This window comes from Lotus japonicus, chromosome 3 (genome assembly GCF_012489685.1).
Source record: "Lotus japonicus ecotype B-129 chromosome 3, LjGifu_v1.2".
Taxonomy (NCBI): domain Eukaryota; kingdom Viridiplantae; phylum Streptophyta; class Magnoliopsida; order Fabales; family Fabaceae; genus Lotus; species Lotus japonicus.
In genome coordinates, this window is record NC_080043.1 from 7,517,848 (window position 1) to 7,574,897 (window position 57,050).

The 57,050-nt window shown below is 35.2% G+C and overlaps 7 protein-coding genes across 10 annotated transcripts; 3 read left to right on the forward strand and 4 right to left on the reverse strand.

Moving 5' to 3' along the window:
* Positions 1 to 4,626: 4,626 nt before the first annotated feature.
* Positions 4,627 to 11,161, reverse strand: LOC130748857 (elongator complex protein 4). The gene is made up of 9 exons (XM_057602099.1): positions 11,001 to 11,161; positions 10,480 to 10,652; positions 9,870 to 10,090; positions 9,701 to 9,776; positions 8,687 to 8,843; positions 5,907 to 5,985; positions 5,508 to 5,667; positions 5,335 to 5,426; positions 4,627 to 4,993 (listed from the first exon to the last, which is right to left on the reverse strand). The coding sequence occupies exons 2-9, from the start codon at positions 10,607 to 10,609 to the stop codon at positions 4,826 to 4,828; spliced, it is 1,083 nt and encodes a 360-aa protein (XP_057458082.1). The 5' UTR covers positions 10,610 to 10,652; positions 11,001 to 11,161; the 3' UTR covers positions 4,627 to 4,825.
* Positions 11,162 to 17,488: 6,327 nt separating this feature from the next.
* Positions 17,489 to 19,211, reverse strand: LOC130748869 (pentatricopeptide repeat-containing protein At4g25270, chloroplastic-like). The gene is made up of 2 exons (XM_057602112.1): positions 18,210 to 19,211; positions 17,489 to 17,743 (listed from the first exon to the last, which is right to left on the reverse strand). Exons 1-2 carry the CDS (start codon positions 18,898 to 18,900, stop codon positions 17,703 to 17,705), a joined length of 732 nt encoding a protein of 243 aa, XP_057458095.1. The 5' UTR covers positions 18,901 to 19,211; the 3' UTR covers positions 17,489 to 17,702.
* A 957-nt stretch (positions 19,212 to 20,168) lies between these two features.
* LOC130743518 (pentatricopeptide repeat-containing protein At1g71460, chloroplastic-like) lies at positions 20,169 to 21,410 on the reverse strand. The gene has a single exon (XM_057595767.1). It carries the CDS (start codon positions 21,408 to 21,410, stop codon positions 20,169 to 20,171), a length of 1,242 nt encoding a protein of 413 aa, XP_057451750.1.
* A 1,568-nt stretch (positions 21,411 to 22,978) lies between these two features.
* Positions 22,979 to 32,293, forward strand: LOC130748277 (dol-P-Man:Man(7)GlcNAc(2)-PP-Dol alpha-1,6-mannosyltransferase-like). 2 transcript variants are annotated; one of them, XM_057601461.1, is made up of 19 exons: positions 22,979 to 23,212; positions 23,323 to 23,364; positions 23,453 to 23,498; positions 24,110 to 24,196; positions 24,757 to 24,812; positions 25,368 to 25,485; positions 26,062 to 26,120; positions 26,619 to 26,690; positions 26,808 to 26,871; positions 26,983 to 27,086; positions 28,162 to 28,233; positions 29,564 to 29,650; positions 29,740 to 29,807; positions 30,587 to 30,655; positions 30,731 to 30,807; positions 31,002 to 31,098; positions 31,200 to 31,265; positions 31,673 to 31,766; positions 31,854 to 32,293. In XM_057601461.1, the coding sequence occupies exons 1-19, from the start codon at positions 23,078 to 23,080 to the stop codon at positions 31,932 to 31,934; spliced, it is 1,494 nt and encodes a 497-aa protein (XP_057457444.1). In that variant the 5' UTR covers positions 22,979 to 23,077; the 3' UTR covers positions 31,935 to 32,293. The 2 variants fall into 2 exon arrangements, with proteins under 2 accessions (XP_057457444.1, XP_057457443.1); XM_057601460.1 differs by having other exon boundaries at positions 22,980 to 23,212; positions 30,731 to 30,813.
* A 901-nt stretch (positions 32,294 to 33,194) lies between these two features.
* Positions 33,195 to 37,200, forward strand: LOC130748638 (pentatricopeptide repeat-containing protein At1g02150-like). The gene is made up of 2 exons (XM_057601870.1): positions 33,195 to 33,677; positions 35,735 to 37,200. Exons 1-2 carry the CDS (start codon positions 33,297 to 33,299, stop codon positions 36,956 to 36,958), a joined length of 1,605 nt encoding a protein of 534 aa, XP_057457853.1. The 5' UTR covers positions 33,195 to 33,296; the 3' UTR covers positions 36,959 to 37,200.
* A 3,974-nt stretch (positions 37,201 to 41,174) lies between these two features.
* LOC130749382 (cyclin-U4-1-like) lies at positions 41,175 to 43,289 on the forward strand. Its single transcript, XM_057602728.1, has 2 exons — positions 41,175 to 41,636; positions 42,887 to 43,289. Exons 1-2 carry the CDS (start codon positions 41,296 to 41,298, stop codon positions 43,164 to 43,166), a joined length of 621 nt encoding a protein of 206 aa, XP_057458711.1. The 5' UTR covers positions 41,175 to 41,295; the 3' UTR covers positions 43,167 to 43,289.
* A 6,781-nt stretch (positions 43,290 to 50,070) lies between these two features.
* LOC130749029 (uncharacterized) lies at positions 50,071 to 55,168 on the reverse strand. Of its 3 annotated transcripts, none has more exons than XM_057602302.1 (12): positions 54,621 to 55,168; positions 53,491 to 54,059; positions 53,318 to 53,407; positions 52,952 to 53,191; positions 52,384 to 52,605; positions 52,031 to 52,304; positions 51,601 to 51,932; positions 51,379 to 51,488; positions 51,180 to 51,286; positions 51,017 to 51,093; positions 50,818 to 50,920; positions 50,071 to 50,642 (listed from the first exon to the last, which is right to left on the reverse strand). In XM_057602302.1, exons 1-11 carry the CDS (start codon positions 54,910 to 54,912, stop codon positions 50,819 to 50,821), a joined length of 2,415 nt encoding a protein of 804 aa, XP_057458285.1. In that variant the 5' UTR covers positions 54,913 to 55,168; the 3' UTR covers positions 50,071 to 50,642; position 50,818. The 3 variants fall into 3 exon arrangements, with proteins under 3 accessions (XP_057458285.1, XP_057458287.1, XP_057458286.1); XM_057602304.1 differs by having other exon boundaries at positions 50,071 to 50,691; XM_057602303.1 differs by having other exon boundaries at positions 50,071 to 50,733.
* Between the last annotated feature and the right edge of the window lie 1,882 nt (positions 55,169 to 57,050).

Below are 57,050 nucleotides of genomic sequence, written 5' to 3' on the forward strand. Positions count from 1 at the left end.
AAATAATTTTTTTCACAATGATTTTCAAATCAAATAAAATATTAATGAAACTATCAAAACAAAGTTAAAATAGTTTATTTTCCGATGTACCAAAAAAAAAGTTAAAATAGTTTAACATCTAATATTATTTTTTTACATTGGTTTATAAAATTTACTTTTATAGAAGTATTGGAGTGGAGTGTATATTTTGGGTTGGAGTGAAGTGTTAATTTTTTTTTCACATCGGAAAGATATTTAACCTCTCTCACCCAACTGATTATATATCCCCTAACTCTTACTATTTGAGTTATAATTAGAGGACTGAAGTCTAACTTTAATAAACTTTAAGGGGTAAGTGTATTTTACCCTTAAAATTATTTTGAAATGAAATATCTTAATTTTGTAAGATATCATTTAACTTATTTAATTTTAATATATAGATACGTTTCTTAAAACTCTTTTTTAGGAAATCTATTTCATTCTGTGTCATCTAAAATTGTGATTACCATTTTTTATATTTTCACAATATAATTTATGCTTTCTATAACTTTCCATTTTTAAATATCTTAATTTTAATTAAGTTTCAACATTCTAATGCCTATTACTATAAGCTTAAATGCATTTTCAATCCTTTTATTTTTACTATTTGGTGATTTTAGTGCTCTTACTTTTTTTTATTAATGATGTCCTCTTACTTTCAATTGTTCAATTTTAATCCCTGAAATTATCGTGTTGATTTTCAATACCGGAACACTCCATATGGTTATCCTCATGTCGGTATTTAGCAAATCTCTCTTAATTATAGAGATCAAAAGAATGTACTTCCCAATAAAGGGCCGCAATCCAACAAAACAAAAGATGCAAGCGACCAAAACAAAAGATTAACACAACTGTAGGGATAAAATACATGTTTAAGCTTGGACCAAAAAAAAAGACATGTTTAAGCCTAAAATTATTATAAAGTAAATCAATTACTAAGGTGATCATTGAATCATTTTTCTTACTTTAATTTTAAAAAATAATTATAACATAGAAATTCCATGCATAGATAAATATAGAGAAATTTCTGTGCATTGTATGAGCTACTCTCTAGTATCCATTACAACGCCTCTAGTTAAATTGCTATTGAAATGCTTTCAAATACCTTAAAAACGCTTTAAAAAGCTTTTTCAGTCCCCCTCTTCTTTTTTAAAAAAAAAATTATAGCTAAGAATGTGACTATTTTTATTAAGTATCTAACTAATTCAAATTTATCTCATACAGTGAATAACTAGTCTACTTTAAGTATTTAACTGGTTGCTGGAAAATTCAGTTAAAAGCCAAATTTCAGCTATCTTCATGACCTCAATTGAATTTGAGGATGAAAATTAAAGGACTTTGTCTCTGAGGAAGAGTCTTGCAATGTGTTTTGTATTCCGTTCCCTGGATCTATTCATATGTTTCCTTATTTAATTTGATAATATTTATGAAATTAATTAACGAAGTGATGATATAACAAAAATACATTAAAAATGTGTAAGATTGCAGAGTACAAACTGTCAACATTCACCTGAATTTAATTGTTTCCACTTCTCTCACATTCGACAAACGAACAATTAATTTCATGATCCATGATATTCTATTACACTTCACTCATGTGCTAAGCAACCTATGAAAAAGTCTAAAAAACCAACATTTTTTGTATCTTGGTTTGCAACACATTATTTTAAATTCACTCAGACCTTGCTATTAAAAACTTATTACTTAATTCAATATATTTTAAATTAACCGTATGGTTTTTCATATTATTAAATAATTTTTTTATTTTTTAAAATCACATCATTACTAATTATTAAATATTAATTATTAAATTTAGTGATATTAATATTAATTATTTACCAAAGATAATTCTAATAATATTAATTGAAATGTTTTAACACAATTATTTTTTTATTTTATAATTAAAAATTATTTGAATTTTTATTTAACCTATAATAACATTCAGACAATGTAAAATCATATTGTAAATAAACCCGTGTAACACACGGGTATTATATCTAGTTTTTATGTGTTTCATCATTTAACCCGACCCATCTTTAAGTCTTTCACCATAACTAGTTCATTTGATTTTATTCTACAAGCAGTAAACGATGTTGAGACATAAGTGGGGTTGGAAGAAGAACAGAGAATTGGAAAGAAAAATTACATAAACACCTATGATTTAAATTTTAAACTACCATTGTCCTGGTAAAATAGTGTTGAATGTTAACTTACTCATTCACAAAATCTAGCAATAAATTAGCAAAGCTCTATAAAAAATAAATACATTAATGAAAATGAGAGCTGCAGGGGATAATCAGATCAAAGTTAAAAAAATTGGACATCTAATATTATTTTTCACATTTGTTTATCTTGAGTTAAGAGGAATGTTCTCTTATAATATTTAAGAGTGAGATTAACTCTTATAGAAGAGTTAGATTGGACCTTGGAGTGTATACTTTGTGTAATTGTGTGTGTGCATTCTGAAATAATTTTTAACATTACTCTATGTGCGTGTTACTGTTGATGATTTATGATGTTAAATAATGGTTATCTTTCACATTAAAAGAACATGAAAATAAATTATAACCGTTAAATCTAATAATGAATGGTTAAGATCAAAACATCTTCATGGTTACATAATCACTTTAAAATGTTGTGACTTTTTAAAAAAGTAACATGACTTTATGGTTTAATACTTTAATTTTAATATTCATTGATTAAATTTAACGATCGTTATTTATTTTCATTTTCTCATATAAACATAAAAAGAAAGAAAACATAAAAACAATTTCCTAAGCTCTTTATGACAAGTGCTTCACAAAAAAGTTGTAAGAGACACAATTTTACAAAGTAATCAGCTTGTCTAAAATAGAGCTAATCAATCTAGTGGATTTTTTCTCCTTTATTATTATTATTATTATTATTATTATTATTATTAGAGTAAAATACACTCCCCTCCCTTGAGGTTTGCCAAAATGACACTCAACCCCATTCTTAACCAAAATCTACACTCCACCCCACTCAATCTAACAAGTTAACTACATGTTAAAAAATGCTAACAGGATATTCTCTTTAATTCCAAACTAATAAATTTAAATATTTAAATAATAATAAAATTAAAAAATTCGGTTTATTACTTTTTATTTCAAGAAGTTTAAGATATTTACAATTAAATATTTTCACAATGTTGTATAGGAATATCAATAACATTTAAGTTTACAAATATAAATTTAGACTAAACAAATACTTCTATTTTTCTTTTAACTTATTTTCATGATTAATTGTACTAACAAAATTTCATGATTAATTAGATGATATTTATTCCAATGAAAAGCCCAAAAACAAATTTATGATTGTTCTAGTCACCTTCTCAATTAGTATATTATTAGCTTCATAGATTGGTTGCACTTGCAACATGCAATATTATCTTAGCAAATAAAATGCGAAATGCAACAAATAACAGATGATTATTACGTGAGGTGCTTGGTCTACTAGAATAACTGAATGAGGTATAGTTTCATATCTCAAAAAAATGGATTTAAATTCTTAGTAATCTCAATCACATGATGTTGTATGTCCTCCAATGATAGCTCAAGTGGTAAGAGCTTGGGGATATATGAGTTGGGTATGGGCAGTTGCAATTTATCTTTTCAATGTACCAATATAAAATTAAAATATAATTCATATATCTTGAAATTATATAATCCAAGATGAATTTTATGAAGAAAAAAGTCATATAATATCATAAATTATATTGTGAGAATATTTGTAGCTTTCGTCAACATATAATACAGTAAATAGTTTAAAATAGATTATTATAAAAATATTAATTGTAAATTTCTTAAACTTTTTTAAATAAAAATAATAATAAAAGATTTTTTTATTATTTGAAAATTTAAATCTATTAGTTTGGAATTAAAGAGAATATTCCGTGAGCATCTTTTAAGATGTAGTTAACTTGGTAGAATAGGTGAGGTGGAGTGTAGATTTTAATTAAGAATGGGGCTGAGTGTCATATTGGCAAACCTTAAGGGAGGGGAGTGTAATTTACTCTTTTCTGAAAATGCGGTACCACGTACCCGATACCACACTCGTACCGGGTACCCTACCAATACCCGTGCATCCTAGCTTGCAACACTACAAAAGTCTTCAATTGTCATCCTCAAATTCAATGGCAAAGTATAAAAGGGGAAAATTACAACTGCAATTGGAGTTGAACATCAACATACAACACCGACACAACACGTGTCAGACACTTCTGTGGTTTCTGAATAAAGATATATTTTTTTCGCACATGACACCTTTTTCTTAGCTGAACACATTTAGGACACTAATGTATTTTTAAAAAATATTTTTAAAACTCATACCATGGAAGAAATTGCTAATTTGAGGTAAAGGCTATACTACTTTTCAATAATGATGATAAAAAAGGAGATGAAAACTAATAGATTTCAGACAATGTGGTTGCTTTATAAAAGGGTGTCTTACAATTTTTTTTGTAAAGCTAGTGTAATAGAGTTTAGGAAATTGTTTCTATCTTTTCTTTGTAAAGAGACAACTTGGCCGAAGCGGTGTCCTAATGTTCTAGTTTTTGAAGATTTGCCATTTCGGTGTGTTAGTGTAGTGTCGTGTAAGAATCACTGCTTCATATATGCTCTCTTTTAAAGAACGTATCTATACATTGGAGATGAATCAATGGTAAAACATGCTGATTATGAAAAGAACAAAGAGAAAGGAACAACAAAAATGCTAGTAAAAGAATACATTTCACGAGCTAAGACTATTGCTGGGGTGGTGCAATTTTAAGTGATAAACAAGGTATAATCTAAAAATCAAGTGACCCAGCTTTAGTTGACCCAGAACAGCCACCCAATGTGCCATACGAACTCCCGCTTGAACCGTCAACTGGGGCTTGGTTTAGACAATCTAAAACCAAAAACCTTCGTCTCTGTAACTTTATTGAGAATGTTGTGGCCTCAAGAATCACAGGAACCTGCAAGTTGAAAATCAGACACTCAACAACATAAGCTTGTTCAGATAGATCAAAGCTTCAAGAAATCCATTGTTCCTCAATAAAGTTTCCAATTTGCTTGTCTTTACAAAAATGTAGATGGGAAATGAATTATGATATAAATTAATAACTCAGGCAAAGTAATACTAAAAGTATATTGTGCGTAAGTGTGAGAGAGAGATAGATAAAAGGATAGAGAAAAATATATAATGTGATAAATGGATGTAAAGTGTTAACAGTTGCAAACAAGTCACATTGTGAACTCCTAGTAGCATGTGTACATAAAAGGACTAAATAAAATCAAAATGAAGCATGAATATAACCTGTGTATTTAACCGTGCAACTTTATGTACATTTAAAAACCCAACCATGTCTTGGTAACCAGTTAGGAGTTTCGCCAGTTCCTTGTCTTCATCTGAAACAAAAACTCTAGTGGTTAAATTTGAGCTAGTTGTTAAATAATAAAGCCCATAAAATATAAAAGTTGATTATGAACCTGGAATTGCTTTGACAGATAGCAAGGTGTCCGCCATATGCTGCAATCTTTTTGAACAAGATGGAGATAGAAGTGAAGGTGGAAATGTTACAACAACAACAGCATTTGAAGAACGGGCCATGCCTCTCAGTGACCTAATAAAGGAAAGAATATGCCACTCCTGCAATAACCAAGCTATACCACTTATTTCACATTAGAAAAAATCCAACATTAATGAATGAAGAACAGTTATCAACAGCTGAGATGCAAGAAGGATCACATGAAGGATCTTCCATCAGATATAATTCCTAAAGAGGTAAGAGTATATGAAATCATTTAAAAAAGAACATACAGTTCAAAAACAAAGAAACATAGTTCAAACAATAAGAAAAGCACAAAGGAAAATGAATATTAACTCACATTGTTTGCATATTTACACTGTGGAGAACAGAATGATTGAATTGCAATACGACCAGCAGGGGAAGTGCCGCCTTCATTTCTGCAGATGTGATCCATCAGTGAATGAAAAATTGAAAAGAAAGCAAGCTATTTTTATAGATAAATTAGATACAATATCACCAAAGTAGACTTTATCACAACCAAATTGAAATAGACCAAGAAATTTATAGGCAATTTGGAAAGGGTAAGCTAGAAAAAGGTAGTCAGTCTCTATTTACTTATATATCTTTGATCATGTGTGATAGAGACCTAGAATTAGAGTGGGCTTATTGTTAGTGGGCTTAGTGTTAGTGGGCTTATAGCCTACAAATAAGGGATTGCTAGGAGAGTTTAGGCATCTTTTGGGATCATTTAGGAAATTGGGACTTGGGAGAGAGCAGAGCCTCTCGAATGCTCTGCAACTTTGTACCTTCTCTCTAATTCCTATTTGGGAATTAGGGTTCATTTTCCACAATATCATAGTTTCTATCTTCTTCTTGGCTGGGTCCTAACAATGGTATCAGAGCACCGATCTAGGTGCTGTGGTAGCCAAATGTTGCCCAGATTCGATGGAAGAGAGGCTTGGGGATGGCTCATCAGTGTGGAACAGTATTGTGAGGCCAGGGGAATATCAGAAGAGAAGAAATTATCAGAGGCGAAGAGGTCTTTGAGGGGAGATGCTTACTACTGGTGGTATTCCTGGGAAAGAAGAAATCAGAGGGCAACATGGATGGATTTTGTGATGGCATTGTTGAGAGAATTCGAACCAGAAGCAGATTTGTACCTGCCAGAACCAGATCAAGATTCAGGGGAGGAAGAAATCCCTAGAACGCAAGAACGCAGGGAGGAGGAACAAACAGATTTAATTGAAGCCAAAACAGAGGCAAATTCAGTGTTGTTAGCGCCATCAGAGATCGAGCTACCACCACCAGAGAATTCCGAGACGGAAGCGTCGCAAGAAGACTCGGAGTTTGCAATGGCGGCAGAGCGAACAATGGTCATGTCACGGTGTCATTCCGTCGCCGTGGTCGATTTCAGTGGTTGCTCGTTGACGTCGAAACATGAGGCGTAACAGAGGAGGTCATCTTCTTCAAGCGGTTACAGGAAGGTTCTTCAATGGAGAAATTGCAGATTTGCAGCATTCAAAGGAAGAAGAAGGTGCAACCAATCGTTTTTTCCACAAATCAGTGATTTAGGGTTCGATTGTGAGAGACGGCCACCGCGGAAACCGCCGGATTCATGTCTCTGCACGGCGGTAACCGCCAATCGACCGCCAGACACGTTCTTTTGCTGGACGGAGGTCTTCATTCAGACCTCTGTTCTTTGCTCTTCGATGGTTGCCATTCGACTGAAAACTAAGCCACCAGACCGCAGTGGTGGCGGTTCATGCTTCATCCTTGGCGATCCTTGCAGATCGGACTTGGTGGCCAACCGTCCTCCAGCTAAGTCATCGGATTTGGCTGAGACAGCGGTTGGAGATATTGTAGCCCAGAGTTAGGAGAACGCACAGAGGAAGAGAAGGGAGGCTCGCTCATTCGCAAGCCGGTAACCGCTTTACGGCTGCCGGCGAAGCCACCGGACTTTGCAGTTACGGCAGTGGACACTAGTTTCCGTCATCGCTGGTTGGGTGTGATTTTTCAGTTGTCTTCACACGCACATGCGTTCATACGAGGCAGAGCAAGGCTGGCTCAGCTAGATTTTTCAGAATTGGGTCAAAGTTTGACCACAAGGCCAAAGCCCATAATGCTACAGAAGGAACGAGCCCAAGAGGAGAGAAAAGCACTCTGTTTTGATTTTTATTTTTGGTTTGTGTTGTATTGGGCCTGGCCCAACTGGTTAAAATTGTTGGTCTTTTTGTTCTATTTCTTCCCACCTTGAGGACAAGGTGGATGTTTAGGGGGGGAGTGATGATAGAGACCTAGAATTAGAGTGGGCTTATTGTTAGTGGGCTTAGTGTTAGTGGGCTTATAGCCTACAAATAAGGGATTGCTAGGAGAGTTTAGGCATCTTTTGGGATCATTTAGGAAATTGGGACTTGGGAGAGAGCAGAGCCTCTCGAATGCTCTGCAACTTTGTACCTTATCTCTAATTCCTATTTGGGAATTAGGGTTCATTTTCCACAATATCATACTTTCTATCTTCTTCTTGGCTGGGTCCTAACAATGTGCCATGAATCTAATACATGAGAAAGGTCCATAATCAATAGTGAATGAAGCACAAAATTACCAAAACTGCAATCCTAGTTATCCTTTATACACCAGCATTCAAGAGAATGATATCGAAGGGAGTTTCTGATAAGTATATTGAAAGCTATTTTTGAAGATCCACTGTAACATTTGTATGCATTTTCAAAACTAGCAAACACTTCTGCCCAGATATATAAACCCTATGTTGTATTAGTAATTGTGATCACAAAGTGCACATCAATATCAAAGGACAAAGTCTACCCGACAGCTAGATATTAGACCATCAAGAACCATTGATAGTTATGATAATTAAGTGCTAACGAGAGTAAACTTCTTATTTTAGATTGTCTATGGTAGATATAAGACCACCAATAGAAAACTTTTTACAGTTAATCTTATTTTATTTTATTCTGTTCTTGAAAAGCTGACTTAGAACCAGGGGTGGCAACATGATTAAATAGTAGAATAGTGTCAAGAACCTATCCTCCTGAAATCTTTGGCTATTAGGTGGAGATCTGAGAACCACCCTATATCTCTAAACAGCACATTTCAAAATAGTTCTATAGATCACTGCACCTTGAGCATTGAGCGAGAAATCCAGCACAACGATCTTGAAGAGTAGCAAGGTTTGGAGAATCTTGGAAGCTAACACAATCTACATTCATGCCACCAAAAAAATGCCTATCCAAGGGCTTTCGCAAGTCAAAATCATTGCAGTAATCGTGCTGACCACCTGCACATAGTATTATTCGACTCAAAAGCTTACACAACATAAGTTGGCATATTCATAAATGTGTCAATTGTTCACATTCAATGGGACTTCATAATGATTGACCAGAAATGTATACAAATATTTTTAGAATGATAATGTGGTTCTTTATAAGTACTGGAAATATATTTTATCATATTCATAAAATAAACTAAAAAGGACACGCAAATGCTATAAAGTTTCTTCTATGTGTGTAAGGTTTACGCAAGGGTCAGACCCATTATGAGTCCCTAGCAGGCAGCCTTTGCTAATGGTTTAAGGAGTGATTTTACACGAGTTCAATCAACGATCAGCCCTGTTGTTCTTAATATATAATAATAAAGGAAAAGGGAACACTCTTCTAGAATTAAATTAGGCATGATAGAGAGGCTACAATTACAGCAAACTGGGGGTGAAGGACAATGACAGAATAGGAAACTAGTGTTACTAGCTTTGGTTTTCCTGTTGATATTTTTATCTTGCTATTGTAAACTTCATGGGATATGATATCTATACAAAGTTTGGGATATAAAACTTCAAATCTTAGAAGTTAAAACTTAAATTGAGTCAAAACTTGGAATACTTACATAGTTATACTCATAAGTGTATTAATTTGAATTTTGAAATGATGTCATACATGGTATAACAATATAATGCCTCTTTTTCTAGACACTCAATTTCCTTTGAGTGAAAGGTTGCTTCTCAAGACCTAGTTAAAATAACTACAAGATAGGCATGTATTTCATAGTCGAGACAAGAAAAATAATACCATATATGAAGTAATAACAATGAAATGACTATTATAAGACTAAGAACAAGGAGATGATTATGGACAGGCTTACCATTATTAGAGTTGACATTTAGCTGAGGCTCACCAAAGTACTTCTTGTACTGCCAAGCAATTCTCAGATCCTTTTCCTGAAATCAAAAGCATGATAAAAAAAAATTACATTACCACAACAAAATTAAAAGTAATTGATATACATCACAGTGTAGCAGTAAAAAACTTACATGGCCAAGATCCCGAGATTTATCCTCTTTGGATGACCCTGGACTAGGCAAAGTGCCGAGAAATCCTTTAGGGTCTCTAGATGCACTAGCATACAAGAGTGGCTGTCTGTGTACAAGTCCTTGAGACATAAAATTTCTCAATAGAAGCATATGATGCGGTGCCTCAGCATCTTCCATAATCATGACAAGGCTACCGAGGGAAAAACCACCACCTAAAATCTCTATTTAAAAAAAAAACAACCCATAAGAATCTTCCATGAAAAGACACTAGACACGAATCAAACAGAATTATTTAGGCCCCGTTTGGGAAAACAACTTAATTAAGCGCTTATGGTCATAAACTATTTAAAAAAGTTTATTCAAATAAATTGAAAATAAGCTACAGATAAGCATAAGCTCTTTTTCATGAGATATCCTGAATAACTTATGAAAATAAGCTCAAAACAGCTTATGGTAGGCCATAAGCTGTTTGCATAAGCTCTCCCAAACACTGACTTAAGCGCTTATGCTATCAGATAAGCTCAAATAAGCTCTTCCAAACAGGGCCTTAATTCATCCATTTAAAGGACACTAGACACACTAATTTAAAGGAAGTCAAAGAGATGATTACTGTCAAGATCCGGAATCCCGGATGAGATGAACGTGGTCCCGTTAGGGCCATGCTTGAGCCCCGGATTCTGAGATGTTGCAGTTGACACATTCCGAGAAAAGCTACTAACTCGACTCCTGGTTGCAGCCATTCTGCATCAACTCAAGACTTCAAAATATGGCCACTATTGACCCCTGAGGAAGCATAACCAAAGAGTTCACGTCAACAAAAATTGCCTAGTACTACTACTCAAAACTTGTACCAGTGACTCATACATAATATAACATAGTGGCTTAACAAACACTATATAAATTATCAGAATCTTGTCAATTGTGTGAAAGGTTATCAATATAAATCAACCATTACTTAACAGTATAAATCATCAACAGTAAATTACTACTCAACCAGCGCCTCCCTCCCTCCCTCACCTCTCAGCCGGCTCACGGCCTCACCCACCGCCCACCGCCTCAGGCTCTCACCCACGCCCTCACAATCGGATTTCATTCACAGTCACAGAACAAAGAAATCAGAGAGAAAGAGACCTGAAGATTGAGTTCCAATTGATCAATTGAGGAATCAGGAATCGACTGGACTGGAGTAGTGGAGTTAGGGTTCCAACTTCCGTTTCATTCTCATTTCTCCCCTTTCTTTTTTTCTGAATGAGAGAAGAGAGAAAGGTCGTGACTGCAGTCAAGTGTGAAGAAAGTTTAAAGTGTAGCTATGAAATTAAATTAGGGCTCCAAATTAGGGGTGTGGGTAAAATTATTAAAAATATTTATTCAATAATATATCATTATTATTATATGCTTGAGTTTCGAGTTGGGTTGAGTGGAGTGCTATTAAAATTGATATCTGACTCGAACATGATTTGACAGTAATAAAATTTTTCATTTGCTCAATGCAACCCGCATCTTTGCCATCAAATTGGATTGAGTCGGACGGGTTCATTGAATCTACTTGACCATGTGTGCCCTATTAAGGTATAAGGAGTGTTTCTCACATTGAAACAACATGAATTTTAAATATAATTAGAAATAGCAAAAATCATGTAATTGTTTAAGTTGATGTGACATGTAATGATTGAATGTTAGTGTAAAAAAATTTGAATAAAGATTGGTGTACACCCAAAGGGTGTAGACCACTAGAGGGGGATATGAAGAAATGAGAGATAAGTGATAAATGTGATATGTTATGTAATGTGATCGAAAGAAATAGATAGAGAGAGAGAAAAAAAAGGTGTTCTGAATTCGAATCCGAGGTGTTTGCACTATTTAGTGGTCTATGAATCATTGCTAAAAAAACTTACATCATTTGTGCATGAAAATCAGATTAAAAAAAAAAACAAAAGTACAAGTCATAAAATAAATTCAAGATTATAATATAATTATATTCATAAAAGTAGTACTCACATGTGGATGGTTCAATGTGCATGTTCTTATGAATTTGTGAACTAAGATAAAAGAGGAATATATAAACAAATAAATGACATCCCTCCGCCATCAATTTGCCTCTGAGGTGTTTCTCATCGCTCCTCAACCTGCATAACACTCATGGGTCTTCATAGTAAGTCAGGAATGTGTTGGAGTGAGTTCTATCTCCTCATTGGTATGAACTTAGAACGACATAGGAACCTCTTTAATAGACAAAAAAAAAACATGTTTGGGCCAGCTATGAGCTCTGGCATAGATATGGTTGTGACCTCTTAGAGGCACGGTCATGACCTCTAAGAGGCAAGATCGTGGTTAATTATTTATTTAGTAGCATGATTGTGAATCCTTTTTCAATCTCATTCTCTTAATGTAATGATTTTCTTAACGATTTGGCCATTTAAATTGGAGATCTAGACGTGTTGAACAACATATCCAAAATTGAGTTCAATCCAATAGTGAATGAAGCGGCACGAGCTGATCTACAACGAGTGCTTAGAGTAGACAGCTTGATGAATTCACCATTTTGCCCACTTTTTACTTGTGTTTATTACGTATTTCACTTTTTTCATATATGGACCTATTATTGCAATTACATCATAAAAAATGCATTTTATAAAATAAATTGCAATAACATGGAGCAAAACCATATGAAAAACTAGTGCGATATGTAGGAATTTTGTAATAAATAAATTAGTTTTCATATATATGTAATTTTTAAATTATAAATAAGTCAATCTTGTGAAAGTCAACCGTGTAATAATATATGAAGAGAAAATGAAATAAATAAATGAAATTGTGTTGTATACATTAAACATTTTCAAAAACTTTCTTGAACACTACATCATGTACCGTACTGGTCTGTTGTTTGACCGACTCATCCAGTATACAAAGTTTAAGACATTTTTTTGAGCGTACTCTAGAGAGAGCTACATATAACTGACCAAGAGTGAAAACAGACCTTGGAAGGAAGAGTCCAACCTAAGATTTTCTTTTTATAAGCCAGTCCAACCTGAGATAGTGTTTGTCCTTGAATTTTTTTATGGTCATCGCAAAGCATACTACAATTGGAAACTGTTTTCTTCTGAATTTAATTGGAAATTTGGAATTAAAAGCAACCAAGTCCATGCTTGAAATGTGCACATTGTCATTATCATTTGTTCATGTGATAACAGTTGCACCAGTAAAATGTTCACCAAGTTCATCCACAATTAATCTGGTTCCATTGCATAAACATGTTGTTGAGATGCAAATAAATAACACAAGAAAGGGGGGGTTTGAATTGTATACTTGAAAATTGCATTTTAAAACTTATGTTCGTAAAAAGAATATTAGTTCTTGAAAACGTTTAGTGAGACTTTTCGCAAACCGTTTAGTGCAGCGGAAATATAAGCAAGTAAGGCAGACGAACAGCACACAGAGATTTATACAGGTCACCCTAAATGATTGGGCTACGTCGAGTACAATGGCAGTTCCAGAAGGTTAATTTCTTCTGCATCTTTCTCAAGTATCACTTTATTCTTCTATTTGATTTACTGATTTTCTTTCCATCACGTACTAATTTTATTTTTCTTCATTGATTAGTGATTATAATCCCCTTGACAGCTCTGAAAGATGGGTTTCACTCTCAGCACCCAAAACTTCAACATTCCAGTCAATGACAGTTCTAGAAGGTTAATTTCTTCTGCATCTTTCTCAAGTATTACTTTATTCTTCTATTTGGTTCACTGATTTTCTTTCCCTCACGTACTAATTTTATTTTTCTACGCTGATTAGTGATTATAATCACTTTGACAGCTCTAAAAAATGAGTTTCACTCTCAGCACCAAAAAAACATCAACATTGTAGTCAATGACAGTTCTAGAAGGTAAATTTCTTCTGCATTTTTCTCAAGTATCACTTTATTCTTCTATTTAGGTAGTGGTTAAAATATAGGGTAGCGGTTCTGCAGACGGTATAAGATATCCTTGTCTTCCATAACTTTTTTGCTAGAGTTGGGCAGCGGCTAGTAACCACTACGAAAAGTAATAGAAGAAAAACGGAAGGGAAGACCAATATTGCAGTTAACTAATACTAGAAGTTTCAGAAAGATCACAAACCTAAGGAAAGCTAAGATGACCATTCACATGTTTCTGATCAAGGAGGAATCAGCTCACCATACCGGCTATATTTTCTCAATAAAGGAGTCCAATTACTCAAGTTTCACCCGTAAATATCATTCTACTAGAAAATTGAATCCATATGCATTAAGTGAATCGATTTCGTAAATTGTATGTTTTAAGAGGAAAAATGACTTAGGTTCAAATCCCCCTTCTTGAATGCTGATGTAGCATTTAACGGTCACATCGTCCATTTTTTAACGTCAGAAAACGGGATATAATTTGTATATACTTTGTATTGGCGGGAATACCTTTGGCATCAGAACTCATTCTATCACAATCAAATGTATCATCTTTATCTTCCCGACTACCTTTCCCTTTTCAGAAGCCTTGATGTGGAGCTCTTACCTAGAGCACACAACCATACAACAAATATCATCCATAATGTTATCAGAAAATCTTTAATTCTTGAAAATGTCTTTGCCATTATAATACAACTCGCGTAGATTAAGATGTTTACCAGACATTAAGACACCTAAGGTGGCTAGGACTGTATAAGCCTAGTCCATCTAGTGCTTAGTATAAAAATTAAGCAATTATTTCGCACTCTTAAGAAATTCAGTTAATTACATTAAAATTGTTCTAAAATTTTATCAACTTTCCAAAATTACTCATAAGCCACTTTATTAATTTCTATACATCATTAATACTTGTCGACCTAACACTAAAAGATTCCTAAATAAAATTTTTAATTGAAATATTTTTAATTAAAAACTTATAAACTTATAATTTTCATTTTTAGTGAGAGAAAGCTATATTTTTAACATTACAAATTTATGCATATGCCACCCGTAACAACTTAAAATTTCTTAAGTTATTGCTACGTGTTTTCCCCCCACAGTATGAAATGTTTGTATCGAAGTGTCAAATAACTTTTTCCTAATCTTTTACAACTTTCGTACCAAGTATAGCCCGTACTATTGATTGACAGATTATATCAAAACAAGGAGTTGGGAATTACCACGAAGGTCTGATTTCCTGCTCTATGTTTTTTTTTTTGCTTTTGCTTGCTTATAGTCTTGATTGATTACATATTCTTCTTGTGACCCGCACCAATTAATCTCTGTTTTGAATATACTGGTGATTTTGTGCTCAGCAAGTTTATGATATTTTTAGCAAGGATTGATTGAATAGATTGATGATTATGTGCCCTGCAAGTTTATGATATTTTTAGCAAAGATTGATTGAAACTTGTAGTAATTATTTTCCGAAAGCATGCTACGGGTGCGCTTTTGATTGAAACTAAAATCCACTTGCATATTAATCCTTGCTTCTAACACTGTTACAGCTCCATGCCCTAGAGATATTGTACTTAGTGTTGATGGAACCGTTCAAGATGAAGGGTCAGGTTGGAGGAGTTGTTAGGAATGATAAGTGTGATTGGATGACTGAATTCCGTGGATCCTTGGGGGAGGAAAAAGAGGTGGTTGTTACTGAATTGACTCCAATTTTCATAGGATTACCATTCCGTTTTGCATTAAAAGAAGTACACCCTATAAAAAACATTTTGGTATAGTCTGAAAATAGTAGAGTATGCAATTGTTTGATGTATGATGTGGTGGAAAAGGATTCATATTAACGCAATGATGAAGACAAAAAATGTGATAATTGTTAATGTGGATGGAAACGCAAACGAAGCTCCACATGTTATGACAGATATTGGGATGGCTTGTGGAAAGGTGATAGAAGAGCATGAACTCCCACATACAGATTTAGTGCGAAGAACCATTAAATTTGACAAGTCACACAAAATCGTTCCAAGGAAGTCAGACAAATAGTTAAGAGGAAAAATGATTTAGGTTCAAATCCCCCTTTCCGGATGCTGATGTAGCATTTAACGGTCACATCGTCCATTTTTTAACGTCAGAAAATGGGATATAATTTGTATATACTCTATATTGGCGGGAATACCTTTGGCATCAGAACTCATTCTAGCACAATCAAATGTATCATCTTTCTCTTCCCGACTACCTTTCCCCTTTCGGAAGCCTTGACGTGGAGATCTTACCTAGAGCACACAACCATACAACAAATATTATCCATAATGTTATCAGAAAATCTTTAATTCTTGAAAATGTCTTTGCCATTATAATACAACTCGCGTAGATTAAGATGTTTACCAGACATTAAGACAGGTAAGGTGGCTAGGGCTGTATAAGCCTAGTCCATCTAGTGCTTAATATAAAAATTAAGCAATTATTTCGCACTCTTAAGAAATTCAGTTAATTACATTAAAATTGTTCTAAAATTTTATCAACTTTCCAAAATTACTCATAAGCCACTTTATTAATTTCTATGCATCATTAATGCTTGCCGACCTAACAGTAAAAGAATCCTAAAGAAAATTTTAAATTGGAATATTTTTAATTAAAAAATTATAAACTTATAATTTTCATTTTTAGTGAGAGAAAGCTATATTTTTAACATTACAAATTTATGCATATGCCACCCGTAACAACTTAAAATTTCTTATGTTATTGCTATGTGTTTTCCCCCCACAGTATGAAATGTTTGTATCGAAGTGTCAAATAACTTTTTCCTAATCTTTTACAGCTTTCCTACCAAGTATAGCGCGTACTACTGGTTGGCAGATTATATCGAAACAAGGAGTTGGGAATTACCACAAAGGTCTGATTTCCTCCTCTATGTTTTTTTTTGCTTTTGCTTGCTTATACTCTTGATTGATTACATATTCTTCTTGTGACCCGCATCGATTAATCTCTGTTTTGAATAGACTGATGATTTTGTGCTCTGCAAGTTTATGATATTTTTAGCAAGGATTGATTGAATAGATTGATTATTCTGTGCCCTGCAAGTTAATGTTATTTTTAGCAAGGATTGATTGAAACTTGAAGTAATTATTTTCCGAAAGTATGCTACTGGTGCGCTTTTGATTGAAACTAAAATGCACTTGCATATTAATCCTTGCTTCTAACATTGTTGCAGAGTATTTCCAAGAAACATGACAAAGTTCTCAGCTCCATGCCCTAGAGATATTGTACTTAGTGTTGATGGTATCGTTCAAGATGAAGGGTCAGGTTGGAGAAATTGTTAGGAATGATAAGTGTGATTGGATGACTGGATTCCGTGGATCCTTGGGGGAGGAAAAAGATGTGGTTGTTACTGAATTGACTCCAATTTTAATAGGATTACCAATCTGTTTTGGATTAAAAGAAGTACACCCTATAAAAAAACATTTTGGTATAGTCTGAAAATAGTAGAGTATGCAATTGTTTGATGTATGATGTGGTGGAAAAGGGTTCATATTAACGCAATGATGAAGGAAAAAAATGTGATAATTGTTAATGTGGATGGAAACGCCAACGAAGCTCCACATGTTATTGCAGATATTGGGATGGCTTGTGGAAAGGTGATAGAGGAGCATGAATTCCCACATACAGATTTAGTGCGAAGAACTATTAAAATTGACAAGTCACACAAAATCGTTCCAAGGAAGTCATACAAATAGTTAAGAGGAAAAATGATTTAGGGTCAAATCCCCCTTTCCGGATGCTGATGTAGCATTTAACGGTCACATCGTCCATTTTTTAACGTCAGAAAACGGGATATAATTTGTATATACTCTATATTGGCGAGAATACCTTTGGCATCAGAACTCATTCTAGCACAATCAATTGTATCATCTTTCTCTCCCCGACTACCTTTCCCCTTTCGGAAGCCTTGACGTGGAGCTTTTACCTAGAGCACACAACCATACAACAAATATTATCCATAATGTTATCAGAAAATCTTTAATTCTTGAAAATGTCTTTGCCATTATAATACAACTCGCGTAGATTAAGATGTGTACCAGACATTAAGACAGGTAAGGTGGCTAGGGCTGTATAAGCCTAGTCCATCTAGTGCTTACTATAAAAATTAAGCAATTATTTCGCAATCTTAAGAAATTCAGTTAATGACATTAAAATTGTTCTAAAATTTTATCAACTTTCCAAAATTACTCATAAGCCACTTTATTAATTTCTATGCATCATTAATGCTTGCCGACCTAACACTAAAAAATTCCTAAAGAAAATTTTAAATTGAAATATTTTTAATTAAAAAATTATAAACTTATAATTTTCATTTTTAGTGAGAGAAAGCTATGCATGCATGGCTTTCCCCAATTTCAGATCAGCAAGTTCTGCAAGGACATGAACAATACTTATCATTGCGATTTCACTAGGCTTTACTCCCGCAACACGCATATCCTTCAAAAGATCCAATGCCTCATCAAGCAACCTATTCCTACCATAGCTCCTAATCATAGTACTCCAAGAAACAACATCTTTGCCAACCATTTTATCAAACAATTGGCGTGCATATCCCAGGCTCCCACCCTCGCCATACATCATGATTAACGCGTTACATACAAAAACATCCCCATGGAATCCATTTTTCACCACGAAATCGTGCACCTCTTCTCCTAGTTGGAATGAAGGTATGAGAGAGCATGCTTTGAGAACTGATGGGACAATGAAGCTATCCACTTCAGTGTCCGTTCGACGCATATAGGTATAGATTTTCACTGCATTTTCAGGGCAGTTGTTTTTTATGTAAGATGTTATGAGGAAGCTGTAAATTGCTGCACCACTTGAATAGTATCCAAGTGCAAGAATAGGGAGTTGAAAACTGCAACTAGAACTGGTTTTGATGAAGTGGCCATGGATTTGTTGTGTTTGGTCCAAGTTGAGCTGCACATTTGGTTTTTGTTGGAGTGGTTGTGTATCTTTTGCTTTGAAGTGAGTGAATTTCAAAGTGGGGGATTGGGGCTGATTAGAATTTTGGGATTTTTCAATTGAGGTATGAAGGAATGGAAAACCAGCATCAGAGATGTTGGTAATGCTTGTAACCATCTTAGTTTAATCCTGGGAGGGAAAAGGAGAAGATGAAGAAGAGACAGTTGGGAGTGACAGGTTCATTCATTTGGTCGTTATGATGTAGACAAAAGATAAGGAAGGAAGGATAATCTCATTCCCTTATTTTTTTGTGGTTAACCATGGGAGGTATTTATCCAATTTGATTAAAAATGAAAAACTTATCTAAAAAATTGTAAATAGTAATTTTAGGTGTCTCTTCTTTTTTTTCATCACATCACCAATCACATTTGTCATTTCCCTCTCTTTTCTTTCTTTCTTTTTTCACTATGAATGTTGGTGGAAATGGGATGTTGACATAGTAGCAGTTGTATAAATTCATACTATATGTAACTGTTAAAAGCTCAACTTTATCAAAATTAATACATTATTTGTTTTATAGAAATGTTATAAGATTATACCGCCCATTTGCATTGTATACAAGACAATCATTTATAGTCTGTAAAAGCATGCAGCCCCAGCATATTAATTACAAAGTCCAAATCCTTCACTCCAACACGAGTTACGAACCGTGTTAAGATCTCTCGGTTTATGTATTCCCCCCTCCAATCCTAGTTAGCATCTCAATTTTGACAATCTTGGTTTGCGGTTGTGTGGTCGGTATGACTATTCCGTAATGAAGTTGTTTTCAAAGCTGCTGAGTTTGATAAGGATCACCTGTTAGATTTAATTCAGTTCCGTTCATGGAATTGGATCCGTTTTAAAATGACTGGGGTTGGGTTCTCACTATTTGAATGGAAAAATTGCCCAGTAGCTTGTATCCAATCCCTGTAGTACAGGTTGCTGCCATGAATTTTATTTTGCTGGTTCTGTCAAGTTGGTGGCTGAGTAAGATTTTCTGGTATCTATTCTCTGTCGTACAGGTTACAGCCATGTATTTTAATTTGCTGGTTTGGTCAAGTTGGTGGCTGTATAAGACTTTCTGGTTTACTCAATTGGAGGGGCTGGTTTAATCAATTGAAAGTGCTGGTTTGGAACTTCCAGTCGTGTGGGTTAGTATATTGAACATGGGATTGGACTTGCTTACTTTGCTGCAGGAAAATGTTTAGGCAGCTTCAAAGTGGGGTATTCATTAGTTATTAACTAGTTTGGTTTTTCTCTTTAACACTTTTTCTTACCTCTTTCTTTCTATTTGTATATGGGTTAGCACCTTGTGCTTATTCAATACATTTTTACTTATCAAAAAAAAAAAAGTTTAAGAATTTCAACAATCTATAAATCATTCAAAGAAAGTCTTATTGCCTCTGCTACAAGGAAGGACTCATTTCTAAAAATCTTTGAGCCTCATCTAGTTTACCATAGCGGGTAAGAAGTTGAACCATAAAAGTACAGTGTTCCTTGGATGCTTCAATTTCATATGTAGACATTAAATCAAAGAACCTAAAAGCATCTTCAACAAACCCAGCCCTATCGCAAATAGAAAGAACAGCTTCAAAAGTGAAGGTGTTTGGAGAACAACCATTCGACATCATCAGATCGAAAAGGTCAATTGCTTCTCGATACCATTCTTTATATCCATATGCCCTTATAAGAGCAGTCCATGTCATTGAACCTTTATCAGGAACAGCACCAAACACCAGCTTTGCATTATCAAAAACTCCACAAGCCCCATACATGTTGATAAGTTCTGCAGCGACATAATGCACTGATGCAAAACCCAGTTTCAAAACCTGCCCATGGACCTCCTTCCCGAGCTTCACGCGTCTCAGTTCGCCACAAACACACAACATCCTCGTTAAGGTAACCGTGTCTGCCCTCTGCCGCGTCAATTGCATTGACCTCATGACAGCAAGAGCTTCATTCAGAAACCCATTTTCCACACACGAATCAATCATGGCCGTCCACAAAATCACATTCTTTTTCTCCATTCCATCAAACAGCCTAATGGAATACCCAATCACGCCGCACTTCGAGTACATCACCATCAACGAAGAAACCATGGTCACGTGAGGCAGGAACCGACGTTTCAAAGCATAAGCATGAACCTCCTTCCCTTGTTTCAGTGTCCTCAACTTAGCACAAATGGGAAGAATCACCATCATGGTAATCCAATTCGGCCTTTTTCCTTCCTCTAACATTAGCCTCACATATTCCAACGCTTCCCTCGGAAAGCCATTGTGAGCAAGACCGGAGATCATGGCATTCCAAGCACTAACGCTTCTGCGGGGACTTTCCTCAAACACTTGGCGCGCGAGGTCAACGTTCCCACGCTTGAAGTGTAACTGGATGAGAGAAGAAGGGTCATTGGGGTGTGGGGGTTTTGTGTGAGGTGGTGTTGAGGGTGAGGGAAGTGGTTCTTTTTGTTGTTGTGATGATAGGGAGAGAGGTTTGAAGTTGGAGAGGGGGAAAGTGTTTGGAATTGGAGGGAAGGAGTGAGGAGGAAGAGGGAGTGAAAGAGATGCAGAGGTTGAAACAGAGGTTTGCATTTGGTTGGAGGATTTGGAACATGGATATGCCACCACAATCAAGTGATGCACACAGAATAACATGGCATAACTGTATCAACTGTCAAGTGTTACGTGTGCTTCCGACACCAGAGGGCAGAGCCACAAACAGATACAAGTTTACTCAGAAATTCAAACATAGTACGGAGTATGTTATATCCTATCCTATAAATTAATATCTAAGGCAAGAATCTAGAATTTAGGTGCACTGTTAGCCAGGCATGGATGTTTAAATCGTCTGCTACTGCCTATTTCTAAGGTTCTCAAGAACATCGCCAGATGAATTTACCATGTTATATCGAAGGAAGTAATAGAAATACTGTCATTTTAGAAACATGAATGTATATTAATATTAGACATAATTCAAAGTCAACAAAATAATAAATGAATATAAAGATAAAATATTGTGCATTAAGTGATAAGCATGATATAATAATATGTCATGTGACTGGAAAAAATAGAAAGAAAGAAAAAAAGGGTGTCCCGAGGAGCTGCATTGTTTGGTGGTGTCTGAATTATTGCTGCAGAAATTCTCATTCTCATGGAACCTAAAGAAAGCTGAAACGCAAAATATGAGTTTTGAAACAAAGTCTAACTCTCGTATTATTTTGGGGGTGTTCTGGTTAGAGCTCAAACGACCATTCAACGCACCATCATTTTGGTCGGCCCAACGGAGTATAGTTAACTGAACATCAAGTTGGTCATCCAAAATTATCGAAACAGTGTCATCACTTGTCTAACTAACTAGCTGTAAAAAAAACCAAGTTGTTAGAGTCAATGGTCAATAAGTTTACAAATTACCACAAATTGCTTTCACTTTACTCCCATAGACATAGAATTTTCTCTATGATCCATTCTTGATTTTCTCTATATGAACTCTCTATGCTCCAACATTTTATCGGTCACACTAAGCATTGTGCACCACACGCGATTGGAGAATCTCTCTACTCATATTCAAGAAGAACAATTAACGCTGTCTATGAGAAATTTTGTAAATTCATTCCCTTGACAATGGCATAATTACATCACAAACGATCTTCTACTAGAAGCTCCATTTCATAAGGTTGTTCAATTTTAAGTTCTACGAAAATTTCTTCTCAAAGAATTGGAGAATCAGAAATTCGCAGTCCATTCTCAGTATGAGATTTTGCTTTTGAGTGTTCTGGAAGAATCGCTAAAGTTAATTGATATGGAGTTGCACATTGGAAAAGCTGTTCCTATTGAACACCTGTTGGCTTTCATGGCATACATGTTGTTTATTGGAGCCATCAAGGAAAGGAGAGAAAGAATTTGAGACTACCATGGAGAAAGAACACCAAGGTTATGGCTCATTAGAGGATTTAAGTGAAAACTCGGTTATGTGCTTTTAGAGAGTTCAACAACATCAAAAGAAACGAACCTGAATCAAAGACCTCGAGTGATTTCTTATACCTATCTATTATAATACATACTGCAAATTGTAAAGTGTGACATGTATTTATTTATTTATGTATATTGCATTTTCAAAAAGCAGAACGTTTTTCTTTCTAGTACATAGGAAAGATAAAATGCACCCTTCATAAATTAATATCATGGAGGGTATTTTTGGAAGTGTATTTAGGCCACGGGGTGGTGAGAATAGTTTTGCCCCCAAATCGCCCGTAAACTCATTTGACAGTTCTAGAGTGTTAGCACACAGCTCCTACTCTGGGTTCTGCAACAAACCAACAACAATGGCTTCCAATTCCAATTCCAAATCAACGACGTTTCTGAAGAATTACGGTTACGATTTCCTCTTGGGATCAATCGCTGCTTTCTACACGATCATGGTGCCCTACACCAAGGTCGAAGAGAGTTTCAACGTTCAGGTCTCTCTCTCTCACACACACAATTATCAATTTCTATTCGATTTTGGTGATCTCCATTTTCAGTCACTAACCTTGTTTGCTTCTTGTTAATTTTTCGGTGTTTCATGAAGGCAATGCATGATGTTCTTTATCACCGGTTTAACTTAGACAATGTGAGTTTACTTTGTGTTATTGTCAGCTTTATCAACCTGGATTTTGCTGCATATGGTTTATTGTTTTCATTTTTTTTTTGTTGAACAGTATGATCATCTGGAATTTCCTGGCGTGGTTCCTCGCACTTTCATCGGTAAGCTTTTTGTATCATAAAGAGTTAACTAATAGGATCTTTATTTGTTTCTGCTTTCATGTTTAGTTAGCACCAGCCTGGTATTATTGATTTATTGTGAAAAATGATTAGTTCCTTTCTGAAGAAGTGAATAAATATGGACTCGTTCGATATGGATTCATGTGACTAGCATGTTGTAGAACTAATATTGTAGATTGTTTAGTTGTTACTACTTACTGCAGTAAATTGAATAATCCTTATCTTTATGTGCAATTGGATTGTTTATGTATGATGAGTTTTTGTAGAGGTCATGCCTCCTCAGTGTTATCTGGTGTGTATGTAATACAGGATGAGGTCTCTTTTTATCATACTATGGGCAAATATGGAAGATCTTTTTGGAGTTTATTTGGTTTTATCTGACAACATAAAACTTTAAGTAGGTGTATTATGGCTTATAAGCTGTTTTCTTTTTGCATATTTCAATAGCTTCTTCAAATAATCTTAAGTATAAGCGTAAAGCGTGTATTGATAAGCTCTTTTGACATGAGATCGAAGTTCTCATCTAACAAGTGCTTAATTAAGCTATTTTCCTAAATGTTCCCTATATCTCATCTGTGTTATTCTTTTTTTAGGTGCTTTTCTTGTGTCACTTGTCGCAGCTCCGTTTGCGTTTACCGCAAGTTTGCTTCATTTGCCTAAGTTTTACGCTCTTCTTACAGGTAACCTTTTGTAATTGACATTCATTGCACATTGATTTCATCCTTATGTGAATTTCCTCAGTTTGGTTTGGAGAATGCTTTTTAGATATAAAAAATACCATAGTTAGCCGGAAAATGAAAACTCAAAAGATAGTGTTTTACGTAGCTTGTAATCTATGTTGTCTTTCTTTATTCTCTTGTCTTGTGAGCATTTGTTGCATGTGCGTGTTTGTTCTCTGTACATAATTGAATTGAATAATCACATCAAGTAATTTACAAGTCATAACTGAGTTTATAATCCTAGGCCACAAGAATATGCTCAAAATTATCAAACGTGGTGTTGATTTTCATTATCCTGTGCTCTGTTACTTGAGAATTTGGTAGGGATATTAATACACTCTTTACCAAGTCAAGGTTTTCTTCTTGTGTACAACTTATTTGATTAAATTGGTTCTGTTGATTGTATGTTTTTTCGCCTTTTGTTTTTCATGCTTTGACTTTTCTTATAATCAACCGTTTCATAACGTCTTTCACTATACTTTTCTTACGTATAGCCAATCTGTCTTATTGTTGATATCTAGTTCGGATGGCCCTAGGGTGCATCATACTATATACACTAAGATTCTTCCGTCATCAGGTATGTACCTTTGGATCTTTTTCTATTTTTTTCCTTGAACCTTTTTTGACAATCAATAAAGAAGAAATATGGAAATGATATATTTATTTTCACTTTTTATTTTGTGTGAACTAGTGTTCTTTAAAATTTTTAATATCTTACCTATCTAACTAAAGTTCAGGTTTCATATGAAAGCAATGAATTTATTTATTTTTTTCGCATATCATTCTAGAATTTTTTATAAACATGATTTCTTTTGCTTAATATGTTGTGATATTCAGAAAAAGGAGGAAATAGCACCTTATTGTTAATTAGTTGGTTTTTCTTTTCCTCTTTACATATAGACTTCTTTATATTGGTAAATTCACTATTAACAAAATGAGTAAAAGAATATATGCTGGCTGTTAATACCTTAGATGAGTACTATCAATTATATTTTCACATGCCATACATGTCCCCTCTCTTAGTTTGAGAGTGTAGTTTGTCTCTGCGTAAAGCCATTTGAGTCTAAAGCATATTATATAAGATTTAGATCAGCTTGAATTTGTTCCCTGAATAATGTTCTTTGCTATGCAGATAAGGAGCAAATTTGGGCATCAAGTAGAAGCCTTCTTTGTGATACTAACTTCTGTTCAGTTTCATTTTCTGTTTTATTGTACTCGTCCGCTTCCTAACATTCTTGCTTTGGGTTTAGGTAACGGCTTAGCTTGTGCTTCTTTGTATTCCTGCTATTTGTTGTTGTTTTTTTTATGATGAACTGTTAGAGACGAATATCAAGACGTGGGTCAGGTTTTAGATCATGCTGCCTAAAATGTGGCTTGTGTACTCTAAGTGAAATAAGAAAATAGCAGGCCAGAATTAGTAGTAGGACAGTATGTTTCAGTTATTTAATTATTATTATGCTTTAGGAAAGTTATGTAGTAGTTATTTAATTGTAGTGTGGATTGATCCTTGCTGTTCCATTCTTTCAAATCAAATTTGTATTTAAGCAGAAGGTAGGTAGGCTATTCATTGTCCTTGCTTCAATTTGTATTAATGTGCATATATAATATAAAAAAATCAAGATTATTTATACCCTAATGAGAAAAAAGTACCATGAGAATTTTTTATACATTATTATTGAAGAACAATTTTTTTGCATTTGTTTTGTGAATTTTGTATTGTCTTATGTTAAAACTTCCTGGGATTTTAATTTACACCTTTATAAGAGATTTATCTTATGTGCCAGTCAACGTCATGGTGCTGTACTTTCTCTTGATTTATTTTGTAGTGAATTTGGCATATGGATACTGGTTTGAGGGGCGCTTTTATGCAGCTCTAAACTCTCTGGTATGTATGTCTGGTGATTTGTTCTATTTCAGTTTCACAGGGACAGAATCTCAATTTTTTAAAATATATTATAAGCTCCTTTGTAATTTTTCCCTTAAAATCATATATGTGATCTAGGAATTCCAGAATTTTAAGATTAAATATTCTATGCCATATGTAGTTCCGTAGGTTATTTTTTTTACAGTAAAACCACTATCTTTGAAGAGAAATATTCAGCTTTCATGCTATCAAGTTTATTAATTCTATGGGTGTCGTGTCGGTGTCTGACACTAGGACACTCTGTTGAAGAGGAGTGTCCATGCAAGAGATGTTACGTCTTATGGCTTATCAACCCTCTCAGATTTCAGTAACTTGGGAATTTAAAATGTTTCCTTTATGATATATATATATATATATATCTTGTAATGTTTTTGAGAATTACTGGAACTTTTCAATTATTAGGATGTGTGATATGTTTTGCCTGTTCTGAAATAATCTCTTGTACTTTCTGATGATCAGATTTTTGCTACAGCTGTGTTCAGATGTGACATGCTATTACTTCTTGGTCCCCTCGGGCTACAACTTCTTCTGGTATGTTGCATTTTTCATTTTTTCTTTAACTTGCTTTTAATTTGTTCTGACAATTCCAACATTTATGTTAATATGATCAAATTTTGTGCCTAATAAGATTTATCCCTTGAAGGGAAGACAAAAAAAGTTTCAGTATGGGGTGCTCTAAAACATTGCACTGGCATGGCCTTCTTCTGCACAGGTAGGTGACATATACCTACCTACATTAATCTGTCATTCAAATTAAAGTTTATGCATAATACCAATGCTTTTATTCAAATTACTTTCTGACATTGATGTCTCCTGCATACAGGTCTAACCATATTGGTTGATTCAATTATGTGGAAAAGGTTATTGTGGCCTGAATTTGAAGTCTTTTGGTTTAACTCTGTACTGAACAAGAGTTCTGATTGGGGAGTATCCTTTAGAGTTTATATTGAACAACTGCATGGCTATAGAAGGTTAAAATATGATACATATTCAATGATATCCCGATTCGCATATCATTTAGGATATTGGAGTTGGTTTACAGGAGGTTATGGTCTTCTGCCTTTAGTTTACTGATGATACTTCTGTTAATGTTCTTTCTATTAAATTTTTGAAAGTTAACTTTGATTGTAAGATTAAATTGGCCAAGAGTAGTTAGGCTGGTTTTAATGTGGATAGCAGTGTTCTTTCTTCCTTCGCTTCTCTGGATTTTGTAGAACTTCAGGGTGCCTCTTCACCTACATGGGCGTTTCTGTGGGTGGTAAAATCCTTGGGGCAGTTCTTTTGCATATCCTGTGATTACTAAGATCCATGTTATTAAGTAGATTATAATTCATTCTGTGCTACCTGACCTTGAAAGCAGCAGTGTACCCAAGAAGGATTTCTCAAAGAGATTTGTGGTAAATCTCTACAACATCAAGGATTTCAATGTATTAGACTTAGGGTTTGGGTGTTCAGCAGTTACTGTTAGGAACCAATGTAACAGTAAAGAGAAATAAGAACGAAATGGAAAACAGAGATAGTATTGATAATGGAAACGAGAACAAACACAGAAGCAAAGCTTCTACTCCAGAGTAAAACTCCGATAGAGAGAAAGAAAACTGTCTACTCAATTCTTACTTCCTAATTATCATCATCCCCTCCCTCTTGCTAACAGAAAGCCTATATGAGGAATCTTCACACGCACACCTCACCTTCCCTCCACAAACCCCGTAACTAACTTCTAGCCCATCATACTTCTCTCCTCCAGCTCACCAACACTCTATTATTCCTTTCTTTTGTTCCTTCTTACATAGACCTTCCAGACTTTGGGCCTAGTCTCCTGCGTTGTGGCCCGATTGTCAACTGAAGACCCATCAGTTACTCCCTATGATCATCATTTGTTTGTGGATGAGGCACCATGAGCTTTATCGTTATCCAAAATCTGCATACTGTTTGTTACTTTTGATATTGCTGTCCCATTTGTATTTGATAATTGTTATTTTCCTTCATAATAATTTTTAAGACACATGCTTTCCATTGGTATTTCACCTCGGCACTTCCTCGTTCATTGCTTGCTGCATACCCTCTTTCCCTGGTAAGTCATGGATTTCAAAACATTCTCTTTAATGATCATGATATTTCTTCTTATGTAGAATTCTGACTTGATATGGTGTCTTTTTTACTTCCATTGAACTGATTAATATTTTGTATTTTCAATATTAAATGTTTCGGATATTCTTTTTAATGCCAGACTTAAAGTTTTATGTTTTTACTATGATTTATGACTTAACATAGGTTATTTTCTGCCTATTTGCTTTAAAAACTTGATTTCAGTTTATTCCTTAATTGTTCCCGAAGCCAGTTCAAAACCATCTAGCATGTTTAAACATTTTGGATTTCTTTTTTCTCTCATAGTTTCTACTCTTTCTACACACTGATACATAATCTACCTGCAAATAAACTTGTTAGTTTGTATTTTAACTGTTAATTGATGTGTGATGTGATACATCAGATTGTATCTCTTTCTAGCCCTTTTTTAAGTGGCTTTTCAGATTTATCTTTTACTGTATTTATTTATTAAAGATGTCTTTTCCCATGGCTCTTTCTGATTCTTAAGTTCACAGTTTAGTGTACATATCCCTTTGAGGCTCTCAATTTTCTGCATTCAATTTTGTTTAGTCTTGCATTGCCAGATTTTTAAGTGTCAGCCACCATGTTGTGTACTTTGTGAAAATGTTGCTTGTATTTATGTATAATTTGTATAGTTACGTGGAGATTCAGCCATTCAGCAAATAATTACTTAAAATCATCTGCTTTGCCTGTCATTAAAGAGCCTTACTTTCCTTGATATCGTAAAGATTTAATCACCTATTCTAAATTCTTAGGAACTTGAAAAGTTCAAAAGCAATCAGATATTAATAGAAAGTTGGCTTTTATTTTAAGGAAAATGCTCCTATGTATTTGCCAATTAGCATGCTGAGGCAGAACGGACAATCATACTTAAGGATTATGATTATTGTGTTGTTTTTGGACTATTATGTTATTCTCTAAATTTTAGAATTTCTTCTTATTAAGAGATCTTTTTTTATTTATGGATTTTGTCTTCAACTCCTATACATTTTATATTGATTTTATCAGAATTTCATATTTTAGGAATTAATATTTAATTAGGACTTATTTCTGATTTTTTCTTATCTTTGGGTTATAAATACTCTTTAGGTGTCTTGACCCAATAAGAGGAACACTCTTTTGCGTTAGAGGAGTACTCTTGATTTTTTGTTCTTGGTCATGTGCCCTTACAGTATGGGCCACTTTTCACCTTCTTTGGACAAAGTAAAAAAGAAAGTAAAAATAAAAGGAACCAGGAAAGGAAAATAAGATAAGCCTGGTTTTCGTACTAACTTGACAAGCTATCTTCTTTGCAGTTTGGCCTCTTTGCAGACAGAAGGGTACGGTCTTTCACTTTCCCTGTTCTTGCCTTCATTTTGCTTTATTCTAAGCTTCCCCACAAGGTACAGTTAGAATCTGGAATCTGTGGCTTAATTTGTGGCTGCATTCCAACAGAAACATTTATGTAACATTATTTTCATTGATATTGCAGGAGCTTCGTTTTATTATAAGTTCAGTTCCAATATTTAACTTGTCTGCTTCAATTGCATGTAACAGAATGTAAGGTTTTTTTTCCGTACTTAAGTTTCAGACATACTATGTACTGTTTCTTTTCAGGAAGAATATTTGTTTCACTTTTATGTCTGTTTTTTACCTATGTTTCTTCATGTTTTACATGTGGTTTTTAGTTGCAATATTTGTACTTAGATATGAACTAGATACGGCGACTTGTTAATTTATGAATGGGAAAATTGCACTGACCTCCCCTGAGGTTTATCATTATTGCACTGACCTCCCTTGAGGTTTCTCATTATTGCACTGACCTCCCTTGAGGTTTATCATTATTGCACTGACCTCCCTTGTTAATATATACATGGGCAAATTGCACTAACCTTCCCTGAGGTTGACTATTATTATCATTAATTTTTATCTGATTTTTTATTTAAAACTTGAAAGCATCTTCCTCAGCCTTTTATGTGTTGGTTCTTGGGGACTGAACTACTCATTTTGGTAGTTACCAATACAGTATTCCGTACCGAGCTTCGGTTTCAATATATTCATGAATGACTTTTCTTTTTATCTATCTAACTTGTTATGTCTGATAGATTTAAGAATGCAAAGGGGAGTTGTTGTATGTAAATGGAATAAATAAATGTTGGGGTAGATTTGAAGTTGATGATTGAGTTGAGCTGTATTTGCAATCTAAACGGAGATTTTAAAATGTCAGATGTTTTATTCTTTACTCCTTTAGAGGACTAATGTATCTGTTTTCTTGGTGTCTTACCCATTTATCTTTGAAGTTACTAACCTTCATTAATATGTATCCTGAAATGTTTCAGTTACAACAATAAGAAAAAGATGATTTGGAATTTGCTTTTCCTTTTCATGTTGGGATTACTTCTTATGAGGTTGGTACACTAGTTGTTTTGTTTCATTGGTGATGGTTTTACCCTTCTTTCTTGTACTTATTCTCTATCTTGTAGTCTTGGAGGCACCATCACAACTTTCATGGCATCATACTGGAACTATCCTAGTGGACACGCCTTAAAAAAAATGCATGGTATTGGTGAGCCCATCAGTCCCCAACTGTCCCTTCATTTTCTGCAAATTTTTAGTTAAAATTTTCCATGAGAAGAACTGCTCGTTGTTTGTCCCTTAATTTGGTAAAAATATTGGTGTTACGGTATCCTTTTTTCATAATCAACTAAGACCTCCAATCATGTTGTCTGCATGTTAATTTTTTGATTGTGGCAGGTCTTCATAATGATACAGATGAAAAATGGGTTCACATTGATACGTTTTCAGCCATGAATGGGATATCTCGCTTTTGTGAAAATGATTTCCCATGGAGGTATGTTTTTGCTTCTCTTCATGTCTTCCGTGATTTTGTTTGCAACAATACTTTTGTTATTTTTTAATGCTAAGTTGCATTTCCACTTTTCTCTGGAACAGGTATTCTAAAGAAGAACAAATTAGCTTGCAAGAATTTCAGCTGAGAAATTTTTCTTTTCTTATAAAGTGAGTAATCCATTAAGATTTCGGGGTGGTGTATACCCTCTACTTTGCTTGAGAAGCATATAGGTTGTATGGTACACGGCTACATGCTTTGTTTGTGGTTAAAGGACCCTGCAAACTGTTGACAGAAAGTGTCATTATTGTCCACTGAGCAAGTGCATGGAACAAATCACTTTAAGAATGTGTTATTGGGAAAGTATCAGTATATATCTTGTGTGCACAATTGTCACTACTGACATTAGGCATCTGGATGGATAAAACTTACTGTCATCTTTATGTGCTTGTGTGTAGGAGTGCACGTTTTTGAGGGAGATAAAGTGAATGTCTTGAGATTTTGAAGTAGGAGTTTATTTATGATATCGCATGTCAATGCCTTCCTATTCATATCTGATCACCTTGATCTTTAACAGTGAACATCCTACGGTCAATGGATTCAAATGCATATTCACTGAAGATGGGTTCTCAAGAGTTCGCTATAAGTTTGGCTTTCCGCCAATTTTACTGGTAAGTAATTACAATTCACAACCATCTTGAACAATGGACGGTTTGCAGCGTTAAAAATTTAATGATCTTATTTTTGACCCTTTGCAGGTTAAAGAACCCAAAGTGTATGTCCATGGAAATTTAGAAAACAAGGATGTTGTCAGCAGAAGTTGGCCTGGCTGCCCATAATCCTTTCTTTAGCATGATCATCTGTTAAAAGTTAATGTTTGAGAAATGCTGGTTTCCTTTGTCTCCCTTTTCTCATAGTGCCCATGGGGATTGAGAAAGCACTTTTTCGTAGTGTTGGAATTGTTCATCCCCACTAACAGTTACCTGTCTCGAGTAGTTGATGAGAACTAGGATGATAAGGTAGAATAGTTGATCTTGTAGTTGTAGCAATATGAAGGTTGAATCCTGTGTGAAATAACTATATCTGATGTTTGAATTGCATATGGCAGATTCATGATGGTTTAACTATCTGCTCTGGGTTAACTTCAAATTGTCTATTCCTTTTTGCTAATAAATTTTGATCTATTTCAGCCAGAGAAGATTTCCGATTCAGATTAATCCAAATGAATGCTCTTCAAAGGAGTACTAGTTTTTAGGTTGTTTGGTTGGAGAGAAAATAAAAAAAAGAAAGAATATTAAAACGTTTATTTCCTCTTATTTAGCTTTGTAGAGAGTGAGAGGAAAATAGATAATTTAGTAAAATGACATAAATACCTGTGGTTATATATATATATATATATATATATATATATATATATATATATATAAATGAAATTTTATTTTGTAGTTTTCTCTTATCATAGGAAATAATAAGAAAAATAAATAAAGTTCGATTGTGATGAAAAAACAAGTAGTGGGATCGACAAAATATTTTTCTTCCTTCCTTTATCGTCATTATGCCGCCGCCAATGTCCAGCCGCAACCTTTTCCACAACTTTTTCCACAACTGCCACCTTCATTCTCCTATTTTCCTTCCATTTTTACTATGGTGGCTATGTTACGGAGTTGCCTTATTTTTATGATCTCCGTGTTGAGCTTGACTTATCTCGGGACCGTTGAAGCCTTGACGTAGGTTTCCATGAAGGCTAAATAGATCACAATTCCAACAAAGTCGATTAAGTTCCTTAAGATGGAGCTGCTGGTTAAAAATGATCAAAACTTTCTACTCAAAATCAGATAGTCAGCTTGATTCACTGTTGCCCTTAGGAATTTAACGACTTTGTTGGGTTGCTAGGTTATTAGCTACTTATATTAGCATGAGTATTGATGGTTTGTTTTTAATATTTTATCAAATTACATTGTAGTATCATTTTTTAGAATTTTAATCTCACTAATATAAGTGTCACTAGGCAGATATTAATCTAAAGAGCATTGAAAAAAAAATTAAACACCATTTTTTTATATATTTTTGGTAAAAAGTACTAAAACCCAAACAACCAAGGTGCATGAAAGAAGATAAACAAGAGCTCTAAGCTAAACCTTATTATCTTCAAACATTGTCGAAGTTCACAGCCATTTCCTCACACACACAGGAAGAAGAAGATGACGACGCTTCTTCAATCCTCTCTGAACAACAAAAGCCTCTCTCTATCTCTCTCATCTTCTCCCTGCTATTCTTCCCCACTTCCCTTCAAGCTCTCCACTCTCAACTTGTCTCAGACACAGAGCGTGTGTTACCAGAGTCTCTCTGTCACCTGCTCCATCTCAAAGATCCACAATTATGGCACCGTGGACTATGAGCGCAGACCCATTGTCAGGTGGAACGATATTTACAGGAGGATATCGTTGATGGAAAACCCTGAACTGGGTTCTGTTTCTGTGTTGAATCAGTGGGAGAATGAAGGCAAGAATCTTACTAAGTGGGAGCTTTCCAGGGTTGTCAAGGAGTTGAGGAAGTATAGGAGACATCAGAGAGCCCTTGAGGTAAAACTTCATGTTTAGAAGCTTATTGGGTTATTGTTTTTTTTCCTACTTTGTGTAGTTTCATTGAATAAATGTTGATTATTTTTATTTTAAATTTTAAATTTTTTTTGTGGGATTTTTTTTGGAGTGAGTGTTAGTTTGCTGTTTTGATGAATTGAATGATGCTGTGAGTGGTGGAATGTGTTTTTTGTGAGAGGGTTGGAAGAGTTGGCTATTTGGGTTTGATTCATTAGGTTAAAGTGCATAGTTGATACTTCAGATATATATTTTTTTTTTGTGTTGAGTTGAGTAGCTAGATTTTCTTTGGACTCTTCTTAGCTTAGTTGGAGTTGTTTGCTGAAGAAAATACTGGTCCTTGAGGTTGAATAACAGTCTGTGTTTGATTCGGGTTATTCATTTTGATATGAATATGTTTCTTCATATTTGTCCTTGAGGTTGAATAACACAGTCTTTCATGTTCTGTGGTTGTTAAACTGCTTCCAGTAGTATCTGAATTGAAATCTTCTAGAGGTTCATGTTGGAGGGTTTTATTATATAGCATTTCCCTTGGACTTAAGTTTTGCATGTACCAAATCTTCACTCTGGTGTTGTACTTTTAGCATTAAATTTTGGGATTTTAGAGCAAGGTCTTTTGAGTCTGGGTGTACTAGTCATAAGCGCATTGGAGCTTGGGATTTTAGAGCAACGCCTTTTGAGTTTGTGTGAATCAAATAGCAAGGACAGGTGGCAGAGTTTTTCTGCATCTCCCAATTTTGCTTCATTGCTGTGACATGGGAGATAAAGGGTTCATTTACTTAGTTTCAATGTTTGAAAAAATTGTCTTAACCTGAAAAGTTACTCAGACAAAAAATAATGAAATATTGAGTTGTTGTAAGACATCCAATTATGTGGGACAGCATTTTCTTAGGTTTGCTCATTTGTTGTGAATTGAGATTTGAGGGTGAGACTGAGAACGAAGGTTGGGGGGGAGAGCCAGGACTCTATTTTTAAGGCTTGATAAGTTATTTCTCTGCAATAATTTTTCCATCTTCCATCTTTGATTCTGCAATCACCATGGTTCAGAATTTGGCAAAAGAGTGATATTCAATAAAAGTGCATCTCTTTCTATTTGTTTTCTACCTGTTATGGTCCAGTTCCTTTAGCATGTTCTGGACTTTTTGAAAGTTGTATCTTCTTTGATGTTCTACCTACCAGCACCAGAGGTGCTCTGATTAAAACTGTTTGGTGCAACTTAACTTCACCTAAAGAGAGAGCATGGGCTAGAAAAGAAAAAGTATGTGAATGAGCTTTCCATCTTCCACATCAGTCTGTCAAGAAGACAAAAGATTTTTCAAAGGAGCTTCTTTTTTGTAGCTGTATCTCACTGGATGCAAGGGAAACATCGTTTTGTTTTTTTTGCTTTGCTTAAACATGGCAACTATTTTCCTCTCTATGCTCTACCTTTCTCCTTCTCTCGTTCTTTCTTTGGCTCTGCTAAAGCTATATATATATATATTTATTTATGGTGTGGAGGGCTATATATGTTTTAACATCTTTGGACCATCAGTCATTCTAAAGAAACAGAGATTGCTTCATCCTGTTTGGCGGAGTCACAAAAATATAATTAAAATTTGCTATGAGAACATGTGTAATTGCTGCCTGGTTTGATTCTATAGAAGTTCTATTCCCTTAAATCTATCAGAAATGTGCTTTCTTTACTATTGATATCATGCACTTGATTTTTTAGGGTAGACATAACAACAACAGCTACAATAGTAGCCTGTTCCGAGTTCCCACTATTAACATAAACATAAAATTTTATAAACAGTTTCACCACTCTTATATTGTCCACTTGTTAATCCTGTGTTGATTGCAATATCCAAATTTGCAAACACTATTCCAATTGCATAATCTGGAAGTCTATCCCCCCCCCCCCACTACTCTATTAAATGGAATGCTTCTTTTGGAATGTGTGGAAGTAAGATATCAGCTTCTGTCTCTGATTGCATATACTTCTTTGCCTCAAATGTTTTATCGGCCATGAACAATTTTATGAAAGTAGTGAGTACATGTTGCAGGTGTATGATTGGATGAACAATAGACAAGAGAGGTTCAGAGTATCTGCAAGTGACGCAGCAATTCAGTTAGATCTAGTTGCAAAAGTTCATGGAGTTTCTAGTGCAGAAAGATTTTTTCTGAACCTGACTGATAACTTAAAAGACAAGAGGACTCATGGTTCCCTGTTGAATGTATATGTGCACTACAGATTGAAGGAAAAGGCGGAATCTTTACTTGACATTATGAGGAGTAAAGGGTATGTGATACATTCACTACCATTTAATGTAATGATGACTCTGTACATGAACCTCAAGGAATATGATAAAGTTGATATGTTGATTTCAGAAATGAAAGAGAAAAACATACGGCTCGATATCTATTCATATAATATCTGGTTATCTTCTTGTGAGTCGATAGAAAAGATGGAACAAGTGTTTGAACAAATGGGAAAGGATCCTGCCATTGTCCCCAACTGGAGTACATTCAGCACAATGGCTACTATATACATTAAGATGAATCAGTTTGAAAAAGCAGAAGACTGCTTAAGAAAGCTTGAGAGTAGAATTAAAGGTCGAGATAGAATACCTTTTCATTACCTCCTGAGTCTGTATGGAGGTGTTGGAAACAAGGATGAAGTTTATCGCGTGTGGAGTACCTATAAATCAATTTTCCCAACTATACCAAACTTGGGATACCATGCTATTGTTTCTTCTCTGATCAGAATAGATGATATTGAGGGTGCAGAAAAGCTTTATGAGGAATGGGTTTCAGTAAGATCTTCTGATGATGCTAGATTGGGAAACCTTCTCATAGGCTGGTATGTGAAGAATGACAATATAGATAAAGCGTTGAATTTCTTTGAGCACATGACTGATGGTGGTAGTGTTCCAAATTCGAATACATGGGAGCTTCTCTCTGAGGGCTATATTGCAGATAAGAGGGTTTCTGAGGCCCTATCCTGCTTGAAAAAAGCTTTTGCCACTGATGGTTCAAAGAGTTGGAAACCAAAGCCCTTAACCTTGTCTGCATTCTTTAAGCTTTGTCAAGACGAAGATGACACGGCGAGCACCGAGATTTTAATTGGGTTGTTGAGGAAGTCGGGATTTCTTGAAAATGAAGCTTATGCATCACTCATTGGCTTATCTGATGCTACCATTGGCAAAGGTGACTTGTCTAGAACTGATGATATTGTTGACAGTGAAAATGTGGATGATGACTCTCAAATGTTGTTAAACCAACTATAGAGTAGCTTTTGATACTTTTTTCTTTTTACCACTGGGAAATAGTTTGCTAGAACATAGGGGAATTTTGGTCAAAGATTATGGTTTTTTTGTCAAGTTCCTATGCCTTATCATGACAGTAATGAAGTGCTGGCTGCTGTTTGAACTACAAAGGTTGGAATTTTTATGCTGGCTTATAACATTATCATGTAATATTTTGCTCTAACAAACTGATATATGTGATCTGTGGCCATCCTTTGTGTATTCTTTGTATGTCTTTTTAAATCTTATTTTGTTTATATTTGAACTATAATAGAGTAGGCTCAATATGAGCATATGGATGATATTTTGGTCTTTGGACCATTGCTGGTAAATGGAACATCAGTATATATGGGACTGTCTTTTTTTCTGCCCCATCACCCTTTTTCCGCGTTCTTTCCCCTATCTTAGTGCATGTTTGGATATACGGTGAAAAATTACACTGGACACAAATAACTTCCCTTAGCTTTTGTGGCTATTCATCGTGATTTTAACTTCACCGTAGCTTTTTACTGTGTATCCAAACATGTACCATTAGGGTAGCAAGCGGAAAACTATATTTGAATTTTGAAATGAAAACTAAATGGTGTGGGTAATTTTGGAAAGTCCACAATAAATAGGAATAGATATTTATCATGTGATAAGATCATGTGATCTTTATATCGTGACATTACAGAGGGTCTTACCATTTTTTCAGCACTTGTTTATTGGCTTTGTATCCATCTTTTACATCACGAGATAATCCATTCTTATGATGTGTTGTTTTGGCTCCTCTAAACTCATTAAGTTATCATAACCATTTATTGAAAATTTAATGGTTGGGAGTTAAAAAACATTATAATGTGCTATATATGTGCAAGTATATGATCATAATAACGACTATTAATTTTTCAATTAGTGGTTGCGATGTCTTACTTTACCCTCTAAATTTAGTCTCCCACTTTAGAGAAGGTAAATCTATGGGTATCTCTACCCTAACTCTTGCGACAAATTCTGGAAAAAAAAAATGAGCTACATTTTACCTTCACAAAAGGTATGTAAAATACTCACCTCTCAATCAAGTCATAACTTATGCTTCAATGGTGATCACAGATGTGGCATGTTGTTGCTGCCCACACCTTTCTGAAACATGGAAGGCACGATCTACTCCACCTCTATCTTTAAAACCTAGCTCCAGTCCAGTTAATGCATGCATTTTATGTATTATAATATAAAACCAAAATACCATAATTGATGTTCTTATATTCTACTCAAAAGTTGCTTAAAAATGTTATTTTGTTCAACAAGCTACTAGCTGAATTTATATTTGTTACTGTTGAAAATGCACCAGTCATTACAATAAATCATTTAAAAGAAAATCTGAGACTTTGATCTTCATCTAACCACTCAAAACAACTAACTGCAGTAACTGCGTGGGTGCCAAAAAGTTCAGATTCCACCATCTTTTATCAGAAAAAGGGAGTGTTAGCAATGTACAAATTTGGGAAGTATGACGTGTGGCGTGGCCATGGCTTACCTCGTCCCTTAACAATGAAATCGGTAGTTCAATTTCACTCATGAGAATGTAGCGTATTTCATAATCAGTCATTTACTGTTTAATGTGGACACATGTGACGTGAAGATTAGTCACTGTTGTTGGCGGTAGAGACCTTCAACACAAAAAAAGTTATAAATTTGGATACATGAGAATATAACTACTCTTTAGACATTAACAACATACCTGGTTATAGTCTTATAGAATCTTGTTCTGTGTTTTTTGTGCAAAATGTTGGTCGGTTCATATGTGTACATCTATGCTTTTTCAACACCAAGATAACCATAATTCACATGCTGTTGAGATTAATGACTAGCTTACTTGCTTATAGCTGCAACTATAAGATCTCGCAATAATAATTAACCATAGATCAGATTTGAATTATTTTTACCAAATACATGTTTTTTTCCCAAGTGTGAATAAGGACTGTTCACTTTCTTCATCAACAAGCATCCAATTGCAAAAAATTGTTTTTTCAGTGCTAAGAGCAAGAGATAGTTGTACCAAACTAGACAACGTGCTTGACAATATGGGTAAGAAATCTTATACTACTATTTTGCTTTCCTAGCACGTTAGATTAGATCCACAAACAGGGTGTTATATTGCTAAAGATTCATGTCTCCATTTTGTATTTGCAATTAAAGCCAATAGTTCCATTTGGGTTAAGTGTACAAAATACATCTCATTCTAGCTTTCTTTGTACAAAGTTTGCTTCCCCGCAACAGCACATTGACCTCAGCGAATGCAAGTGCAACATTGTCAGATCTAGAGCATAAAGCGTTAATTTAAATTATCAAGTTATATTGAATTTAAGAAAAAATCATTGGTGCTCCTCATGTATCTTATTTAAAAAACAGGGATGGATGTCATGTAACAATCAATCAATATAACTAGATCTCAATTATCATTAGTGCGTTCGGATGGAAATGAATTCTATGCAGTCAATTTTTTTATATAATCACTTCAGTTAAGAAAATATAAAAGCTCAGATTAAAAACATGCTTTACACTGCAGTGAACCAATTTGATTTAAGCTCGAGTACATGAAAACTAATTGGTGTGGGTTAAAGTGTAAGTCTTAACCCTTGAGCCTATGATGGGTAGAGACTAAATTATAATTAGTATGGTCAGGTCCTCTGTAATTACTGAATCAGAAATGGCTCTACAACTTGCCTTATTAAGAGCTATGAAAGGGAGTGTGCGATACATAGGAAGCTCTGGTCACTCAACGTTGCAGATATTATGAATTAAGGAGACAAAGAAAATAATCTTCTTACCTAAAATCATGTCTTCAACAAATAAATGTTTGTGTTTAATATCTTATAATTGTTTCATAAACTTCTCCGCTATGTACTAAAAGAAATAATGATGTCTTGGGTTTAAGAACACATTAACCATGAGGATGAAGTAGATGGTTCGAACCTATTATGTTTATTGTTTAGTGTGAGTACTCACAACGATAGAATTAATCGCTCTGTTACCTAGTGGTAGATACTAGATACTCTTAGACTTACCAAAACAAATTTATAGCCCATTTATCCTTAACCTTTTAGATGCAGAAATATAAATCTAAAAGGCTTGAACATTCCATTTTCTAGTGATTGATCAAATCAGATGCAGAATATATAAATTTTAAAAGCTTGAGTGTTGGATGCCTTAGACAACCTTACATGTTACTATGTTAGTTCCTATACACTATTATCTTATTCAAACTCAAAGCTTGATTTGGGTCACATGAACTTATATTGAAGACAAAGCAGTACCTTACCTCTCTTTTTCTCTGCAATTGTTTATGAGTATGCAATATTGAAGTAGGAACAAAAGCACTAAAGCAGAGTATAGTAATGCTGTGGACCAACATAGCAAATCCATGTCATGTCACCCACTTGTACCAGGATCTAAACACATGCAAAGGTCACCAAACTGTGGGACCCTCACACTAGAGTCACAAATTCCTCCACATGTAATCACATGAAGGGTATGGGAGCGCCACCTCCATGGTCACAGACATTACATATCACCAGAAGATAAACCAATAATTATTTGCACCAAAGAGACACTAATCCACAATAAACGCACCACCCTTTCCTCTTTTGCAAGCCAAGTTTTGAAATTAAAGAAGAAATCAAAATCATTACCCAAACCCAAAACTTTTCTAGCTGAAAAGGACACAAACCATCACTAATATGACAACTTGCAATTCAGAATTTAAATTTTGTAAGGCCATTTTGGATCAAGAAAAGTGACTACCTTTAACGACTCCCCCCTCCTCTCTCCTGAATTCATATTCCAGGTCTCCTCTGCAGCCAATAAATTTTCATAATTTTTTAATATAGTAAATTATTTTTATTAAAACTAATTCTAGCAATTGATTTACAAAACTAAATGCCCTATAATTGTGCAACTCAATGAGGGTCGATTTTCCTGATTAAAAGTGATTGTTTGAACTTTTAGGTTAAAAGTTCATTTTAAGATCGTCTATCCCTAAATTCTGTCTCATTTGTGATAGGAAAATGAGACATGAAAGAAGGTAGAAGATCTTAATCTAATCTTGGAAGTTTAATCTTAAGAGTCACACTCTTAAAAAAAATTTTAACCTTTACTACATTCCGTCAAAATTTTGAAAGTACAAAAGTAATTATAAAAGAGATTTATAATTGTGCAGAGATCCAAATTGCTCTGTCCCCCTAAACCCCTCTCTCTCTCCCTCTCTATATACATAGATATACACCAATCCCCACATCAGAATTTCAAAATCTCTTGCACCTAAACTTGGTCAATTAGCACTCATGGCAGAGTTGGAGAGTCCAAGTGTGATGCCAAAGGTGATAACTTTCCTCTCCTCTCTGCTTGAAAGGGTAGCTGAATCAGATGACCAAAGCCAGCAACTCCTCCAACACAATCAGAAGATTTCAGTGTTTCATGGCTTGAGTCGACCTAACATCTCAATTCAGAGCTACCTTGAGAGAATTTTCAAGTATGCAAATTGCAGTCCATCATGCTTCATTGTTGCTTATGTCTACCTTGATCGCTTCACTCAAAAGCAACCTTCTTTGCCCATCAACTCCTTCAACGTGCACAGGTTGTTGATTACTAGTGTTATGGTAGCTGCCAAATTCATGGATGACATGTAAGTGTCTTAGTCTTAATGTTCTTCATATTGACTGAATTCTGAAACTTTGCTGATCAATGAAGTTTTTTGACTTCTGAGAGTTAGTTACTCTTTTCTTTTTCTTTGGAATTATATATAGTTTGGTACAACTAATTTGATAAGCAAAATGATGGTTCATTTCCTCTGTTTAGATCTGTGATTGTTGCCCTCAAAGCATCTTGTTCTGAATTTTGAAGTGTTTCATAACCAGTACAATGTCATAATTCTTCAACTGAGACGATCTATACGTCAAAAATTGTGAAAGTTATTTTCTTGAGTTATTGGATGACAAATTTAATATGTTGACTAAATTTATTCAATTTTGACGGTAAAGAACTTAATTAGAGTAATCAAAACTACATTGACCAAAGTCCAAAACTACACATTCTTAAAACTATAGGTACAAAACATGTAATGAAGCATAAATAATTTTAAATTTGAATCACATGGAAATTTTTTAACACATTGTTATAGGATATGCTGCACCCCTTTGAATGTAGTTAATTGTCCTGGTTAGTTTTTCTTTTTTTTCAATTTTTTGTTTAAAATGAAAAAAAGGCAACAGTGAACAGCCTATCTGTGAAAGATGAAGCACTCAGTAGTACAGGAGTTGCAGTATTGAAAATTCACGTTGAGTCAATTAATTCAAGTCTTTTTAATTAAGTTTTAAAACAAATATTAAAAAAAAATACAAGTAGAGTTTGGGGAAATAAATTAAAATAAAAATATTCCACCTCTTGTGTTATTTAAAAAATTTAAAATTTAAAAACTATAAATAACTAATCAAATAAAAATATATATTATGAAGAATTCTAATAGTAGTTTTCTCTCTTTACATTTTCTAAACAACCAAACAAAATAAAAGAGTTTCACATTTATTTCTCCTTTCCTTCTCTCTTATTTCTCTTAAATCAAATTATCTATAAATCTACTATTTTTTCTCCTCATTTCCTCTCTTACCTACTTCTCTTTGTATAAACTATCTTCCCACAACCAAACTTGCTTGTCCAGGCTGGTTTTACAATCAATCAACCCATGTGGCCCATTAGTTAAGTTTACTCGTAGTACAACACATGTCCAACAGCTATTTTATATATATAATATGTAAATGTAATGTAATGTAATATTGGGATTTGATAACAAGTTTAAGATGTTGTTTCAACCAAAAACATTTGATTTGGCATGACCTAATATTCTCTTTTTTGTTGTCTGTGATTTATGATTCTCAGGTACTACAATAATGCTTACTATGCAAAAGTAGGAGGAATCACCAAAATAGAGATGAATTTTCTTGAATTAGATTTCCTGTTTGGTTTAGGCTTCCATTTGAATGTGACCCCTGGCACTTTCCAAGCCTACTGTGTCCATCTCCAAAAGGAAATGCTGCAGACACAACCTCTGAATTTTGCAGATTCTAGCCTCAGTTTGGGAAAATCACTGAAGGCCCACTTATGCTTCAATGAGGGTGAATCTTCCCATCAAAAGCAACAACAACAGCTAGCTGTTTGATTCGATGCATTTTCTCAATGCATGTGTAGTCGATCTGCTTGACTAGTTGTAAATTAAATGTAGTGTGTGAATCTATTACAGTCTGGCAATTAATCTACTTTTCCCTTTGGGGAATTCGCTTTCTCCTTTCTGCCTCTAAATTTTCTCCTTTTTTCTTTTCCTTATTTCATTATTTTGGTCTTTTCTATTTCTGAAGTCTGGTTATATTATTAGGTAGTGTACAGAATATTATTGTCTCTTTACAGTCTCACAATTTAGGTATTTACTTTGATTTTAATTTTGAAGACATTGATACTCTTTAAGATTAAGTCCAAAATTCTTAAAAAATTGATCATGATCTCAAAATCGATCATGTGAAAAAGCTTATGTGAATAGTTTCTGAGTGTCAGAATTGATTCTATGGAATGACAAGACGGTCTATACATGCTACAAGTGTAGAAATAGAGAAGGTAGAATGCATTATAGGAAAAGCAGCCTCCAAATTTGCAACATGTATCCTCTACAGCCATATCTTGCCGCAAATTCTTGGCCTTGATTCTGTTATTTAGCACATGTTTGATTTTGTGTTAGAGCTAATGTAAACGTGATTGCACATATCTCCAAGCACCAACGGAGAAGTAAGAATTTGTCACGTTAGCTTTAACCTGGGTCCATATTAAGTTCAACGAAAAATGAATCTTAAATAGGACGATGTCTTCGGTGTACCAATGTGATTAGTGACACATGGTGTGTCACTGAAAATATATAAAAATTTACCCAAGACAGTAAGGTTAGTTACCGGTATATATAAACTGATAATTGCTATTTAATCCAACTATAATTTATTGATATTTACACATCAGTTCAATTCACAATGTTACTGTTCCTCTATGTTCTTCATCACCTCTCACCTTATATCTCCAGAAACACTCATTACCATTTAAAATCTGAAATGTCTCTCTAACTTAAAAAAAACTTATCTTTTCTTACTTTCTCAACATGGGTCTTTCATTTCCCTTCTCTCATTTATCTGTATAGATCGACAACGAGATGAAAAGGGTAGAGGAGTAGTTGCGGCGGCGGCGATGGTGGCGGGTGTGAACAGATCGGCGGTGCTAAAGGAGCCACGCTTCCGGGGTGTGAGGAAGAGGCCGTGGGGGAGGTTCGCAGCGGAGATCTGGTTCTGCAGAGGAAGCGGCGCGTGCATATGACGCTGCCACCGCAGATCCCTTCTTCTACGTTGTCGGCAACCACATCGGTGTAATTCAAGACCACCATCATATCAGTAACCCGCAGAGGCCCACATCGAATGGCATGAGCAGCACCGTTGAGTCCTTCAGTGGGTCATCCAGCCTGTATCTCATGTTCCTCGAGCAAGAGGAAAGCCTGTGGAGGAGGGATTCAGATAAGCTCTTGATGGAGTGATGGGTAATGACAGGTGCATCAGATCTTGCTCCAGCAGACGATGAGGAGAGACGCTGCTGCCAATTGGCCATAGTCTCCATACGACAGCTTCCCCCACCGTGGTTCAATCCTTCTGTTACAATTTCAAAAGAATTTGACCAAATTTGTTTTTCCAGTTTCTGGTTTAACATATAATAGCCTAAGGGTTAAAATGCAATATTATACATTCTATTCAATACCTGTAGTACAATTCTAATACCTTTACCCGGTAATAGATCTAGATCGTCCATTTTTATATTTATTTATCCAACGACTACTATTCAACTGCACCACGGTGGAGCAGTTTTCAACTGTCTCACCGAAGCTAACACCCTTAAATAGTCCAGGTTGATTAGTACAAGTTGAATTAGTCAAAAAATTTATCAAGTTCTTTTTGCTGATCCAAATTCCCTAATTTGGATTCGATAAGAGGTAATAGAAGGGACTTTAATTTTGTCACTTGAGTTATATAATAATTTGTTGATTTTTTGTGTGGTAGATACTTCTTATCCACGTTTAGATTCTGCAACATGCATGTTGCATTCTTGTCTTTTAAATGCAAGGAAACAGACAACTGTGCTTAGTTTTGGACAAAATTTGCTGCGAAATAATGAGATGCGAAAAGAATGTACTGTGGAGGTACCATTTTGATGCAGTCAATGTTTTGGTATGCAACAGACGGTTTGCACTAGCTGACAGTTGTATTGATTCTTAATCTTCAGATGTGAACAAGGCACATGTGCAATAATGCACAACCAGATCAAGTTGGGAGAGATGCAAATGAGTAGGAGGTGTGAGTGGCCTAGAAACAGGCTAAATGAGGCTTCTCTTAAATACATGCTTAAAAATGAAAGGTCTAGGTCTAGCTAATTTGTTAGGGTTGGTCTTCTTAAAAGTCTAGTATAATTTGGTAGTTTGTTTCATAATCGGATATTTTAATAAGTCAACAGTTTTGCATCTTAACAATGGATTAAAATATACTAAAATAAATCTATCTATAAACATATTGGTTGTATTTCATAGTACTAGGGCAAAGAAAAGAGAGCAACGGTGCCGCCATCCCCATTGGGGGTTCCTCCTTCTCTAGGGAGGCATTCCCCTCTACTCAGTAGATGTTTCCCCTACAGTTTTCTACCACTTAGGTATGACATCTAAACAAATGATGTTTTTTTCCGTTCTAGTCTAGATTCTCCCTATGCCACCACTCCTCCCCTGTTGTCTCCTCCTCCTTCACCTCCCTCCGAAACCTCAAGTGCGGCCGCGAACACCACCCTCTTGTGTGGCAGCTTTGTGCTCCCCTTCCCTAGCTCTTGTCACGATCTACACCTCTCACTGTTGGTCTACGCCACCGATGGCCCCATCACATGCCTCAACTCTTTCAATTTATGATGATATTTGTTTGGGATCTACATTTTTTTTTGATAGGCAATATATTAATATATTGAATAGAAGTACAATGGGTACTTCAACCCAATACAAAAAGGAGGAAAGTAAGCTTTCTTCTTCTCTCCATATTAGCTTTCTTCTTCTCTCCATATTTTCAAAGCTGCCGACTTGACCTCCATTTGATATCACTAAAGCCAAGTTTTGACCTTCCTTGAAAGCCACTCATTTTGCAACAACCCTAGCATAGTTGTATGAGCTGTGTTGATGGGAGCGTTGTTCAAAAAGATTGTCAAAAAAATTTCCCCTCTGAATTCAATTGGTTTCTTATTTAATTTAATTTTTTCAAAGTTTTTGTACGACCTTGAGAATTTGTGTCATGGTTTGCTGGCGTAAATGCCTCTTAGACTGAGTGTGCATGTTTGCTCTCATTATGCATGTATATGCAATTACGTTGAGTTTATATTCAGATATTGTAAGTGTTGTTGGCAAACCTCTGGGAATTTATTTCAGACATCACATCTTTAACAAAGGTGAAATATAGGTCCCCAAGTGGATGGAAATAAATTAGGTCACGTTGGGCTCAACATTAACAAACTTGGATCGGTCGTTGACTTGATCATGTATTGAATCAATAGATCATTGGCCAAACCAATGTGATACTGTTTCAACCAGTTCGCTCAAGTGTGTATTAGAAAATTTTAAAAGGACAGGACTAATACAAATGAATGTTAAAGGACTAAAAAGGGTTTAACGCAGATAAATAATAAAAACCATGTATATATGGATCTCCATAACTTGCCATCTATTTTCCAAGATTTACACCAAAATAATAAAAGCAATGTCAGTCATGCTTACTTCCGTATTCACTTATGGATCTTTGAAAACAAAAGTAAAGGAAAAATGAACGCAATGTTTCATCAAAGAGAAGTGCTATATATTACGGAAAGATTTTTAACCAAACTCAAAAAGGCTTATTTGGCTTTAAATAATACGTTTTTAGGAAAGAATACAATGTGAAGCTGCTAATGAGATGAATTCGTTTCTCTTCATGTTCGAAATAACAAGCATTTCCCTTCATCAAATTAATAATCCCAAATAAAAGCACAACGCAATCACAACTTATTAGAATCTGTGCGCTACACGTAGTACTTCACCTGGTGTTTACAATATCAGACATGAAACAATCTGATAACATTGTTATAGCGTACAACTAAACAACAACAACAAAAAACATAGTGAACTTCCACATGCATAATAGGACCTTACCAAACTAGATCATGAGAGCTTTGATCCTGTAGAGTAGCAAACAGAACAAAGTGGAAACTAATACTAAAACAGGTTAGTACATCTCCCTCACAGAGTGAATATCAATAAAATGAAAGTTCACAAGATGTGAGAACAATAGCCACCCTAATTGATGATGTCAAACTTTCACAAAACAATCATCAGATATTCATGTCAACAAATAATTTGAATTTCCTGTTAATATGAACCACGTTTTCAGGTCTTGCGTATCAACAAATAAATGTTCGTAATAACATTTTCTTGTAATGTTTTAATTTCAATGAAAAATATAATGAGGATTGCACACTGAAAAAATCAATTCATTGATCGTGCAATCCTCATTATTTTTTTCATTGAAATTAAAACATTACAAGAAAAAAGTTATTACGAGCAAGCTCAAACATTCAAGGGCATTTATTAGTTGATACGCAAGACCTGAAAACATGGTTCATGTAACAAGGAAATTCAAATTCGATTGTAAATAGAATAGAAAATAGTGAAGTGTATGCGTTAGGAACCAAAAGACTCATATAACCGAAATGACAATTGAATGTCATTGGCATTGAACGGTCAAAGACACTAATGTGGCTTAATGTATTTACTTTTTCAACTTAAAAATCCATAATGTGGCTTAATGACATTAATTTAATTAATATATATGACAGAAACAAGTGAAAAATCATTAAACATACAATTCCAAATAAAATTCATGTGGGATGTAAAAACCTCTAAATCCAACAAGGGTTTTCCATCCCACATTAATTTTATATGGACGGGAATATTTAATGATTTTCACCTTTTTTTGTCCTACATAATAATTAGATATTGTTAACAGCCTTTGACCGTTCAATGCCAATGACATTCAATGGTCATTTGGGTTATACTCCCTCCGTTCCAAAACTATTGTAGTTTAAGAGTTATGCACAAAGATTAAGAATTCATTAATTAATGTTATAATTTGACTGAAACACCTTTATTTAATATGAGTTATATGAAAGAGAGAGAATGAAAATAATTGGTCAACTAATTTGTGAGAATTGTGATTGGTGGAATTAAGATGTGATACTTGGGTGATGTAATTTTAAATGAGGGCATGAATGGAAGAGAATGAGATAAAGTGCTTTGGATATGTAAAACAGCAATGGTTTTGGAACAAAATTAAAAAGTTAAAACTACAATAGTTTTGGAACGGAGGGAGTATAAATATTTTTGCTTCCCAACGGACACACTTCATTATTTTCTATTCTATGCACAATATCTAGTCCTCCACCCAACAACTCACAATATTAAATGAGTAAAAGGTCAAAATTATTAGATATTCAAACTTGATATTTAAAAAATTAATAAATAAAAAATATTTTTAAGGGGCTGGACTAATTCAAACGAATGTTAAAGGATTAAAAAGGGTTTAACTCAAAGATAAATAATAAAAACCATGTATACATGGATCTTTAAACTTGTCATCTGCTTCCCAAGTTTTACACCAAATAATAAAACCAATATAATGTTCACTTCCGTATTCAAATCAAATAAAGCAAAAACAAAAGTGAAGGAAAAATGAACACTATTTCTTCAAAGAGAAGTGGTATATATTACGGGAAGTTTTTTAACCATAATCAAGAAGGCTTATTTGGCTTTGTATAATACGCTGTTTGAAAAAAATTACAATGTGAAGCTGCTAATATTTAGGAAAGGTAAACCAATGAGATGAATTCGGTTCTCTTCGTTTTCATATCGTAAAAACAAGTGTTTCCCTTCATCAAATTTATAGCCCCTAATAAAAGCACAACGTGATCACAATTTATTGGAATCTGTACGCTATACTTAGTACTTTACCTGGTGTTTACAATATCAAACATGAAACAATCTAGTAACATTGGTATAGCGTACAACTAAACAACAAAAAATATAGTAAGTTTCCACATGCAAAATGGGACCTTACCAAACGATATCACGAGAGCTTTGATCCTGCAGAGTAGCACAGAGAACAAAGTGGAAACTAATACTAAAACAGGTTAGTACACCTCCCTCACAGAGTGAATATCAATTAAATGGAAGTTCACAAGATGTGAGAACAATAGCCACCCTAGATGATAATGTCAAACATTCACAGAACAATCATCGGAACTTCATGTCAAATGCATGGGAAAATCATATGAAAAATAATCTGATTTTGGCAAGATTCTCATCAGATTGCCAAGCATAGAAAACATTTGAAAAACTCATAACAAGATTTTTATAATAACCAGTCCTAGAAAAGCACTCCAAGACATGTAAACTTCAAATACGCCATTATAAGATCACATTCCATAGACAACGGCTTCCAGTGGCTTAAGACCCCCTATAAAAATTGGGCATTCAGTACTTAACACCAACAATGTGGTACTGGAGTTGAAATCCACATTTACTTACACTTACTTCAGCAACCTGACCAATTTTTGTTAGTTCGTGTTTTGCCTTTGGGAAGGGTGCCAAGTGGATAAGGTGACCACTTCAATCACTAGATTCAATTCAGAAACCATCAGTAACACATGTTATTCAAATCACTTGAATGTTCATTTCCAAATGATATTCCAGAGGCAAATGCTTTTCTGACGGCCATGACAACGGAGATAACCAATTGCATAAAAATAAGTGCATTGCAAAATGGAAAACTATGAAGACAACTAGTTAAGATATTAATGCTTCTTTAGCAAAGTCTCGTAATCCCCCCTCAGAACTAAAACTCATACTCATCCATCAACAATTATACCAGTGCATCATGCCTTTTACTTAGGATGATGCCATATGAAAAATCCAAAACACCAACTCATAAATCCCAAGAAACTAATCTTTCGACTTTATTAATAGCTGAAGCGGTCTTATTCCTACCAGCTCAACAAATTGCTGGTTAGTTCACTTCAATTCTGATCACAGCACAGTAAAAACAATAGTCCAAAGTAACTAAACATCTCTTCAGAAATTCATATAAAAGAACCAACTTTTTGACAAATTCATCAGGTAAAAAAAGTCCATCAAGCCTTAACCAAATAAGTAGCAGCTCTATCCTTTGTTGCTGTCCAAAAAAAAGGAAGATGGAGCAGTGTGGTATCTTCCACATTATCCGTCAATGTTTAGTATCATAAATCAAGGTTTAATTACACATCACTGCTCAATAGTTCTTTTTCCATCTCATTTTAACTGAGTCCATACAGCACAACTCAAGAACTGATAATACATCCCTTCCAGAGAAGACCGAAGATAGTTTGAATTGAGAAGACCTAGTTTTTATGAGTCCAAAGAAAGACTATAAAGAGCAAAGTTCCTTTGTCTTCAAATTGTAAGCATCATAACTTGCATAAGCTTTGAAGGATATCCTATAGCAGCCACTTCATTATATCAGATCTGTCCATAGATAAATTCACCGGTGACCACAGTGCAACCTTCGCCAGCCCTTGTGAAAAATAAAAGATGCCATTTCGAGGGTAGAGATTCTCTAAACAATATATTCTCACTTATATCAAATGCAGCCTGATGTACTCCAGAAAATGCAATGCCAAGGAGTTACCAGATGACTTACCTCAATAATAAGATCCCGATCCTCCACCACCACCCATGTAACTGCTACCACCACCACCCACGCCCCTGCCAGAATACATTGATGAATACGAGCTGCCACCAACCTACAACACAGGAACCGTAATAGATAAGAATATAACAAACCATACGCATAAATAACACTAATACTTGTTGAGATTCAGAATGGCCAAGATCATTACATCACTTCCACGAGAGTTGTAATCACCACCATAACTTGATGAGTACATACCACCAACATCACCACCACCAAAAGAGCCTGACATGTAAAACATAATAAAAATATGAGCAAAAGAAAGTTCTGATGTTGACATTAACAATCAGACTACTTGCAGCAAAATTCACCTCCACCATAACTCATGCCCTGTCGACTGCTATACATCCCATGTGAATCTTGACCAGAAATAGAACTTCTGCTGCCACCACCATATCCCCCGCTGGACCTTCCAAGTCTGCCAATCAAAGTGTAAGGATTAAATTACAGGACAGCAATTGGGTTAGGGTGAAAGAAAAGTAAAAGCCTTGAATTCTAGATGAAACTAACCTATCAACATAAGCATCTCCATACTGCGAAGCACTACCACCATAGTCATATTCCAATCGAGCTCTTGACTGGCGAACACCCGTATTCGCGTACCGTGGGGGAACATCATCCTGGTTAGAAATAAAAAAGCAAAGAGTCTCATTTACAAAATTAAACTCATACAGAACAAATATGAGATTCAAAACAACAAAATTTGAATAGAAGTATAGTTATAATACTAACCATAGCAGCATAAGAACGTTTTGACCCAGACATAGCATCATAATCACGGGGGCGTACTTCACGATAGCTAAGATGGGGAGGAGGTGGAGGAGGAGGCCTCTCAAATCTTTGGCTATAGCCATCATCCACATAACCTCTCCTAGGAGCAGCACGAGAAGCACTTCTAGGGAGCTCTGAGTAGCTAGGATCACGGGGTGGATAATCCCTGTAGGATTGGCGTCTTTCAGAGGACAACCTTGAGCCATAATCAGCAGCAGCTCTACTTCTTGGAGGTGGAAGATCCTCATGCCGACCATAATCTCTCTTTAAGCTACTTTTTGGATAAGCAGGAGCTAAGAAGAAAATATAATAGTATATAATGATCATAAAGAAGGGATTAAAATAGTAAGACTGTTACAAAATTAAAAAAAAAAAATTGTATACTACATACCCAGTCTCCTATCATAAGCTCTAGCTGGAGGTGCCAGCGGCCTACTTCTTACTGGCACGGACATGACAGGGCGTCTATCCCTCGCACTAACAGGCCTGACTGGCGGAACACGACTTACAATTCCTCTGACCCCACGGGATGGAAAACTACGTGGTGCAGGTCGGCTCCATGAAGGCCTTGCCATCATTCCAGATCCGCGACTAGATCGATAGTCCCCACGAATGTTTCCACGGCCTCTTTGAAGGGGTCTCGAAAGCCTAGCCCTTACTTTTGCCTGAAAGAAGCTGAAAGCATGATGAAAATGCCCCACTTAACAGTGTGTATATGGAGTTAATTCAAAAGCCAAGACAAACCTTCTTGTCACCTTCACCCAGTTCTGTACCAGTAATGCTTTCAGCGCATCTTACAGCAGCATCATGTGTGCCAAAGGTAATAAATCCATAATCTTTCCTGCGAGCAGCTGGCATGTTCCTGGCGAGCTCAATCTTTTCAATCTCCCCATATTTCTTAAGAAGATCACGGACAAAATCCTCATCCCATGAAGGAGGCAGTGCATCAATAAATACAGTTTTAACCTTCAAATTAAATACACCCATCAGCAAGGAGTTATATTAACATCGAAACACCAACCACTACAAGTATAGCTAGCCTGCTCATAAAAACTACATGAGTAACATTCTGACAACCCATAACAGTAAAGTAAATATAATTGGTTGAAATCACTAATTTAATTATCAGCAGTACAAGTAAAACTTTCTATAGAGAGAAACAACCAAACAATTGACCAATATTAGTGTTGGAAACAGGAGAGATGTTTACAGAAACCCAAAATGCTTCAACAAGCTCAGGGAACCATTTACATAGGCTCCACTTAATTAAAATCCCTCAAGCAAACCAACGAATTTATATTCAGAATAATACCTGTGACATAATTTCATCACCCGGATCAATAAAGGAATCTGCGAAGGAAACCTTCACTGGCTTATCAACTCCAAACACAACATCCCTCTTTTGCAGTCGCTTAAAGGCATCCATAGCCTCTGAACGGGAGGAAAATTCTAAGAAAGCAAATCCACGATTCTTTCCTTCATCATTACTATCTTCTACCACAGTCACATCCTCAACATTTGTAACTCCATAATGTTTCAACTTCTCCTTTAACTGGCACCAGAAGTTCCATTAATAGTCAGAAATTCAGCAGACTTCAAGATGAAATCACCATCAAACCCAAACCAGGAACTAAAGATCTAACAGTGCTAAAAAATAGGAACGAAAAATTATACTTACAGCTTCTTTTGTCCATGTCTTGCATACATTTCCCAAATAGAGGGTATCACTGTCCTGACTTGGAGTAACACCGCATTGTTTGCCATTTATCTGAAATTGTGGTAATGAAAACACACAATTTAATACAACAGCAGTTTAAGGTCTACTCTATTATTGAGAAGATCAAAGATTACCACTGGGTTTCTCAGCTCTGCTACAGCTCGCTTTGCTTGTTCAACAGTTTCAAAACGCAAAAATGCAAATCCCTTGTTCCTTTTAGTCTGAGGATTCATCATCAGCCTGACCTCAGTAACAACCCCAACTTCGCTGAAAACCTTCTTCAGATCACTTTCAGTTGCATCCTTATCAAGACCCCCAACAAATACTTCAAATTCTTTCCTCTTTCTTCTCTCCTTCACAACTTCACGGTGTTCCTCTTCTTCCACATCAGCCAACTCTGCATGCTCATGCTCATGCTCCTCGCCACGATGCTCATCATCCTCTTCACCCTCAATTTCTTCATGTTCATGAGCACCTTCAACTTCTTCCTCACCTGTATCAACCTCTTCTTCACCTACATTATCTTCAGCTTCTTCCTCTACTTCATCTCCCATCACATGGGCCTCATCTTGTTCAATTTCCCTCTCATCATAATCAACTGCACCATACTCCTCCGTGTCAGACTCAGGTTCATTATCCTCCAAATCAAGACGTTCATCTTTTTCGTAAACATCTAAGGACTCTTTAACCTCCTCTTCATCGTCTGTCAAAAAATAAAGATTTCAATTTATCCCAGTCAAATCAGATTTAGCTTTTCCAACATCATAGTATTTGTTCAAATTAAGGCAGACCTTATTCCATAATCAATCCCCATCATTCCGGGTTGATACTATATCCTTAATAGCACGGAACAAATGAACTGAACAAGAACTTGAACCAAAACAAATTGAAAAATAACCCATCTTCAGAGCATGTACAGCCCATTTAATGGTCCTCCAACTCACGAGAGAAAGGCTAGTACGATTTAAACACACCTATGTAATAAAATACTATCTAAAAACGATCCCTTGCAAATCGCCAGAACACTTGCTTCAAGTAACAAATAAGACGCGAGTAGGAAAACATAATTACAAGCTTTAGACATACAGCAACCACATGCATAAGAGAATATATCTATCAAAAACTACACATTCATAGTGATTTCCACATAAATCACAAAAGATTAAGATATTCACATGAGAACTAAAACCACAAATTTTCACAAGAAAATAACCCAAGAAAAAATTTCAAAGGAATCAAGAGCAAAACAGAAAAAGTCACATACTTTTGGCAACAGGCGACCCATTAGGCACATGGGTTGCTTCTTCTCCAGCCTCTGGAGCAATTTGGTTCATATCAATAGCACTTTCTTCAGCAACAACCTTCTCTTCGACAACCGGTTTCTCCTCCACAACAGGGTTCTCTTCCGCCTTGTTCTCCTCCACGACAACTGGTTTATCCTCCGCAGGTTCAGGGGTCTGCTGGTTCTGAGCAGCCTTAGGGGTTCCCCTGGTTCCTCTTCCGCCCCTCTTGCCGCCGCCAGCAGCGGCACCTCTCTTCACCGTTCTTGGAGGCATTGACGGAACGAAACAAAACCCTAGATTTCACTGAGTGATAGATAGCTTGTTCTGCGGATCGGAAAACCCTAAATTGAACACTGGTTCAACGAGATTGGAGAATCGGAAACGTAAGTCGAAAGTGGAATTGAAACAGAAAGCTTTTGCAGTTTTCAATTGAGAATTGAGAGAGAATTGGGAATCGAAAGGGATGGAGAAAACACTGTATAGAGTGTGAGATTCGAATGCGGTGAAAAGGAGATAGCAAAACCCTAGAAATAAGATAGAGAAGATTATAAAAAGGAGAAAAAAAATTGTTACATCGAAAAACTACCAAAAACGCGAAGAAAAAAAAAAACACTAAACAACAACACCGATCTCATGAATCCCTAAAGTAGAGAGAAAGGATCCACGCTTTGCCAACCAATCCGCAACCGTGTTTCCTTCCTTGGCAACCCATGAAAGCTCAATTCTCCAATTTCATCGTAGCATGTCATGAATCTCACTGAGAATGTCACGGTGCCTATGGTCGCGCACCCACTCCAAATCTGCCAGTTTATTGACCAGCTCTCGGCAATCCGATTCACAAAGGAAACGACGGCAACCTTGCTTCCAAGCAAGGTGAGGGCCATCGCGCAGCGCTAAGGTGGAAATATGTTAACACCTATGTCACGCTTTTAAAATATGCCCCACCTACTTAAAAAATTTAAGGCTTAAAAGTTTGGCCTATTACTTAGAATTTCTTTTAGATTGAGTTACGGTTTTTTAAAAGTTTGGTCTGTCCTAATAGTCTATGTAAAAGCTCGCTTCCTAATAAGACATTTGATCATAGAAGTAAACTTACTTCTCAGAGCTGTGGATAATGTTAAGAGAAATAAGTTGCACCTTAGGGCCTCCCAATTTTTTTTTTTTACTTAGGCCCCAAAATAAATAAAATCAGTTACTAACCATTAATAAATTTTAAACAACCAAAGTATAAAAAAAATCAGAATTATTTATTTCCTAAATATTAGCCAACTAAAAATCAATATTTTATGTTATGTTTCTTAAAAATTCTCTAAAAAATACCCCTTTAACAATTTCGCCTAAGGCCCCAAAATGTCTGTACACGACCCTAATACTTCTAACAGGTCATCAAACTTATCGCCTAACGAGTTATATTCGCAAGGCAACAATACTCTTATATCTGCAATTCTTGCCTTATGTGTTATATCCGCAACAATACTCTATTCATGTCACTCTTAAATTTGTAAAATCCGAAGAATAAAAAACTCGATATTTTTTCGCTTGCTTTTTCAAAGTGTGTTACGTTCGTACCTTGAAAGTGCTTTAGTCTCGCACGTTGCAAGTGCCATAGCTACGCACTTTAAAGTGCGTAGGTGATGTACTTTGAAAATGTGTTCCTACCGACCAATTTGATTGTAACTACAGTAAATTGTGAAACTCTCAATTTTCAATAAACACACATGTTAAACATTGTTTTGATTGTTATTTTCTATGCTTCACCAAATTCTACATATAGGGATTCATGTGCCTCTCTTTCTCACACAACTCTACTATAATATCTTCTTTCTTTGGTACAATGTATGAGGTTATCCGCATTTCATCCTCAACATTAGCATGTTTGTCATATTTGATGTTGGATATTCAGATTCAGATTTGACAAACATGCTAAGTTCCAGTCCAGGCAAGGCGGCAAATGTTGTCTGGATTAACAATCTCAAGAGCTGGAAGATTTATGATTTTTCAATCGGGCTAAGATTGATTGAAAAGTAAATCAGGTCAAGAGAGATGACATGTTTGACAAATGAGCTAATTAAGAAAGTGTATGTAATATTGCATGTAATTGTCCCATTTTGGGCTTGTAATTTTGATTTATTGATTAATAAAGTGCGCTTATTGTTTCACGTTTCTGGTTTATTGACAATTTGTTTACTATTTCATGGTTCTAGTTTATTACTATATCACGTCTTTGTTTTATAACTCACGCATTTAAAAGTGTGTAGGTAATGCACTTTCAAGTGCGTATGTAACGCACTAGTGCGTATGTAACGCACTAGTGCGTATGTAACGCATTAGTGCGTATGGAAAGCACTTTAAAGTGAGTTTGCCTGAGAGCTGGGAATTGATATCACAGTGAAAGAAACAAAAAGTAAAAT

Bases quoted from the DNA above. Each gene is read 5' to 3' on its own strand.
- LOC130748857 (XM_057602099.1), bottom strand. From the start codon at position 10,609: ATGGCTGCAACCAGGAGTCGAGTTAGTAGCTTTTCTCGGAATGTGTCA. The intron at 5,986-8,686 runs GTGCAGTGATCT...TCACATCTGCAG, and splicing joins TTTCTCGCTCAATGCTCAAG to AAATGAAGGCGGCACTTCCC. The intron at 4,994-5,334 runs GTTATATTCATG...TTCAACTTGCAG, and splicing joins TTGCACGGTTAAATACACAG to GTTCCTGTGATTCTTGAGGC.
- LOC130748869 (XM_057602112.1), bottom strand. From the start codon at position 18,900: ATGGTTACAAGCATTACCAACATCTCTGATGCTGGTTTTCCATTCCTT. The intron at 17,744-18,209 runs GTATTGTTCATG...TGTGTGCTCTAG, and splicing joins TAGTGAAATCGCAATGATAA to GTAAAAGCTCCACGTCAAGG.
- LOC130743518 (XM_057595767.1), bottom strand. From the start codon at position 21,410: ATGTTATTCTGTGTGCATCACTTGATTGTGGTGGCATATCCATGTTCC.
- LOC130748277 (XM_057601460.1), top strand. From the start codon at position 23,078: ATGGCTTCCAATTCCAATTCCAAATCAACGACGTTTCTGAAGAATTAC. The intron at 23,365-23,452 runs GTGAGTTTACTT...TTTGTTGAACAG, and splicing joins ACCGGTTTAACTTAGACAAT to TATGATCATCTGGAATTTCC. The intron at 30,814-31,001 runs GTGAGCCCATCA...TGATTGTGGCAG, and splicing joins AAAAAAAATGCATGGTATTG to GTCTTCATAATGATACAGAT.
- LOC130748638 (XM_057601870.1), top strand. From the start codon at position 33,297: ATGACGACGCTTCTTCAATCCTCTCTGAACAACAAAAGCCTCTCTCTA. The intron at 33,678-35,734 runs GTAAAACTTCAT...TACATGTTGCAG, and splicing joins GACATCAGAGAGCCCTTGAG to GTGTATGATTGGATGAACAA.
- LOC130749382 (XM_057602728.1), top strand. From the start codon at position 41,296: ATGGCAGAGTTGGAGAGTCCAAGTGTGATGCCAAAGGTGATAACTTTC. The intron at 41,637-42,886 runs GTAAGTGTCTTA...TATGATTCTCAG, and splicing joins GCCAAATTCATGGATGACAT to GTACTACAATAATGCTTACT.
- LOC130749029 (XM_057602302.1), bottom strand. From the start codon at position 54,912: ATGCCTCCAAGAACGGTGAAGAGAGGTGCCGCTGCTGGCGGCGGCAAG. The intron at 53,408-53,490 runs GTAATCTTTGAT...CCACAATTTCAG, and splicing joins CAGAGCTGAGAAACCCAGTG to ATAAATGGCAAACAATGCGG. The intron at 52,305-52,383 runs GTTTGTCTTGGC...AGCTTCTTTCAG, and splicing joins TGGGTGAAGGTGACAAGAAG to GCAAAAGTAAGGGCTAGGCT.